The sequence below is a fragment of the Pipistrellus hanaki genome, assembly GCF_964339955.1.
Source record: "Pipistrellus hanaki genome assembly, chromosome: 15".
NCBI classification, from domain to species: domain Eukaryota; kingdom Metazoa; phylum Chordata; class Mammalia; order Chiroptera; family Vespertilionidae; genus Pipistrellus; species Pipistrellus hanaki.
In genome coordinates this window covers 43,665,347-43,735,231 of record NC_140517.1, presented here as the reverse complement: position 1 = coordinate 43,735,231, position 69,885 = coordinate 43,665,347, and the positions used below count along the sequence as shown (strand labels likewise).

Below are 69,885 nucleotides of genomic sequence, written 5' to 3'. Positions count from 1 at the left end.
CCGTCTTCATTTTTGAACTCCTGTTTTCAGGCTCAGAAGGACTCACAGATGACAATGATGCAGGTAAGAAGGACGAGGTGGCACTTTACATGGGAGAAGACTTCCAGGGTCTAAGACTAGTCCTAGGAGCCCATTCTGCTCTGGCTTGTTCAGATACTGGGCTGTGGATGTGCCATCCAGCACCCAGGTGTGGGGGCGAGATCTACAACCCCTTGGAGCAGTGCTGTGATGATGACACCATCCTGCCCTTGAACCACACCCGCCTCTGTGGCCCCAGCTGCACCTTCTGGCCCTGCTTCCAGCACTGCTGCCTTGAGTCCCTGGACCCTCAGAATCGGCAGGCCATTGTCAGGTTTAAGGTCCCAGGCACAAAGTCCAGCTGCATTGACGCCCCCCTCAGCAGGATCTGTGGCCAGGTAAGAGTCCAGTTCTGGCCGTGGGCAGGGCAGGGGATGGCATTTGTTGCATCAGCCTCTGCTGAGTTTCCCATCACCCATCTCTGGGTCAATATGTGACCTGTTCTCTCTCTTTCTCTCTCTCTGATTATCTCTCATCTTCTCTCTTTCTCTCTCAAGGAATACTTCCCCAGCAAGACTTCTTCCAGAAGTAAATTAATCTGGAACCTCCTGAAGAGCATAGACTCAAGACACTCAAGACTATAGCCGAAATCGGTTTGGCTCAATGGATAGAGAGTTGGCCTGGGGACTGAAAGGTCCCGGGTTCGATTCCGGTCAAGGGCATGTACCTTGGTTGCAGGTATATCCCCAGTAGGGGGTGTGCAGGAGGCAGCTGATCGATGACTCTCTCTCATTGATGTTTCTAACTCTCTATCTCTCTCCCTTCCTCTCTGTACAAAATCAATAAAATATTTTTTTTTAAAAAAAAGACACTCAAGACTATAATATTGGGGGGGGGGATGTTAAAATATGTACCCAGATAATAATTTAATAAAAAAATCTAATAAAAAAAAAAGACTATCATATTTGCTGGTCAGCAGTCCTATGATAACATATAAGGTCTCTGATACTGGTCAGATAGCTCAGCTGGTTAGAACATCATCCTGATACGCGAAGGTTGTGAGTTCAATCTCCAGTCAGAGCACATGCCAGAAACAATGTACAAATAACTGGAATCCTAGCCCTAACCAGTTTGGCTCAGTGGATAGCGTGTCGGCCTGCTGACTGAAGGGTCCCAGGTTCAATTCCCGTCAAGGGGATGTAGCTTGGTTGCGGGCACAGCCCCAGTGGGGGCGGGGGGGTGTGCAGGAGGCAGCTGATCAAGGTTTTCCTCTCATCGATGTTTCTACCTTTCTACCCCTCTCCCTTCCTCTGTGTGAAAAATCAATAAAATATATTTTTTAAAGATAAATAAATAGCCCCTGTCCCCCCGGACCTCGGGCTCCGGGAGGCAGCAGCGGGGTCTCCAGCGATCTGCCTGCCACAGGGGAAGGCATCTGGGCTCTGGGTAGGATCGCCTCTCATTCCCTCCCCTCCCCGGAGGGCTAGTTTTACAGGCACATGTCCGCGCCCCCCTCACCCCCCTTGTGCACTGTGAGACCCCGATGATGTATGAGACTGGACACTACTTTAGACCGAGTGTCCTCACCGCGAGACTTCTGCCTTCCCACACCTCTGTGCCTCGCCTTAAGATCTATGCCCAACCCCAGATGCCCACTTGTAAGGTTGCTAGTTTATTGGCTTTCTGAGATGGGACTCATCTGATTCTCAATACGCCCTCATCGGGTATTTCATAAGCTTGTAATCGAGCCCAGCTGTTTTCAGGGCAACTCCTGTGACCAATAAAAAATAAATAAATAAATAAATAAAATAAAATAAAATAAAATAAAATAAAATAAAATAAATAACTGGAATCCTATATAATAAAAGGGTAATACGCAAATGACCCTAAGGGTGGAAGTGGGAAGGACTGGTGGCTATGATGTGCACTGACCTCCAGGAGGCAGGAGCTCAACACAGGAGCTGCCCCCTGGAGGTCAGTGCGCTCCCACAAGGGGAGCTCCACTCAGCCACAAGCTGGGCTGAAGGCTGCAAGCACAGCAGCAGTGTCAGGAGCCTCTTCCACCTGCTCAGCAAAGCTAAGGATGCCCCACTGACGGCTTAGGCCCGCTCTGGGGAGTGAGCCTAAGCCATCAGTCAGGCACCCCCCAAGGGTTCCCAGCCTGCCAGAGGAATGTCTGACTGCCAGTTTAGGCCCAATCCCCTAGGCAGTGGGCCTAAACCCGCAGGTGGACACCCCCCCAAGGGATCCCAGACTGAGAGAGGGTGCAGGCCAGGTTGAGGGACCCCACCCCCCTAGTAAGGGACCCCCACTCCAAATAATTTTTGCACAAATTTTTGTTCATCAGGCCTCCAGTGTATAAATAAACTAGAACAACAAAGTGGTGTTTCTCTCTCTCCATCACTTTTCCTCTCTATCTCAAACCAATGAATAACATTTTTAAAAAGGTTAAATACTTTATTGTATTTAACAGTGCTAGATAAATAGTGGTACACAGGCAGTCCTCGGGTAAAGTGACCAGATTTTAACATTGGTAAAGCGGGACACCATTGACTTGGGGGGCTGTGTTGGGGGGGGGAGGTCTTGATTAGAAATTTGGTCTATATGAAGCAACAAAAATTTTCATAGAACGCAAAAATAATATTGTAATATATATTTTTTAAATTTCAACATAAGTACAATTTATAAATATAATAAATAAATAAAATTTATTTATAGTATTATATTATTCTTTGGCATATTTCTCATTTGAGTGAATTTTTTTAGTAGATTGCTGTCGTTGTTTAAAAGGTCATGAAATTTGTTAAATTATATTTCACACATAAAATGGCTTTCAAAGTCTCAACACTTAATTGTGATTTTTCTGATGTCCACACTTTATTTACCGTAGAAAAAACACGTTCAGTTGCAGCATTAGTTCCTGGTAAGGACAGCGCGTATTCCACAATTCTAACAACTGATCAACAATGAGAACTTTGATAAGCAGTTCTCAATAATCAGTTCTCAACAGTTATTTGTTATTATTAAAGTTTAACATTATAAAGTTAACAAAAATAATATAAAACTCATATCCTGGCTAAATAGCCCCATGGCCACCGAAAACCGTATATTCCCTTCCCGTTCTCCAGCCATTCCCTAGCTTGTCGTACGTTCTTTCCAAAAATGGGGACTTTTTTTTAAATGCCACGGGACATGGGACAAATTATTAAAAAGCGGGACTGTCCCGCCAAAAGCGGAACATCTGGTCACCTTATCCTCGGGTTATGTCAGATTCTACGTACGTAGTTTCGTGGTTACGTCGCCATCTCCCATTATAAAAATTTTTAAGCCGAAACCGGTTTGTCTCAGTGGATAGAGCAACAGCCTGCAGACTGAAGGGCCCCAGGTTCCATTCCGGTCAAGAGCATGTACCTTGGTTTCGGGCACATCCCCAGTAGGGGGTGTGCAAGAGGCAGCTGATCGATGATTCTCTCTCATCGATGTTTCTAACTCTCTAACCCTGTCCCTTCCTCTCTGTAAAAAATCAATAAAATATATATTTTTTAATTTTTTTAAAGTTTCATCATTTCGACATATGTACATATGTGCTTTATGGGTGTTTTATTCTAATTATTTACTGTATTTACCACAAGTAAAGGTCAGGAATTGTTTTCTTTCTTTTAAATTTTTTTTTACTGTTTCACTTCATTACTGCTGTGTATGTGCTCCATGTGAATGACGTAGGTGCTTATGTAGGTGGATTCTGACTTCGGGCGAAAATCACATTACATTGTGCCCTAGGAATGGATCTCCGATGTAACCTAAAGACCTTCTGTACTTGTTAGTTGATTTAGACAGTCCTGCCTTAACCAGGGGAAGTGGTAGTAGAATTCATTATATTTCTTTATCTAGACTCCAAATAATTTTTGTACATATGTACCCTGTTTCCCCGAAAATAAAACAGTGTCTTATATTAATTTTTGCTCCCAAAGATGCTCTAGGTCTTATTTTCAGGTGATGTCTTATTTTTCCATGAAGAAGAATACGGTACACATTTATTGTTAAATGAAAATAAAGGAAATTTATTACCTGTATACGGTATGGTAGTACGGTAGTTGTCAACACAAACCAGACAAACTGTGAATCCTACAGTATCAAGAATTTACTCATTTAGCCGAAACCGATTTGGCTCAGTGGTAGAGCATCAGTCTGCGGACTGAAAGGTCCCAGGTTTGATTCCGGTCAAGGGCATGTACATTGGTTGCGTGCACATCCCCGGTAGGGGGTGTGCAAGAGGCAGCTGGTCCATGTTTCTCTCTCATCGATGGTTCTAGCTCTCTATCCCTCTCTCCTCCTCTCTGTAAAAAATTAATAAAATATATTTTTAAAAATACATACAAAGTTAAATTTAAAAAAAAAAAGAATTTACTCATTTATTCAATGACAATCATGTCATCATCTTCTGGAATATAATCATAACAATCCAATTCCTGAATTTCCTGGTGAATTTCTTGTGACTCCATTTCTTTCAGAATCAGTGGACCAAATCTCATGTTTAGCCTAGGGGGGCCTTATTTTCGGGGGATGCCTTATATTTCATTCAGAAGGAAACCTGTAAGTAGGTCTTATTTTTGGAGGATGTCTTATTTTCGGGAAAACATGGCATGTATCCCAGTCTTTTTATTGGGGTTTATAAAATTATACATGATTTTACTTATTTGTGGGATCTAATGAAGAAAATAAACTAACAAGCAAAGCGGAAAGAGACTCATAGATGCAGAGAACAGACTGGCAACTCTTAGAGGGGAGGGTGCTGGGGATCTAGGTAAAAAGGTGAAAGGGATAAAGAACAAAACAGCTTGTAGACAGACAGTGTGGTGATTACCAGAGAGATACAGAGGGGAGGGGGAAAAGAACAGGATAAAGGGGGGATAAATGCTAATGGAAGGAGATTTGACTTTGGGTGATGGACACACAATACAATATACAGATAATGTGTTATAAAATTGTACACCTGAAACCGATATAGTTTTACTAGAGGCCCGGTGCATGAAATCTGTGCACAAGGAGGGGTGTCCCCTCAGCCCAGCCTGCACCCTCTCCAATCCGGGACCCCTTGGGGGATGTCTGACTGCCGGTTTAGGCCCAAGGCAGGAAATCGAGCCTAGACCGCCAATCGGACATCCTTCTCACAATCTGGGACCCCTGGTTCCTAACTGCTCACGTGCCTGCCTGCCTGATCACCCCTAACTGCCCCCCTGCCAGCCGGGTCACCCCCAACTGTCCCCTTTGCCAGCCTGGTCACCCTAACCACCTCTGCCTGCCCACCTGATCATCCCTATTGCCCCTTACTGTAGGGGTGTCGAACTCAATCAGAGAAGGGGCCAAAATCTAAAATCCAGCCTAAATTGCGGGCCGAATGGTTTACTGAACAGTCATAAACTGACAATGTCATAAACTGACAGCGGAGTGCAGTGATGACAGCGCTGTGCGGGCCACATTGCAAGGCCTGGCGGGCTGGATTTGGCCCGCGGGCCTTGTGTTTGACACATGTGCCTTACTGCCACCCCTGCCAGCCTGGTCGTCCCCAACTGCCCCTGCTGCTGGCCTGGTCACCTTACACAGCCTGCTGTTCAGTCGTTTGGTCATCCCTCACTAACACCCCTGCCAGCCTGGTCACTCCACACAGCCTGCTGTTCAGTCGTTACTGTTACTGTGATGGCATCCCAGACAATTTGCATATTCCTTTATTATTAGTATAGATTTACCAAGATCACCCCAATAAAGTCAATAAAGATTAATTAATTAAAAAGCCTTGGTCTACTAAGTGTACAAAGTACTTTTTTTCCACAAGAAGTTATTTTAGCCGAAACCGGTTTGGCTCAGTGGATAGAGCATCGGCCTGCGGACTGAAGGGTCCGGGTTCGATTCTGGTCAGGGGCATGTACATTGGTTGCGGGCACATCTCCAGTAGGGTGTGTGCAAGAGGCAGCTGGTCAATGTTTCTCTCTCATTGATGTTTCTAACTCTCTGTCCCTCTCTCTTCCTCTCTGTAAAAAATCAATAAAATATATATTTTTTTTAAAAGTTATTTTATTTGTTTGTTTGTTTGTTTGTTTGTTTGTTTTTTTACTATTACAGATGTCCCCCAATTCTCCCCTTTACCCTCCACCCAGCCCCCAGCCCCAGACTTTCACCACATTATTGTCTGTGTCCATGAGCTATGCATATATGTTCTTTGGTTAATATCTTCCAGTCCCTCAACCTGCCTCCCCTCTGTAGAGTATTCTAATCAACTGAGCTATCCAACCAAGGTTTATCATCATCTTTTATACCTGTGATCCATTTCAAGTTAACTTTTGGTATGGCAAGAGGCTTAAAAATTGAGGTTTAATTTTATCTTAATGGATATGGCAATTCCTCCAGCATCATTTGTTGAAAAAGTCATCTTGCCCTAGCCGGTTTGGCTCCATGGATAGAGCATTGGCCTATGGACTGACAAGTCCCAAGTTCAATTCCAGTGGGTGACACATGCCCAGGTTGCGGGCTCAATCCCCAGTAGGGGCCATGTGGTGGGCAACTGATCAGTTGCCCACCACATGGCCCCTACTCTCTCATCGTTAAGATTTCTATCTCTCTCTCCCTCTCCCTTCTTCTCTGAAATCAATAAAAATATATTTTAAAATGAAAGAAAAGGCCGGGACCAGTTTGGCTCAGTGGATAGAGCATCGGCCTGCGGACTGAAAGGTCCCGGGTTCGATTCTGGGCAAGGGCATGTACCTTGGTTGCGGGCACATCCCTAGTGGGGGGTGTGCAAGAGGCAGCTGATCGATGATTCTCTCTTATCGATGTTTCTAACTCTCTATCCCTCTCTCTTCCTCTCTGTGAAAAATCAATAAAATATATATTAAAAAAAAAAGAAAAGAAAAGAAAAGATTATCTTTTCTGCATCAAACAACCTTGACAACTTGGTCAAAATCAATTGACCATAACTTAGAAAACGAAAGATGAGAAAATCTATTTCATTTACTCTGTGTTGTTCTTTCTTCCTTTTTGATGTTTTAAGATTTCTTTTATCATTTCCTTTCCATTTCAACACTTCCTTTTAGCCATATTTTTAGGGTAGATCTGTAGGAAACAAATTTTTTTAGGTTTTTTTTCATCTAGATATCTTTATTTCTTTTCTTTTTTTTTCTTTTTTTTTTTAATCAATCTTTATTGTTCATATTATTACAAAGGTTCCTCATTTCTTCCCCCCTCCACCAGGTTCCCACCCCACCCTCCTCCCCCTTCCCTTCCCCCATTGTCCTCATCCATAGGTGCACAGTTTATGTTCAGTCCCTTCCTCCCTCCCTTTCCCCGATAGTAAATCCCTTTTCAGATAGTAAATCAGTTACTTAGCATTTTCTCATATCAATAATACCTCCACATGCCCAATGATACACTTCACACAAAAGACATTTCCAAATAGGTCAACCAGCCTCATCCAGGCCCCACACAAGGCACTCACAGATCAACACCCCAGCGCTATACTAACTCAACACATCCAGATCTAAGCCTTCATCACTTGATTCAGCAGACCCTCAAGTTCCTGCAAAAGTTTACAGCCATGTCTGAGAGGCAGCAATGGGGCAGGGGCAGGCGAGGAGCAAGCTATTCCGGGCCTGGCTGCTCCGGGCCTGGCCTCTGTTGCTCTGTTTCGTTCCACAAACGGCTGCTCCAGGTCTGGTCACTGCCGCTCCCAACTTAGTTGCTCTGGACTTGGCTGCTGCAGCTCCGGGCCTGGCCGCACCCGACCCGGCTGCTCTGGGCCCGGCTGCTCCGTGCCCGGCCGCTCCCGGCCTTGCCGCTCCCAGCCTGGCAGCTGCTGCTCCGGGCCTGGTCGCACCCGACAAGGCTGCTCCGGGCTTGGCCGCTCCCAGCCTGGCAGCCGCTGCTCCGGGCCTGGCCGCTCCCAGCCGGGCAGCTGCTGCTCTGGGCCTGGCCGCACCTGACCGGGCTGCTCCGGGCCCGGCTGCTCCGGGCCCTGCTGCTCCGGGCCTGGCCACTCCCAGTCTGGCAGCCGCTGCTCCAGGCCTGGCCGCACCAGACCCGGCTCCTCGGGGCCTGGCCGCTCCCAGCCTGGCAGCCACTGCTCCGGGCCTGGCCGCACCCGACCCGGCTGCTCTGGGCCCGGCTGCTCCGGGCCCGGCCGCTCCGGGCCTGGCCGCTCCCAGCCTGGCAGCTGCTGCTCCGAGCCTGGCCGCTCCCAGCCTGGATGCTCCGTGCTTGGCTATTGCTGTTCTGGGCCTGGCTGCTCCCAACCCGGCTGCTCTGGGCCCGGCTTCTCCAAGCCCGGCAACTCCGGGTCTGGGTGTTCCTGGACTGGCCACCCTGGGCTTGGCCGCCTCTGCCTCAGGCCTGGCTGCCACTGCCCCAGGTCTGGCTGCTCCAGTGCTGGCTGTTGATGCTCTGGTTCTGGCTGCTGCTGCTCTGGGGCCTGGCCATTGCTGCTCCGGGCCCGGCTGCCACTGCCTTGTGCCTGGCCACTCTAGGCCTGGCCACCGCTGTTCCAACATTCTGTCCTTTTTTTTTTTTTTTTTTTTTTTAAACGCATTTATGTTTCAATGTTGGCTGGTGAGTTGAGTTCTGACTTAGTCTTTGATTTTTCAAGATCTTCTTTGTATTCTTTCTTAAGTAATTTTACTATCTTTTGCTCTCACTTGATTTCTTCACATTGAGAACTTCTTTGGTTTCTTCCTCCTTGTGCTGGGAGCTCAGCAGGTTGGCCTGTGGCACCCCTTTGTGCTCTGCGGGCTCCTGCGCTGCTTCAGCCTGTTGCAGGGGTCGGTGCCGCCCAGGAAGCAGCCCCCGGCCTTGGCTCCGTTGCCCGCGCTCAGAGGTCGAAGGCTCAGGGGCAAAACCCCCCCCTCCCCCCCGAGGGCCCTGTCGCCCGGCTCCTTGCTGGTGCCCGGCTGGCCAATATCCGGCAAGGGCTCCTGCTCCCTGTCGCATTCCTCCAGTCTGGAGCTTTTTTTTTCTCTTTCCTGCTATGGGAGTCTGGGATCAGAGTCAACAGACTGTCCTCTGCACACAGTGCGCGCGACTCTAGGGGCTCCGCTTTTCGCCGCTCCCCTGGGATTCTGCCTCACAGTCAAGTCTCCCCCTGCCTGAGCTTGGGTCCCCAGGGTCTGGCCTAGGACTGGGGTTCAGAGCAGTCGAAACTGGGGCCCAACATGGCTGGGGCTCCTGTTTCCTTCCCTCCAGGGCAATCCCACATCAGAGTCAACATTCCTTCCCTTGCAAGCAATATGGGTAACTCCAGGGGCTCGGCCTTTCGCCGCTCTCCCAGGACTCCACCTCACAGCCCCGTCTCCCTCCGCTAGAGCTTGGGTCCCCAGGGATTGGCCCAGAACTGGGGTTCAGAGCAGTCCGGACTGAGGCTCAGCGCCGCCGGAGGCTTTGTTTCTTCCCACTAGGGTAATCCAGCATCAGAGTCAACATTCAGTCCTCTGCGCGCAATGTGCGTGCAACTCCGGGGGCCCTGCTTTTCACTGCTCCCCTGGGATTCCGCCTCACAGCCCCGTCTCCCCCTGCCGGAGCCTGGGTCCCCAGGGTCTGGCCCATAACTGGGGCTCAGCGCTGCCGGTTCGGGGGTTCAGCCCAGGCTGGGAGTTTTATTTCCTTCCTGCTAGGGAACGCCAGGCAGCACCCAGCCCTCTCCTCCTCTCCGGCTGCGACCTCTCCGCCCGCGCGTGCGTGCGGGCATGCAGCATATCTCCGTACCTTAGGCTTTTTTTCAGCTCCTCTGATTTTCCTTCTGGTTTTCTCTTTCCTTCTTGTTGTAGAATTTTCAGTCAGTCGTCTACCTGTAGCTTTGGGCAATGTCCACTCTACATTTTAGCTGTATTCCTTTGAAATTGTTGTGTGCTGCTGCAGTTAGGTGTCTACCCGAGCAGCCATCTTGGATCATCTCTCTTTATTTCACCTTTTATTTCTGAGGAATATGTTTTATGGATAGAGGATTTTGGTTGACAGTTTTTTACTTTCAGTGATTGAAAAATACTAGGTCCCCTTCCTTCTGACCTCCATGGTTTCTGATGAGAAATCTGCTGTCATTTGAATTGTTTTTTCCTTACAGGTAAGGTGTTTCTTCTCTTCCTTGTTGCTATCAAGACATTTTCTTTTCTTTTTTTAAAATATATTTTATTGATTTTTTTTTTTTTTACAGAGAGAAAGGGAGAGGGATAGAGAGTTAGAAACATCGATGAGAGAGAAGCATCCATCAGCTGCCTCCTGCACACCCCCTATTGGGGATGTGCCTGCAACCAAGGTACATGCCCTTGACCAGGAATCAAACCTGGGACCCCTCAGTCCACAGGCCAACGCTCTATCCACTGAGCCAAACAAGTCAGGGCCAAGACATTTTCTTTTATCTTTAGTTATGAGAACTTTGAGTATGATGTATCTTGAGTGAATTCCCTTGGTTTTATTCGTGTGGATTCCATATACCTTCTTGAATGCCTAGGCTTTATTTTGCCAAATTGGAAATTTTTTCATCTATTATTTATTTGAATAATTTTTCAGTTCTACTCTCCTTCCCTCCTTCTGGGACATATACGTTAGATCTTTTGTTATAGTCCTACAGTTTTTAGGGTTTTGTTCTCTGTTTTTCTATTTTTCTCTTTTTCTCAGATTGGGTAATTTCTCATTTTCTTTATATATATAGAAATATGGGAAGGTTTATTCCCCAGTAATGAACGGGACTCATTACGAAGGTAGAGAAATCAGAATTAAAGGATCGGGGAGAGGAGAAAGGACCCAGCTGGGCTGACTCGCAGATGGTGAGAGAATAGCAACTCATGGAGCACTGAAGAGCCTTACGAGGGGAGGAACAAGAAAGGGTTGGACCCAGGGTGGAACAGGAAGGGGTGGGGCCCAGGGCACTCGACACGCGCTGATTGGTGGTTCAATGTCTTGGGGATGTCTCCGCGGCAGCAGATGCCGGTAATGTCATAACTCTGACCACCAGCTGAGGGGAGAGAGGATCTCACACTCCAGGCTTTTTGATATATTATATTTTTAAAAATTGAGAGTCCAGGCAAGTTCAGGGGCCGGGCAAAGTCATAGCTGCTTCCAGCTGAGAGGGGACGTTGTTAGGGGAGTCTACCCGGCGTCTCAAGGATTCTGATGCTACAATAGGTTCTCTCCCACCTTCTGGTTGGTGAATGCCTGCAATCTGTTCTGCAAAAGACTAGTGACACGGCGCATGAGAAAGGGGGTAGGTAAAGAGGAAACTTAAAGAAATAGACACCAGTTGGCCTAATGATAAGAGGCTAGACAGCAACCTAATTTTCCAAAAGGACTGGTTGGTGAAGGTCTCGAGAGCAATTCTGTTGAGTCACTTAGGAGGTCAAGGCTGGTCCTGAGGCTGCCACAGCATCACTTGTCTCGTTTTGCTGCTTGTCTGAGCCTGGAGCTGAAATACAGCCTGGGGGGTCAGATTCTTGGGGAGCTAAAAAGGTGGGGCTCCTGAGTGTAGCCCGGATTCCAGTCAGGACCGTGGGCAGAAGGTCCGGCCAGGAGCTGCGAATTTCTAGAGAGAGAGAGTTTAGTTAGATGGTCTTTAAGGAAGCTGTTGCTCCTCTGGATCTTACCCAATGGATGTGGGTGGTAGGGTGTGTGCAGTTTCTAGGAGATGCCAGAGATTATGTGTGTTATCAAGGTCTCAGCCACAACCTCAGCAGTTTCCTTTCAGGTAGGGAAGGCCTCTGCCCACCCTATCAGGGTGTCTACCATGGTGAGCAGATATTGGGTCTTCTTGTGGGGAGGCATATGGGTGAAGTCTACCTGCCAGTCCTGCCCTGGGAGGTGTTCCCTTCATTTGATGGGTAGGAAAATTGGGGTGCGGCAGCTGCACACGTGGAGCAGGAGGAGCAGGCACTTGTGACTGCCTCTCGCAGTGTGGGCGAGGTGAAGAGGGATGAAGGCCGCTCCAGGGTCCGCTTGAGGGTTACAATCACGTAGGAGGTTTTTCCACGTTCCTGGGGGTCTAGACACAAGCTTCCATCCACAAACAGAGTTGAGTCAGAATTAGAGAGAGGAAGATCTGGGAGTCCCAACTGAGGTTGAGTGAGCACCTCTGACAACCTCGGGCAGGAGTGCTTTGCTGCCCCGGCCAGCAGGACAGCAACGTGGGAGCGAGGAGACACCTGGAAGGGAATGAGGGAGGACAGGAGACGCGGAGAAATGGAGGCAAGACAGGGTTCTGATCAAGCCTCAAATTTTATTTGTTGCAGCCGCAATATATGTACACAGGTTGTAGGGGGAAGTTGCCATGGAGACATTCCAGGGCGGGGAGGGCTGTGTATCAGCAGGATGTATCTGCAGTGGAAGATACAGCAGAGATTCTCCGGGGCGGGGCGAGTTATCACAACAGGTGTGCCTTGCTCAATGGCCAGATATGCTTCTAGGCATTTAGATTGTTTCTAGTTAACTGCCACACCGCAGCTTGTCACATGAGTTCTGGTAAATCAGAAACTCAGTGTCTAAGATGGAGGTGTCTTTTAAGATGTAGTCACTAATTCTTTTTTGGCTCCCGACACTTTGCTGCAATTTGGGTGGAGGCAGCAGGAAGGAGAGTGGCTGAGTTCAGCGCTGAGGACTGGGTCAGGGAGATGTCAGGACTCTGGAGGAACAGGAGATGGAGTTAAGGAGAGATCAGGATCGGGGTGACTGAAGATCCTGTGCTCTATGATGGAGAACACCTGTAAGGTTGCTGGAGGCAGATCTTCTGGGCCTCCTTGATGAGAACAGCAGCTGCAGCCAGAGCCCAGAGGCAGGGCTGCAGTCCCCAAACTGTGGGATCAAGCTGCCAGGACAGGTAGGCTATGGGGGGAAGGCTGGCCCCAGCGGCTGGGTGAGGACCCCCATGGCCATTCCCTGTCTGTCATCAGTAAATAGTTGGAAAGGCTTAGAGATGTCCAGGAGAGAGAGAGAGAGAGAGAGAGAGAGAGAGAGAGAGAGAGAGAGAGAGAGAGAGAGAGAGAGAGAGACCAAAAGGGTGTCCTGGAGTTAGAGAAAGCTTGGCGAATGAGGGAGGGTGAGGAGACCTGTTATAAGGGCTTAGCCAGGAGAGAAACATTTGGGACCCAATGATGGAGAAACCCTACCAGTGGAGGCCAGCTGTGTGCCTCTGAGACGTGTCCAGGGAGGGGCAGCAGAGAAGATCATCTGCCTACTGGAGGGGAGTGCTGGGTTCTAATGAACGTTGTCGGAGGTCTCTGGGTGAGGCCTGGCCAAACAGATCAGTACTGTCTCTGAACCCCTGGGGCAGGACTGTCCAGGTGAGTGGGTCCTTTTAAAATTCTTGTCAACAGCTAACTTTTTAGAACTTTTTTTTTCTTTTTCTTCCATTATTGCGTGGCTATTGAAAATATTTAGAAAAGGCAGGGGGAGGACGGAACAGGCCTCTGACTGCTTGAGTTCAAAACTGAGTTTCTGATAAGCCTGTGCCAGCGAGAAAGTTGTTCTCTAGGGAGGGTGGAGAGGGGGAAAGGGTGGGGTGAGAAAGCGCAGAGCATTTTTGCCCTCAATACCCATGAAGTGAACAGAGGCCCAGAAAAAGAAGGCAGGACAGAAAAGGGAGCCCCCGTATCCATCGAGAAGGCGACCTGCTTACCCGCTACCTTTACCGTGGGCTCGGCCAGGGTGATGGGGGCCGTGGAATCTGGGCATCTTCAGTCTCCAGCCAGTCCTAGCAGGGCCAGTGGCAGGTCATGACCTGGAAGGACAGTCCCTCTGCGCCGAGAGGCAGAGGGCCCGTCACTTTTCCAGGGGCAGTTTTGACTGCACGCTGGGCAGGGCTTGGGTGGAGCCCGGGGTCCAGGGCACTTGGCCTTTGTTTCCGCACTTGAAGCATCCTCCAGGTGGCGCTGGTCCTCTCGCTGCACCCACACCACGCACAGTCCCCTTGGACCATGCGTGGCAGCTATCGGCCTCAAAGGTAGCAAGGTTTGGGCTTGCAGACTCATCTCCTGTCGAAGGCGGGCTTCCTCTGCTTGCTCCTCACGGGCATTAAAACCTTAAATGCCGCCGAAACCGGTTTGGCTCAGTGAATAGAGCATCAGTCTGCAGACTGAAAGGTCCCGGGTTCGATTCCAGTCAAGGGCATGTGCATTGGTTTCGGACACATCCCCAGTAGGGGGTGTGCAAGAGGCAGCTGGTTGATGTTTCTCTCTCATCGACGTTTCTAGCTCTCTATCTCTCTCCCTTCCTCTCTGTAAAAAAGTCAATAAACTATATAAAAAATAAAAATAAAAATAAAAAAACCTTAAATGCCACCGAAACCGGTTTGGCTCAGTGGATAGAGCATCGGTCTGCAGACTGAAAGGTCCCAGGTTCGATTTCGGTCAAGGGCAGGTACATTGGTTGCGGGCACATCCCCAGTGGGGAGTGTTCAAGAGGCTGCTGATCGATGATTCTCTCTCATCATTGTTTCTAACTCTCTCTATCCCTCTCTCTTCCTCTCTGTAAAAATTCAATAAAATACATATTTAAAAAAAAAAAAAAAAACCTTAAATGCCATGTAGGATCTCAGACCTGGGTCTGAGAAGGCGTCAGGAGCGGGGGACTGGCGGACCTGGAGGCAGGCCGTGGGCTGGAGGAGGAGGGCAGCAGCGTGGCAGAGTAGCCACACCAGGCTGGTCCTGCCGAGGCGAGGCTTACTGGCTCAAAATAGCGGCCATCTACCAGAGACCATGAGGTTGGAGAGGGGCGGGACTCACCGTACCGAGATGGCAGTGGCCCCACGTGGCCAGCATGGTGGCAGCTGCTCACAGTACACAAGGGAAGGGCAACCCAAGACGGAAATCACACTGGGCTGTTTGGAGAGGCTGGCGGGAAGGCGGGCAGGTGGGCAGGTGGCTCTCACATGTGTGGTACCCGGGGGGAAGGGTCAGCAGCCGAGGGGGAAAAGGGAGCAGAAAGAGTGTGGCAGCAGCAGCCACGGTGAAGAAGGAGGAAGGGAGGAGCAGAAAGCAGACGCGGTGGTGGTGGCCTCAGGGGTGACTGGGGGAGCAGGGAAGAAAGGGAGCCCTGGCAAAGGAGGAGGAAGGAAGAGAGCCAGGCAGGAGCAAGAGGGGTGGACATGAGAAAGCGGCTGGGTCCCAAGAGTCAGAGAGAACAGAAGGAGCAGAGGGAGGGAGGCGGGAGCCTGGACACTTGGAGCCCTGGACCGCCTCCCTGCTTGCCGGCAGAAATTAACTGAGGTCGGCGAGGATGGTTAAGTCCCATCCGAGCTGTGACTTTTCCAGCTTCTTCACATGACAAGTGATGGCTGATTTGTCCAGGATGTTTTCTCCTGCCTTACTGGGCTCCTCGGGCCCCATGGCACCTGCTTGTATTCCTTGGGTTCTCAGTCCCCCCAGCCTCTTACCTTCGCTTTTCAGTCCTCTGTTATGCGTGTGCATGTGTAATTTCCAGGGACTTCATGTGCCTGGGAGAAATACGTGTGCACTTGGTGGGAGAAACGGGAATACGTTTGTCCGTTCTCTCTTGTCTCAGAGCAGGAAGGCCTGTGCACCCCTTCGTTTTGTAACCATTACTGGTGCGGAACACGGCCTGGGTGCCAGCAGTCCCTCCTGCCCCTCAGGCCAAAGCATTGCTGTGTGTGCGGATGCCACAGGGGTGTGCTCCGGGGATGGGCGGGCGAGCTGGCCTCTCACCAGAGGTCCCAGTGCTGCCCTAGGACGTGCCTTCTTCTCTCCCTTGATTGGAATACTGTGACTATGACCACCTCTGTTGCCACAACTGCTGCTCCTGTTGCTGCTATCCCCATCACCACCTGGCCCAGGCTACCCTGGGGGCCCCTGCAGTGCCCAGACTGCCGTAGGCATGACGATGGGTGCTGGGCAGCCCGGCCAACAGCTTAGTGTGCGCACTGCCCACTATCTGCCACGCCCATGCAGGCGAGCACGTGTGTCCACCATGTCTCCTCTACATATGCCCACAACCCACTGTCTCATTTTCTTTTTCTTTTTTTTTTTAATATATTTTTTTATTGATTTTACACAGAGAGGAAGAAAGGGATAGAGAGTTAGAAACATCGATGAGAGAGAATTATAGACCAGCTGCCTCCTGCACACCCCCTACTGGGGATGTGCCCGCAACCAAGTACATGCCCTTGACCGGAATCGAACCCGGGACCTTTCAGTCCGCAGGCCGACGCTCTATCCACTGAGCCAAACCGGTCTCGGCTCATTTTCTTTTTGCCTAAAATATCCCAGGCTTAAAGCTGAAGCCACAACTGGGGAAACACCAGCAGAGTCAGCATTTTAAATGTTCCAAAACACTGGCAAAGACACAAGACTAGCAGGACAGGAATTGTTCCAACAAGAACATCTCTCTACTCCAGCCAAACACAACAAAAATAAAAGTGTGAAGCCACCTCCGCACCTTTTGGCAAAAGATAAAAATCTGGGATTTCCACCGTTACCAGGCTATAAGGTGGAGTCTCCACAACACCTCCAGGTGGTGTTAGAAAGTCCCAAGAAAGCCGAAACAGGTTTGGCTCAGTGGATAGAGCGTCGGTCTGTGGACTGAGGGGTCCCGGGTTCGATTCCGGTCAAGGGCATGTATATTGGTTGTGGGCACATTCCCAGTGGGGGGTGTGCAGGAAGCAGCTGGTCGATGTTTCTCTCTCATCGATGTTTCTAGCTCTCTATCCCTCTCCCTTCCTGTCTGTAAAAAAATAAACAAAATATATTTAAATAAAAACAACAGAAATCGCCGAGACTGGTTTGGCTCAGTGGATAGAGCATCGGCTTGGGGACTGAAAGGTCCCGGGTTCGATTCCGGGCACATCCCAAGTAGGGGGTGTGCAAGAGGCAGCTGATCGATGACTCTCTCTCATCGATGTTTCTAACTATCTCTCTCCCTTCCTCTCTGTACAAAATCAATAATATATATATATATATATATATATATATATATATATATATACAGAGATCTGCAGTTCTGGAGGCCGGCAGTCTGAAATTGAGGTGCCAGCAGAGCCGAGCACTCGCCAAAGGCTCTGAGGGAGAATTGGTTCCAGGCCTCGCCCAGGTTCCAGCGGAGGCTGGTCTCCAGCCTGTGGCTGCATCACTCCAACCTCGGCCTCTGCCTTCCCTCTCTTCTGTCTGTAGTCCAATGTCCCTCTGCTTTCCCCTTACAAGGACACATACAGGACTGTACTTAGAGCCCACCTGAACACCCCAAGATAATCTCCCCATCTCAAGATCCTTAACTTCATCACATCTGCAAAGACCCTGCCAGGGGATGATGGTGGTCGTGGTGGTGGTGGTGGTGGTGTTTGCTATATAAAGTAAAACATTCACAGGTTCCAGAGATTATCTTTGGGGGAACCCACCACAACCATTATATGACACAGCCTTTGAAAGATACAATAAATACAACCTCCTAATCCGTTGAGAGGTTGAAACAAGAAACTAGTAAAAAAAAAAAAAAAAATCGGTCTCATTTTTGAAGCTTCAAAGGGCAGAAGAATTTGGGAGGGGCCGAAACCGGTTTGGCTCAGTGGACAGAGCATCGGTCTGCGGACTGAAAGCTCCCAGGTTCGATTCCGGTCAAGGGCACATACCTTGGTTGTGGGCACATCCCCAGTAGGGGGTGTGCAAGAGGCAGCTGATCGATGATTCTCTCTCGTCCATGTTTCTCTCTATCCCTCTTCCTCTCTGTAAAAAATCAATAAAATGTATTTTAAAAATAAAAATAAAATAAAAGGAATTTGGAAGAGCTTGTCTCAGGAGAGGCTACCTCCAGGGGCTCGGCGATACTATCGCAGACTTGGTTTCTTCCCGCATCTTCTGTGCCTCTGGAGCCTGGACCACACCAATCGTGGTGTGCCTCCTGGTTGAAAACTGGCTTCCAGAGCTTTCGTGGTCATAGGTGCCCTCCAAGAGTGTCTGTCTCCCCCTCCACCTCACTCAGCTCCCCAGAATGATCTCCCAAAAATGGCAAAGTGGTGCCTGGCCTGTGTGGCTCAGAGATGGAGCGTCAACCTATGAACCAGAAGGTCACGGTTCGATCCCTGCTCAGGGCAATGCCGGGGTTGCAGGCTCCATCCCAGTGTGGGGCGTGCAGGAGCAGCTGGCCAACGGTTTCTCCCTCATCATTGATGTTCCCATCTCTCCCTCTCTTCCTCTCCGGAATCAATAATATATATATATATATTTTTTTTTTTTTTAAATGCAATGTGGCTCACATCACTCCCATCCATATATGCTCTTCCCTGGCTCCTCAGTGCCCACAGCACGAAGTTGAGACCCTCAGTGTCACCAGACAAGTCCCAGAAATTCTGCAGACCTGGCTTCCCACACACCTTGGTCCTTTAGGCCCCAGCAACATCAAGTCTCTTATGATTTCACAACAGTGTCCTGCCTCTTCTCTCCTTCATGCCTTGCTCATCCTGATGGTTCTGCTTGCAACAACAGCCTCTTCCTCTCTCTCTCCCTCTCCCCCCTTCACTCCTCCTCTCCCCCAGCCCTCCCCTTCTGCTAATGGTGCTAGTGACCCAGACAGATCTGAGGGACCAAAATGCTGCTTGCTCATCCATACTCATGGCTCTAAATTGCTTCATCCTGTTAGTATTAGAGAGCAACCCTCTGCCGCTCGCCCTCTGGCGGCCAAAGGAGGCAACAGCAAAGAAGGATGCTGCAGCCTTTCCCCAGCGCAAGGACCAATCCCAAGGTCACAGCTGATGGTGCTCCCTGGTCCTGTTCCCCGCCAGGCACCGGGCTCCTAGGCAACCACGTGCAATCAGTATATATATTTTTAGTAGGGATTATTTTCTTTCTTTACTGTCTGTCTTCCCCCACTAGAATGTGGATGCAAGAACTTCTGCTTTTTTCACAGCTGCATTGCGAGCACCTTCAACAGGTAGGCAGAGCACACAGTAGGTGGTCAGTTGCCAGAAGCCATTCCATCCTTGCTGCTTGACACAGTCGCTGCAAGGAAGAAACATCTGCACAGCATGTGTCCCAAGGAACCTGGCGTATATGGCATGCTGGGTTTGTTGTTGTTGCTTATTTATTTTATTTTTGTTTTTTTTTTAATATATTTTATTGATTTTTTTTTTTTACAGAGAGGAAGAGAAAGGAATAGAGAGTTAGAAACATCGATGAGAGAGAGTCATCGATCAGCTGCCTCTTGCACACCCCCTACTGGGGATGTGCCCGCAACCAAGGTGCATGCCCTTGACCGGAATCGAACCCGGGACCTTTCAGTCCACAGGCTGATGCTCTATCCACTGAGCCAAACCGGTTTCGGCGGCATGCTGTTTTTAATATGTTCGCTCCCCTTCTTAGCGCGATGTGTTTTAACCAGGGCCACCTGCCCGGAAAAGGTTGTTCCCCCAGCTGGGAATGCTTCCCTAGGGTTAGCGGTTAATGGGACCAGGGAAGGAAATGAAGCAGTAAAACCCCCTCGTGTTACAGAAACACCGTGTGCCACTGATGAGGAACGTAGACGAAGACCGTTAGCAATAAAGTTAGGACTTGCCGAAACCGGTTTGGCTCAGTGGATAGAGCGTCCGCCTGCAGACTGAAAGGTCCAGGGTTCGATTCCGGTCAAGGGCATGTACCTTGGTTGCGGGCACATCCCCAGCAGGGGGTGTGCAAGAGGCAGCTGGTCGATGTTTCTCTCTCATCGATGTTTCTAGCTCTCTATCCTTCTCCCTTCCTCTCTGTAAGAAATCAATAAAATATATTTAAAAAATAAAAATAAAGTTAGGACTTACTAGGCCCACACCCCCAGGGGCCTACCCACCAGAGGAAGTACCAAAGCCTGTACCCCTAGGAACCCGCCAACGCAGGGCCGTCCCAAGGAAGACCACCCGTGAGGCTGAAAGGACAACGATCACACCGCTGGAGAATCAAAAAACTATGGTACATCTACGCAACGGAATACTACGCTGCCATCAAAAAGAAGGAATTCTCATCATTTGCAGCAACCTGGGTGGAACTGGAGAACATCATGCTGAGTGAAATAAGCCAGTCAATGAAAGAGAAACACCACATGACCTCACTCATTTATGGATAATAAGGAACATTATAAAACTGATGAACAAAAAGAAAGATACAGAGACTATCAAACAGACTGTCAAATTACAGCGGGGAGGGGAGGGAGATCTGGGGGAGATAAAGAGATCAACCGAAGGACTTGTATGCATGCATATAAGCATAACCAATGGACGGAAAACTCTGGGGAGGGTGGGTATGTTTGGGAGTGAGGGAGGGGGCAATGGTAAGATATGTACACATATAATACCTTAATTTAAAAAATGGAAGAAAGCCAGGACCGGTTTGGCTCAGTGGTAGAGCATTGGCCTGCGGACTGAAAGGTCCCGGGTTTGATTCCGGTCAAGGGCATGTACCTTGGTTGCGGGCACATCTCCGGTAGGGGGTGTGCAAGAGGCAGCTGGTCGATGTTTCTCTCTCATCGACATTTCTAACTCTCTGTCCCTCTCAATTCCTCTCTGTGTAAAATCAATAAAATGTATTTAAAAAAAATTTTTTTAAATGGAAGAAAAGAAAAAAAATGCTGCACACAATGCAGGCAGGCTCCTTATCTAAAAATCTGACGTGAGCTCTGCCAGCAGAAAGACTTAAACTAAGTGCCAGATAGGTGACTAGTCACCGTAGCTAAGAATTAACACGCTTAAGCTCCCTAACCTTTACTTAGGCCACAGAATAGGGAAACCTTCGGTTATTTCCTCGTAGCTTAACAGCAGGGCAATGGCATGGTAACCTTAGAATAGAAATAACAATCCAGACCTTACGATGGGACGCGGAAACTAGCCTTTAGGATAGGATGTAGACACATAGGCAACAAATAAGATTAAAATCAGCAGAGCTAAGTGGAAATGAGATTTTTTTTTTTAGCAAAGGTCAGACAAGAAACTGTAAACATAAAACAAGAGAAACTGTGAAAGGTCAAAGAGGAGACCAAAGCATACCAGGATGTAACTACAGATGCATGCTTGTAGAATCAAACAGTGTAAATGGCCCTAATCGTTGTGGCTCAGTGGACAGAGCGTCGGCCTGCGGACTGAAGGGTCCCAGGTTCGATTCCAGTCAACGGCATGTACCTTAGTTGTGGGTACATTCCCAGTAGGGGGTGTGCAGGAGGCAGCTGATCGATGTTTCTAACTCTCTATCCCTCTCCTTTCCTCTCTGTAAAAAAATCAATAAATATATATATATATATATATATATATATATATTTTTTTTTTTTTAAATAGTGTAAGTACAGTTGTAACAGGGCAATAAAGGGGGAGAACCTGATGATGCTGATGATCTAAGTGCTGTCTCCGTGTCCTTCATTCTTCGTCGATGCCGTCCAGCCCTTTGGGGACCCCTGCACCGCTGGGGCCGGACCCCAGCAGTCAGTAAGTTGTGTGGAAAGGAACCAGCATCCATCCTGCCCTTAGACTCAGGCCTGAGTCTCCCCCACAGGACGAGGGATCCCCCAGAAGCAAGATGGGCCCCTTGCTCTGGACATGCTCTGGGCCTCAAGACCCCAGAATTCCCAGAGCAGGCAGCTGCCCCTAGCCTCCTCCCAGAACCTGTCTGGGCCTTTCCCTGAGTCAGTGATGCAAGGGGACAGGCGTGAACCCCTAAACCCCAGCCCCCCCCCCCCATTTCAGGGGCTGTAGGCAGATCTGGGGCAGGCGAATGGGGTGCACAGGAGGGCCCATGATGAGATGGGGAAGGGGGTTTGAAAAAGAAGAGGGGTGGGCTGCAGGTTGAGAGCCAGGAGCCTGCTCTCCAGAAGCCTCCAGGAATTCTACCCTGGCCAGTTTGCACAGCGGTTAGAGTAGGGGTGTCGATCAGAGAAGGGGCCAAAATCTAAAATCCAGCCTAAATTGCGGGCCGAATGGTTTACTGAACAGTCATAAACTGACAATGTCATAAACTCACAGCGGAGTGCAGTGATGACAGCGCGGTGCGGGCCACATTGCAAGGCCTGGCGGGCTGGATTTGGCCCGCGGGCCTTGTGTTTGGCACATGTGGGTTAGAGCATGAGCCTGTGGACCAAAAGGCCAGGGGTTTGATTCCTGGTCAAGGGCACATAGCTGGGTGCAGGCTCAATCCCCAGCTTCCTTGCAGGAGGCAACCAATCGATGTGTCTCTCTCACATTAATGTTTCTCTCTCCCTCTCCCTCTCTCCCTTCCACTCTCTCTAAAAGTCAGTGGGGGGGCCCGAAACCAGTGTGGCTCAGTGGACAGAGCATCAGCCTGTGGACTGAAGGGTCCCAGGTTCGATTCCAAAGGCATGTACCTTGGTTGCAGGCACATCCCCAGTGGGAAGTGTGCAGGAGGCAGCTGATCGATGTTTCTAGTTCTCTACCCCTCTCCCTTCCTCTCTGTAAAATAAAAAATAAAAATAAAAAAAATCAGTAAAATATATTTTTTAAAAACAATAAAATAAAAGTCAGTGGGGAAATATCCTCCAGTGAGGGTAAACGAACAGAGTCTTCCCGCCTCGGTTCTGCTGAGGAACTTCGCAGGACGGGCCCGCAGGGTGGCTGGGCACACCTGTGAACAGAGGCGTCTGCCCGGGGAAGGGAGGAGACCCCGGACAGGAGCGAAGGGGAGCAGCCCCCTCCCCCCGAGAGAGCAGTGCCCTCCCCCACAGGGAAGAAGGAAAAACGGGGACTTACCACGTGACTTTCCCAAATGACCCAAAGAGGGACCGAGTCAACAAACGTGGGAGAAGACAGCCGAAATCGTTTTTGGCTCAGTGGATAGAGCGTCGGCTTGGGGACTGAAGGGACCCGGGTTCAATTCCGGTCAAGGGCATGTACCTTGGTTGCGGGCACATCCCCAGTAGGGGGTGTGCAAGAGGCAGCCGAACAATGACTCTCTCTCATTGATGTTTCTAACTCTCTATCTCTCTCCCTTCCTCTCTGTACAAAATCAATAAAATATATTTATTTTAAAAAAAACAAAGCCAAGACCGGTTTGGCTCAATGGATAGAGCGTCGGCTTGGCCCGGGTTCGATTCCGGTCAAGGGCATGTAACGTGGTTGCGGGCATATCCCCAGTAGGGGGTGTGCAAGAGGCAGCTGATCGATGACTCTCATCGATGTTTCTAACTCTCTATCTCTCTCCCTTCCTCTCTGTACAAAATCAATAAAAATATTTAATAAAAAAAAAAAAAGTGGGAGAAGACTGCCTGCTCCCCTCCTCCCACCCGGCTCCCCGGGGTGCAACTTCCTGGGTCTCCTGAGGAAAAGGAAATCCCTGTGAAAGCGCCGGTCCACAGGCACTGGGTGTGGGCTGCTGCTGTGCACACAGCTTTCTGCTTCACCTTTTTGCGGGTGCTTTTGTGAAGCGGGACACGCATTGCGATTAGCCGCTGTTGGCTTGATCCTAACTTTGACCTGCTTAGCAAGAGGAGGCCTCCATCCGCACCCTTGGCCAGGAACATGCTCCCGAGGGCCGCCCGAGGCCCACCCCTGCCCTGGGAGGGGCGGGCTGTCCTTGGGTCCATTTCACAGACGGAGAAACTGAGGGCGGCTTCATGTGACTCTCACAGGCATTTGTCTCCAACTATGCGCTTAGCAATGGGAGGTGTGATGAGGAGGGAGAGGGGTCCTAATGGCCCCTTCTTTGTCTTTATTTTTTTGTTGTTGTTCTTTTTTTTTGTTTTATTTTATTTTTTTTTAATATATTTTATTGGTTTTTTACAGAGAGGAAGGGAGAGGGATAGAGAGTTAGAAACATGGATGCGAGAGAAACATCGACCAGCTGCCCCTTGCACACCCCCCTACTGAGGATATGTCCGCAACCAATGTGCATGCCCTTGACCGAAATCGAACCTGGAACCTTTCAGTCCGCAGACCGACGCTCTATCCACTGAGCCAAACCGGTTTCGGCATCCCTTCTTCGTCTTTAAACGGGGAAATTGCCCGTCCTGGGTTAGCGGGGACGGACCAGGTACACCTGTCGACACAGAATAAGTCACCGCTCCTCCCTCTTTGACTCTCAGGTGTCACTGTTTGGACAATAAAGGATACCATGACCCTACGTGCTGAGAACCCATTCCAGCGTGTAATAATTACAAGAGTTTCCCCAAAAGGTTGGTGACACTTGGGAGGCTCAACAACGGTGAGCTACACATGTAGTTTACCTGTTAGAAACAGCTAAAAGGCACTTCCCCCAGACCTGAATAGGATAATAGTTTGCTGCCAGACAGCTCAGGGCACTTTACTGCCTCCTGTTGGCCAAACACCTGAACAGCTGTAGGCTCTTCCCCAGACTGATAATGTTTCTGTATACCTTTTGATACCATACCCTATGAAGTGTATATTTCCACCTTGCCTTGGGACAAATTGTACTAACAAAAGCAGGTTCCTTGGTCAAGGTGAGAGCCTTCTAGCTCCTTCAGCTGGAAGCTCCTCTGACCCCCAATGCCTTTCAAAAATATCTTCTTGCTGAAACTGGTTTGGCTCAGTGGATAGAGCATCAGCCTGGGGACTTAAAGGTCCCGGGTTTGATTCCGGTCAGGGGCGCGTGCCTTGGTTGCGGGCACATCCCCAGTCGGGGGTGTGCAGGAGGCAGCTGGTCGATGTTTCTCTTTCATCGACGTTTCTAACTCTCTATCCCTCTCAATTCCTCTGTAAAATCAATAAAATATATTTAAATTATATATATATATATTCTTAATCATTTATGAGCAGCCCTTTCTCCAGAAGGCTGAACCCTCTGTAAGGCTGGGAAAAAGAACCACGGCACTACGTCTAGACCTCACTGTACCGCAGAGACGGAAATGAATCAAAAGATGGCACAGGGGAGTTAATAACCAGTTATGATAGGTATGAAGGAGCAGAAACCACGCAGGGAAAGCAAATAAGGGGATTAATGGGTCACCTCTTCAGAGGTAACCGGGAGGGAACTCTCCGTGACAATTAGGGCGGGGAAAGGAAAGTGAGCAGAGGAAGCGTTCCAGGCTGGGGAATGTCAAGGGAAAAAATAAAAACTCTGCATTGTGTTTTGCACTTGCCCTCTTTCCAACCACCATCTAATCGTATTCCTACCCCTGTCGATACAACAAGGAACACACGTGTTGTTTGCTAGCGGCAAGAGAACCCAGTGAGTCTTTATAACTGGCTGGATTAACTGTAACGCGACCACATAAAGGCAGTAGGTAAGTTCAATATTCATTTATTTTTTTAATATATTTTATTGATTTTTTACAGAGAGGAAAGGAGAGGAATAGAGAGTTAAAAACGTCGATAAGAGAGAAACATCGATCAGCTGCCTCCTGCACAACCCCTACTGGGGATGTGCCCGAAACCAAGGTACATGCCCTTGACTGGAATCGAACCTGTGACCCTTCAGTCCGCAGGCTGACGCTCTATCCACTGAGCTAAACGGTTAGGGCGATAAGTTAAATATTTAAAATGTTAACTTCCTAAAGCATGCGGGGAGCAAATCTAATTGAATTTCCTCCTAGAAAACCTTGAGATGAAAGGCAATAGAACAACTGCCCAATGACTAACGTGTCAGCAAGTGCTCACACATGCATGTCACCATTTCAGGCGGATACGATGCAGACCAGATAAAATTCTAACAAGAGAGGACCTCACCGCCACCCCCGGCTCATAATTACCATCTTATTATCATGAAGGAACCTGGTGCCCAAATATTGACAAAAGGCAGGCTGCCTGTTTTGTAACCTTAGGCTAAGGCACAAGGTCCCTGGGTTGCACAAGCTTCCTCTGTTTAAAGCTGTGCGCTCAGAGGCAGGGCGGTCAAAGCATCTTCAAGGGCAGCCAGAAAAGGGGGGGGAGGGGGAGACGCAGGAAGAGGGAGTGAGCGAGGTGGGCGGGTGAAGGCAGCCATGGTTAGGAGCTTGGGACCCTTCCTGAGAGTCATGAGAAGCCACAGAAAAATGTGACTCGTTTTTTAATGTTTTTTTTTAATTTCTTTATTGATTAAGGTATCACATATTTGTCCTCATCCCCCCATTCCCAATCTAAACCCCTCCCCACGTATGCCCTCACCCCCCAGTTGTCCATGACCCCTGATTAGGCTCATATGCATGCACACAAGTCCTTTGGTAGATCTCTCCCTCTTACTCCCACCCTCCCCTACACTCCCTCTGAGGTTTGACAATCTGGTTGATGCTTTCCTGTCTCCGGGTCTGTTTACGCTCATCAGTTTATATTGTTCATTATTTCCCCAAGATGCATGAGATCATGTGATACAAGAAATACATTTATAGCCGGAACCGGTTTGGCTCAGTGGATAGAGCGTTGGTCTGCGGACTGAAAGGTCCCGGGTTCGATTCCGGTCAAGGCCATGTGCCTTGGTTGCAGGCACATCCCCGGCAGGGGGTGTGCAGGAGGCAGCTGATCGATGTATCTCTCTCATCGACGTTTCTAACTTTCTATCTCTCTCCCTTCCTCTCTGTGGAAAATCAATAAAATATATTTAAAATAATAATAATAAATAAAAAATAAATAAATAAAAACCTGGAGGTTATCTGCACGTCAGTGGGTGCTGAAGCCATTACCTGGATAGGATCACCTGGCAGGAGAAGTGTAACAAACAGGGAAGAACGAGCAGAAGGAAAACCCAGGCAGTCTTATGACACAGAAGCTAAGGGAAGAGGGTATTTCGAAAAGGAAGTGGCCAGTTACGTCAAATGCTGCCCAATTGCCTGAGATCAGCCAGCTAATAAGTGGTAGAGCTAAAATTTAAAGCAAGGTCTGCCCTAGCCGGTGGGCTCCATCCCCAATAGTGGGGACATGCAGGAGGCAGCCAATCAATGATTCTTTCTCATCATTGATGTTTCTCTCTCTCCCTCTCTCTCTCTCTCTCTCTCTCTCTCTCTCTCTCTCTCTCTCTCTCTCTCTCTCCCTTCCTCTCTGAAATCAATAAAAATGTTTTTAAAAGGTTAACAGTTTGCAGAAGATGGCCGTAGTCATAAATATGTAAAAAGATGAAACCCTCTCTGATGTTCAAGAAGTTGCAGATACAACACTAATAAGATACCATCCGCTGGGTTGGTGAAGCATTTTGAAACTGATCACATTGCCGTGGTGACAGGGAAGGAATGAAATGGTATTTGGCAATACGTTTTTGAAATGGTGTTTGGCAATACCTACTATTGTTTTAGATGTAGCTCTGGGCGTGTTCATGATGTGGAAATGAATAGAGCTCTCCACTCCTCTAATTCTAGTAAGCCTACAAAAGGTACATCTGTTGAGTCCCAATTTCAATGCCAGATAGTTCCTTATGTGTACATGCCAGCCATGATATTTCAGATCTGGCTGGTGGACAAATGGCGGTAATGCAGGTCCGCCCGTCTCTGGTTTGGTCCTGGGCATCTTTCAGCAACCCGCAGCTGCTGTCTGCTGGTATGCTGAGGCGTCGTCAGCATCTTCGATCTCTGAATTGTGTCTCTTCTGTCTTCATGGCTGGAGCGCTTCTGTCTATTGCTCTCTTTTACAGGATTCCAGATGGTCTCGGAGTTGTTTTCTGAAAATATACAAACATATTCTCAACCAAAAGTTAATAAAAGGATATTTTCTTTAAATTTTATTTGGGATTCTGTTCCATTTTTTTTTTTTTGGTTTGTTTTGTTTTTGTTTTTGTTTACCCATTCATCAGTTGATAGACATTTGGATTGGTTCACCTTTTGGCTATCATGAAAAATACTGCTATAAATACTCACACACAAGTTTTTGTGTGGGCATATGTTTTTATTGCTCTTAAATATATTCCGGGGGGGGGGGAGGGGAAGTACATCTGCACACTGGTCTGTACATGTGTTAATCTCTCATGCTTTCAAAAAGAACTGAGACACAAAATGTACATATCCAACAACTCAGCAATACCAGCTACGACATTCTTGTCTCCACTCTCCAAGTTGATAACAGAACAGCAAACACCCTAACTTATTTTTTTAATATATTTTATTGATTTTTTTTTTTTTTTTTTTTTTACAGAGAGGAAGAGAGAAGGATAGAGAGTTAGAAACATCGATGAGAGAGAATCATCGATCAGCTGCTTCTTGCACACACCCTGCTGGAGATGTGCCCGCAACCAAGGTACATGCCCTTGACCGGAATCGAACCCGGGACCTTTCAGTCCGCAGGCTGACGCTCTATCCGCTGAACCAAACCTGTTTCGGCCCCAATTTATTTTTTAAATGGACAAGGGAGATGAACAGACAATTGACAAATCCGATTGGCAAATCCAAATGGACAGCATACATAGAAAAATACTCGTTCTCCTGAATGGTCATAAAAATGCCAATTAAAGTTAAAAAGAGCTATCATTTGACCAGTCCCTATGATGGGCACTGACCACCAGGGGGCAGACTCTCTGACCGGGAGGTTAGGTTAGCTTGCTCCTGGGGTCCTGCCAATGGGACTTGGCCAGAGGGACAGGAACCCTCCCACAGTCCCTCCCTGGCCCGCCAGCCCCCACTGGCCCTACCTGGTGAAGCCACAGACCCCGTCCCTGCTACAGAGCAGGAGCTGCCACAGCCCCAGGCTGAGACAGGGTCTGGAACAGAATCTGACCCTGATGGATCGGTACCAGAGCTCCGGCCACCACTCCTCAAGCCCGCCTGGCAGCAGCAGCTGAAATCGAAGAACCAGTCAGTAAAGCAAAACAGAGCCCGGCTGAATAGCAGGCGCGGGAGGCTAGGTCCAAACTGGGTCTTGGACAGGTTACAGGGGTTCCCGGGGCCCCCAAATGGAAATCTAAGAATATCCTCTTTCAGTTGCAAGTTCTAGGCTGGACACAAAAATCTGGAGGTTATCCGCATTTCCATGAGGGGCCCCTGTGGGAGCACACTGACCACAGAGGGCAGCTCCTGCATTGAGGGTCTGCCCCATAGTAGTCAGTGCGCATCATAGCCACCAATCATCACGCCATTGGGCCGAAACTGGTTATTCTATTGTATATCCCCTGAGGGGTCCCGGATTGCAGGAGAACGCAGGCCAGGTCAAGGGACCCCACGAGTGCACAGTCAGAGCCAGGGAGGAACGTGGGAGGTTGGCCAGCCAGGGAGGGACTCAGGGTGGGTTACGGGGCATGTCTGGCCAGTCTTGTCCAGTCCCATTAAGCTAACCTACCAGTCTGAGAGTCTGCCCCCTGGTGGTCAGTGCATGTCATAGCAAGCAGTTGAACAGCCTTAGCATATCATTAGCATATTATGCTTTGATTGTTTGAACGGCTGACCAACCAGACACTTAGCATATTAGGTTTTTATTATATAGGATGCAAACACATTTTAATTTCACACATTTTAATCTACAAAATAAATTATGATTAGGGTGGTCTTCATCATGTTAAGACAAGTGAAAACCAGAACATACATATGATTACCCAGTTTACGATAAATATCCATAGTGCTATTGAAGTCCTAAGAAGAGTAAAGTTACATTTTCTGGGTTTAGGTTGTTAATATGGTCGAGGGTAAAACATGGAACTAAAATTTGGAAATAGGAAGGCCACAAGTAACTTAGAAGCAAGAATCTAAAGTAAATAAGTGATATTATACCTAGAAGGAATGTTAGAAAGGAAGATTAACATCCTGGGAGACTTCTGGATCTAAAATTTATAGGCATTTTATGAATCCAGTCTACTCAGTTCCTATGAGAGTATTGTTTTAGTGATGTGAAAGCTGAAGACCAAAGAGGTTAAGTGACTTCGCCAAAGACATTCACTAGAAGTACTGTGTGTACCTTTTCTTTTCTTTAAATATATTTTATTGATTTTTTTACAGAGAGGAAGAGAGAGGGATAAAGAGTTAGAAACATCGATGAGAGAGAGTCATCGATTAGCTGCCTCCTGCACACCTCCTACTGGGGATGCGCCCGCAACCAAGGTACATGCCCTTGACTGGAATCGAACCCGGGACCTTTCAGTCCACAGGTCAATGCTCTATCCATTGAGCCAAACCGGTTTCGGTCGTGTACCTTTTCTTTGTGGCAGGCTTTCCTGGAGAAGCACAAACTGACTTCTGACTGACAATGGTGTCCTGTCTCCATGTCACTGGGACACAACAGGTTCGGTTCAGTAGGCTAACAATGGGCCCCGTGGCTGCCAAATCTGAGCCAGCCGGTAATCCTCCCTTCAGGAAGAAACTTAGGGATATTCAACTACTCATCCTTCCTTCTGTACGGTGAACAAGCTGCCAATTCTTGGTTACTTTTTTAGAGCATTGTCTTGTTCACGGCTCTGAAGGCCACCAGCGCTGTAGTTCTGTTTCTTCCCACTTCAAGGACCTTGCTAATGCTAACGCTTCCTGACATTGATCCCGTTCCCTTAACCATTTTCCCCGCCATCCTTGCAATGTACAGCTGACGTCCTCTGTCACAGAATGATTATGGAATGTATAGTTTAAACCACATGTGTCAAACACAAGGCCCGCGGGCCAAATCCAGCCCGCCAGGCCTTGCAATGTGGCCCACACCGCGCTGTCATCACTGCACTCCGCTGTCAGTTTATGACATTGTCAGTTTATGACTGTTCAGTAAACCATTCGGCCCGAGATTTAGGCTGGATTTTAGATTTTGGCCCCTTCTCTGATTGAGTTCGACACCCCTAGTTTAAACGAACCTTTTGAAGAGGAATTACCCCTTCTTGGTTTACAAACTGATTAAATAATACCTGTGTTCAAATGTTCAGTAGACCATTTAACAATGACATCTTCTTTAAAAATATATTTTATTCATTTTTTACAGAGAGGAAAGGAGAGGAATAGAGAGTTAGAAACATCAAGAGAGAGAAACACCGATCAACTGCCTCCTGAACATCCCCTAATGGAGATGTGCCCGCAACCAAGGTGCATGCCCTTGATGGGAATCGAACCTGGGACCCTTCAGTCCTCTCTATCCACTGAGCCTAACTGGTCAGGGATAACAATGATATCTCAACATCTGGCTTCATCTATAAAAATAGACCTACTACAAAATGTATAGAATTGTTGAAAGTATTTGCCAAGAATCTGAAACTGGCACAGGTTTACTTAAAAGACCCTTATTTTTTTAGGAGAAAAAAAAAATGTAGTGGTTCAGTTTAGTTCTTTAGCTATACTCTGACCATCTTTCTACCATTCACTTAAAAATTGATTTTTTTTAAATGATTAAATACTTGAAAGGATGTAGATAAAAGGCTGTGTATATATCTGGTTTTCAAGAAAATAAGCATTACCCCCCCCCAAAAAAAAAAAAAGAAAAGAAGCATTACAGTTGGGGACCCCCATATACTCCTTCTCAGTCCTTTTTCCCTCCATCAAAGGCAACCACTATCATAAATTGGTTGTTTAATTTCTGACCATGAGTTGATGCTCTTAGTACCTATTTTATGCCCCTGCTCCCCAAAAAAGGTAGCATTCTGCAGGTTTGAAAACTTTAAATAAAATTGTCTATTATACATTAAAAAAAAATAAACTAGATGTAGTAACCTGGAGCCATGTGCATTAAATACTAGGTGACAGAAGACAAAGTGATATGGGTGGTTTTTGTTTTTTAACTAGAGACCCAGTGCACGAAATTCATGCAAGGGGCTCAGCCCTCGCCGCCGCCACCACCACCACCACCACCACCACCACCACCACCACCGCTGCGGCTGCCTCCTCTGCCTTGGCCCCCGCCCGCTGGGGCGGCCGCCTTGGTCCTCGCAGCCCTGGCTTTATCCGGAAGGTTGTCCAGAACGATGTCCATTATAATTAGCATATTATGCTTTTATTATTATAGATATTTGTCCTTCTATATGTTTGCAGGGAGTGGAATATATGGTTTAGGACACATGTGTCAAACACAAGGCCCACGGGCCAAATCCAGCCCGCCAGGCCTTGCAATGTGGCCCGCACCGCGCTGTCATCACTGCACTCCGCTGTCAGTTTATGACATTGTCAGTTTATGACTGTTCAGTAAACCATTCGGCCCGAGATTTAGGCTGGATTTTAGATTTTGGCCCCTTCTCTGATTGAGTTCAATACCCCTAGTTTAGGATTTACTCTCTGGAACTAGGAAGCCTGTGCCTAAACCCTGGCCTCACCATCTTCAAAGGGAGGTAAGGCCTCTGGCTTGTTTCCTTGGCTGTAAAAGGGGTTAATAATAAATCTACCTCACAGACCTGCTGGGAGCAGATGAGGAGGTAATCCAGGAAGAATGCTAGGAGATGCCTGGTGTGCCATTCTGTGCTATTGTGAGTATAAGCATGATCTACCTGAGCATGGAAAATACGGTAGAAGAAAACATACCACAGTGTTCTCATTGCTGACCTCAGGTGGGCAGAGCAGGAGAAAGCAGGACACAGGTGATTAATATTTTGTCTCAATTCAACTTCTTACAGCTAGCATGTGTCATTTTTTTCATCATTTTTATTTATGTATTGGTTTTGGGTGTACAGCTTAGCCGTTAGACAATCATATGCTTTATGTAGTATTCCTACATAGTCATGACAACATTATTGATTATATTCCCTATGCTTCACTTATGTCCCCCTGACTATTTTATAACTACCAATTCATGCTTCTTAGTCCCTTCACCTCTTCCACCCAGTGCCCCAACCCTTTTGTCATTTTTTTTTTAATATATTTTATTGATTTTTGTACAGAGTGGAAGGGAGAGAGATAGAGAGTTCGAAACATCAATGAGAGAGTCATTGATCAGTTGCCTCTTGCACACCCCCTACTGGGGATATGCCCGCAACCAAGGTACATGCCCTTGACAGGAATCGAACCCGGGCCCTTCAGTCCACAGGCCGACGCTCTATCCATTGAGCCAAACCGGTCCTGGCCCTTTTGTCATTTTTTAAAATATTTTTTTTATTGATTTCAGAGAGGAAGAGACAGAGAGAGAAACATCAATGGTGACAGAGAATCATCAATTGGCTACCTCCTGCACACCTCCCTCCGGAAAATGAACCCATAAGGGCATGTGCCCCGACCAGGAATGGAATCAAACCATGACCTACTGGTTCATGGATCAATGCTCAGCCACTGAGCCATGCTGGCCAGGCTGTCTCCCCCCATCCCGCGTCCACCCCACTCCCCCGATAAAGTAGCAGGAAAGGAGGATGAGCAAACTGGGCAATCTGCTCTGAGCTCACCAGGTCTCTATCGGCGAGTGGGATAGAGGTCCTGGCAGAGCAGAAGCCCCAGGAAAGCCTTCTGCCCCAACAGGTGGCCCCAAGCCATTGCCTGGCGCTGGGCAAGCAACTGTTCCTCTCCGGACCCCAGATCCCCCCCTGTGCAGCATGGAGCTGGCAGGGGCACCCACATAAAGCATGCTGCTTACTACCAGGACAGACATGAATTCAAGTCCCAGTGGAGCTTACGTGACACACTATGGGTCAGGCATCCTCTGAAGGCTCAGTGCTGTCACCCCATTTAATCCCACAAGGACCCTATTTTTAAACACCTCCCCCATTTGGCAGGTGGGGGGAACCGAGGCACAGAAAAGACTGGGTCACTTGCCTGAGCCCACACACTGGGATGTGGCCAGAATTCAGCTGCAGGCAGCCTGGCTCCGAGTCCAGGCTCTGGGACCCCGGACTCCACAACCTGACTTCCCTCCTCCCAGCCTCAGTGTACCCAGCTGTGAAGTGGGCTTCTCCGTACTCCCCTCTCCGGTTCGCAGAGAGGGTGAAATGACCTCGGGCTTGAGGCTGGGAATGGGAGAACTAAAACACAGGCAGCCTGGTGACCTCTCTGCAGGAAGAAGGAAGAGGCCTGGGGCCTCTCTCTGGAGAGGTGTGCAATGCCCCACTGGGAGGAGACAACGCGGGCAAGGGTCCAGGCCCCGAGGGAGCCTTCCAGAAACCACCTGGCTAAGTGCCCAGGGGCCTGTGCGCCTCTCCCCGCCCCCACTCTCCGCTTGGGGAGCGGCCCCTTGACTTTCCCCTGGGTCCCCTTCCCCCTCTCCCACTTCCCTCAGGCCCAACCAACCACTCGCATCCTGTTGCAGCCAGGCCAGAGAAGGAAGCTGGAATCTGGGGTCCCCTGTAACCTGCCAGGATGTGAAGCAAGGCTCTCCCTCCCCGCCCTCGGGCCCCAGCATACAAAGGCCGCTGTGCTCCTGGCCAGCCCTGCACGCCTGCTCCTCGCCATGGCCCTGCTCTGCGCGCTGCTTGCCTGGGCCCTGCTCGCCCTCAAGGGGCTCAAGGCGGAGGACGAGGCATGCTGCGGCACCATCGTGCCGCGCAGTGAGTGGGGGGCCCTGCCGTCCACGTGCGCCCGGGAGCTGGAGGTGCCCGTGCCCTACGTGGTGGTGTCGCACACGGCGGGCAGCCCCTGCGACACGCCGGCCCTGTGCCTGCAGCAGGCGCAGAACGTGCAGCACTACCACGTGCGGACGCGGGGCTACTGCGACGTGGCCTACAAGTGAGAGCGGGGAGCGGGGGCGGGAGGTGGGGGGCTGGGGGGCCGGATGGGGGTGCCTGGGGACAGCGGGACCCGCAGGTCTTGGAGCCGCCCCGCTGGCGCCTGCGCAGCTTCCTCGGCCACTTGCAGTGTTTCCCAAAGTGTGGTCCGCGTAAGGGAAGAATTTGGTGGGGATTTGCACTGCACCGTGCTTAGCTGCGCCTGATTCTACCTTCTCATGAGGACGAGGGGGTGCTCAGCGTTACGGAAATTCTAGAAGGGGCACACACATATGTCAAACGTTTGGGAAATGTTGTGGGCGACCCACGAATGACGACCACCACATTGGAATTTAGGAAGCCTTTATTACGAACTCGAGTCCGGGCTCCCGTCTCAACCGACACAGCAGCCAGCAGCGAGAGCCCTGGCCCACTCTATGCACGCTCCTTTTATCCCCGTCTCAGGGACGCCTGGCAGATAACGATTGGCTAAAAGTTTTAACAAAGAAAGGTCAGTTAGAAGCTATAGAAAATCCCACTAGTGCAGTAACATGTAAAGTTTATACAACACCTGGGGCGGGGGTTTATTTTCAGCTTACGCAGTCTCTGTTTGACCTGGTTTGGTCTGTGTGCCTGCCTGGGGGTTGAGCCCTGCAACAGAACTATTTTATGGCTAACAGTTATGCTTGGCTAAAGGGTATCATGCTACATTCTCGTTCCTTCCCTGGCCTGGAGCCCGGCTTCGACAGGGTCTTGCTAGCCATCTGGAGCTCTGCCTCGACCGGGTCTTGCCCGGTTTTTAAAAACGCCAAGGGATGTGGGAAAAAATTGTTAAAAATCGGGACTGTCCCGCCAACAGGGGGACGATCTGGTCACCTGACCATAGAGGGCTGGGCGTGCGCAGGCGGCCCGGGATGCCCCAAGACGCAGACGGGCTAAAGTTCAAGCTCTGCCCTCCCCCCCCAACCCGGCCCCTTTGTTAAGAGGCCGGTCCTGGCCCCCAGCTCTTTGAGGGTTGCCTGGGGCCCGGCGGGCTATCCCCTCACTCCACTGCCTCCTCTGCAGTCAGTGGGACTGGCCCACCTGATCTAAAGAAATAAGTGGAAACTTTTCTCTAAAAAAAAAAAAAAAAAAGTGATGGAGGGAGGCCTCAGAAGCTGCAGCCACACCCAACGGGGCTCCTTCGGAAGGGCAGGCTGAGGGACCGGCTTCCAGTCTTGGTTAAGGTGACCAGATGTCCCGATTTCTAACAATTTGTCCTGTGTCGTTCTGGACTTTTTTAAAACAACGCGGGACAAATCAGGACATCTGGTCACCTTAGTCCTGGTGGCTCTGAGGTGGCCTGGGGTACTGCAGAGGGGAAGGCTGAGGGGGGCGGGGGGGAGACCCCCTCCTGCCTGAAGGCCAGGGCTCAGGGTGTGGAGGGAGCAGGAAGAGTGAGCAGCTGGTTCAGCTTCTCCAAAGACACTGACCTTCTAGTTAATTCCAACACGCCAGGTCAGGCTCGCTCGATCAGGACGTGTTGAATGAGAGCCTTAAAGACCTGCCAGGACTGGAAGCCTGTGGCAGGTGCTCGGGCTCCAGGGTCCGTGTCTGGTGGTGGCCCCGCCCTTCAGTCCCCGGTCCTGACCCCCGAGCAGGAAGCAGGAAGCAGGAGGCGGGCTGAGTGAGGGTGTCAGAGCTTCTCAGAGGAGATATCTAAGGAAGGAACTCTGGGGCATGACCTTGGGCAATCACCTCTCTTTCTAAGTCTGCTTCCTCAGCTTCAAGGGGGGTGACAGCAGTGCCTGCCTCAGAGGACATCACGCAAGGATTCAGCACATCCTCCAGGGGGCAGGAGAGAGCGAGGGGTCAGATCCTGGGGGTGGGAGCCATGAGGCACCGGTGAAAATCCTGCCTCTGCCCCTGACGGGCTGTGTGACGGTGGGCAGGTGTCTCTACCTCTCTGATCATCTACAGAATGGGGCGATAGTGACTCGTGGGTTGCTGTGAGGATGAAAAAGGTGCACCCAGAGCTGTGCTTGGCATTTAGGGGCCGCTGTCACCGGGGAGAAGAGGGGTGCAGGGGAAACTGTGAGTGGCAGGAGCAGGGGCAGGGCAGGCGGAGGAGGGAGCCCTCTCCCAGGAAGCCCTCTCTCACTCATCAGTCTCCCTCACCCCCGCAGCTTCCTGATTGGAGAAGACGGGCTTGTGTACGAGGGCCGCGGCTGGAAGATCAAGGGCGACCACTCCGGTCCCACCTGGAACCCCATATCCATCGGCATCACCTTCATGGGCAACTACATGGGTGAGTGGCTGTTCCACCGGTCAGGACAGGGGACTGAAGGGCTGGGCGCGCCCACAAGGGGGGAGGTGGGGGAGCGGGGCCGCAGAGGTGGGGAGAACAACATGGTGTGTAGTTATGGAGAGGCTCTGCCACCCATAGCTCTGTGACTTTGGACAAGTGACTGCTTTTCCGAATCTCATTTCCTCCTTTTTGTTTTGTTTGTTTGTTTTTAATATATTTTATTGATTTTTTTACAGAGAGGAAGGGAGAGGGATAGAGAGTTAGAAACATCGATGAGAGAGAAACATCCATCGGCTGCCTCCTGCACACCCCCTACGAGGGATGTGCCCACAACCAAGGTACATGCCCTTGACCGGAATCGAACCTGGGACCCTTCAGTCCCCAGGCCGACGCTCTATCCACTGAGCCACACCGGTTAGGGCTCATTTCTTCCTTTTTGGATCATGAGAACTTTCAGCCCCGTGGTTCAGATGAGGAGAAGTTAATCTGTGTGAAAGTTCTCAGGCCAGGCCCTGCCACCTACGAGGTGCTGACAATGTCACTGCCGTGGGCAGGACCCGAAGCCTAGGGACAGGGGGAGAATGACAGGGACCCTGCGGCCAGCACCTGCTGGGCCAGGCGCCATTCCGAGGGCTTCACTCGTAGCTCTGTGGCAGGTGCCACTATATTCTCCCCTTTCACAGATGAGGAAACTGAGGCACGGCGAGGCTAAGTCGCTGACGGGGAGTGGCAGACCGGGTTCTGGGTCCTAGCGGGCCAAGCTGGGAGGGAGGGCACAAGTGGAACCACTACCCACACCACCGCTGCCCTCTGAGGAGACCCCAGCTTACATCCTGCCTCTGTCCCCCCAGAACGGGTCCCCCCGCCCCGGGCCATCCGGGCGGCCCAGAGTCTGCTGGCTTGTGGAGTGGTTCAGGGAATTCTGAGTCCCAACTATGAGGTCAGAGGGCACCGGCAGGTGCAGCAGACGCAGTCTCCAGGCGACCAGCTCTACGAGATCATCCGGAAGTGGCCACACCACTACGACGAGTGAGGCCCCGACTGTCCCCACCCCCAGTGAGAAGCCCCCTCCAATAAAAGTGCAACTCAAACTGTGCTCCCATGCCCGCCACACACCTCCTCCCTCAGAGCCCTGTCACTCACCCACCTCCTCGCACTCTGTCCTCGTGGTACTTGGGGCCCCGAGGCCCCAACCCTGAACCCACACCCAGAGATGCCAACTCAGAGCAGCCCAGTAGCCGGAGTTCTCAGGTCAGCGCGCAGGGACCAGCACAAGCCGCCCGGATGTCACTGGCAGCAGCTTGGGGCCTCCCAGGCCGGGACCCAGCCTGCAAGGCTCCCCACCACACCACACAGCCCAGGACGTCCTGTGCAGGACTCTGCCGGGACCCCATGGGGATGGGCTGCTCGCCATCACCCCGCAGGTCCCCCCACTTTCACTGCTTTAGGGTGCAAGATTTTTCCTGAGCCTGAACCCCAGTCTGCCTCCCAGTCAGACATGCCCAGAAATGGTCTCCCCCCCACCCCCTCCTGATATCTCCCCGCTCCACCCTTACCCTTCAGCCATAAGTGTAGGGATCCCAAGGGTAAATATGTTTATTTACAAAATACACAGACCCTCCCTCCCAGCATGCGATGCCTGGGAGAGTGAGAGGAGTAGGGGCCTCACACACCTGAGACCCCAAGAGCACCAGGAAAGGAGGGGCGGGGCCTGGGCGGGGCTGGGAGGACACAGCAGCCCCGCCCCCAGCCAATCCATGGGTGGGCAAGGGGTGGAGGGGCAGTGCTCCTTCTCAAGGTCATGACCTTGTGTCCAGTCTGTTCATGTATTCCTGCAAGGCCTTCAAACGGGCGTCTATCTCCGCTATGTCGGTTGTCTGGTAGTCAGAGCTGTACTCTGTGAGAGCAGACGTGGGTTTGGGGGCTGTGAGGGGCTGAAGCCCCGGGAGCTCTGGGGCCCGATCCATGCCCTCAGTACCACCCAGCAGGCTCTGGGGCGGTGAGGGGAGACGTGGAGTCCCGGGCTCACCTTTGATGGGGACCCAGCCCCCAGAATTGGCCAGGTGCTTCGGACGGCGGCCGCGTTCCATGGGAGTGAACTTCTGCAACTGGGGAGACAGGAGAGGAGTCCGGTGATCTCCCTCCACTCCTGCCCCCCAAATCCCACCGGGAATTCTGCACCTAAGCACCTCGGGAAAAATAAAGAGCTGACACGTATTAGGCACCTATAACTTTCTACCTTCACCAAAACCCTCGCAGTGAATACTATTCCCATCCCCGTTTAACTGATAAAGAATCTGAGGCCCGGCTGGTGTGGCTGGTGGTTGAGTTTGGACCTATGAACCAGGAGGTCACCACTGGATTCTGGTCAGGCACAGGCCCAGGTTTTAGTTGGGATCCCCAGTAGGGAGCGTGCAGGAGGCAGCTGATCGCTGATTCGCTCTCATCACTGATGTTTCTTTCTCTCTCTCTCTCCCTACCTTTCTGAAATCAATAAAAATATTTTTAAATATATATTTTATTGATTTTTTACAGAGAGGAAGGGAGAGGGATAGAGTTAGAAAAATAGATGAGAAACACCGATCAGCTGCCTCCTGCACACCCCCTACTGGGGATGTGCCCACAACCAAGGTACATGCCCTTGACCGGAATCAAACCCGGGACCCTTCAGTCCGCTGGCCAATGCTCTATCCACTGAGCCACACCAGCTAGGGCCAATAGAAATATATATTTTTAAAAAGAAACAGGCACGGAGACTGAGAATCTATCTTGGGGTCACACAGGTCGTAGGAGGCAATTTGTGGCCAGAGCTGGTGCTCTTGACCAGTGTCCTCTGCCCCTCCACCGGCCCCTCCTCCCCTCCAATCCAGGGGTCCAAGAACACTCTGTCCAGAAGCACTTCCAGGCGCCTCTGCAACCAATCCCGAATTGGACACGGGAGAAGGGAGCATCGGCTTCTGATGGTTCCGAGGCCTGAGGGAAGACACTTACCGTGTTGGACCCACTCATGGTTGCCGATCCGGACCGCTTCCCGCGGCTGAGAATGCTAAAGAGGGAGGGATGAGACCAAGGGGAGGGACCTTCGGCATCTCCCACCTTAGCCTCCCCTCTGCTTCCCAACAGGGCTGTTCCCAGTCTCCCCAGCCACCTGAATGGAGGCGTCCTCCTCACCCCCCTTATCCCCCCACATCCCGGCCCAAGTGTTACCCCCTAGAGAGGGATCCCGAGAAATCCTCGAACTCGCTGCAGGAGCTGGCGGACGAGCAGCGGCTGCGGAAACTGTCCACTGGAGGGAGGAGGGGTGGTGAGCCCCCGGCACGCCCCGTCTGTCCGCCCAGCCCGCCCGCCGGCCTCCAGCCCGGTTACCCGAGGAGCTGCGGTTTCGGGAGCGGTTAGCCGCGTCCCCTCGGCCCGTCACGGCAGCAGGGGGACGAGTCTGGCGAGCCCAGGAGATGGCCGGCCCGTCCCCGCTTCCTCCGCTGCCCAGCCGGTGCCGCTGCCGCCGCTGCTGCTGCTGCTGCCTGGGGGTCCGAGCAGAAGCCGCCTGAGCGCCAGCCGGCGCGGGGAGGGCGCCCGGCGGGCACAGCCCGGGCGGAGGCCACCGGAGGCAGGAGGGGAGCTGGGCGGGCGGCAGGTGATGGGACGCACGGGAGAGGGGGACAGAGCAGAGGAGCGGGGAGGGGCAGAGAGATGGGGGCGGGAGGGGGGAATGGGTGCTAACTTCATCTTGATCTCCCGCAGCTTCTTCTCCTTGGCTTTCACAAAGGCCGTGGGGTCAAAACGGGGCAGGCGACCACCTGGGATGGGGCGGGAGGTGCGGAGGGAAGAGGCTGGGTCACAGGATCCTGCCTCCACCACCCTGGTCCATCCCCCCGCCCCCCGCGGGCAGGGCAGGCTGCACAGACCTGAGGGCGAGGGCGAGGTGCGCGCGGGGCAGCCTCGCCCGCGGCCCCCGCGGCCACTCTCCCGGGAGGACGAGCGGGCGGCGCCGCGGCCCCGCGACGTGGACCGCTCCCTGGACGACGAGGCGCGGTCCTCCCGGGCTGGGCGCGGCCCCGCCGGCGAGGCCCGCCTCCTGAGCACAGGACCCGCCGTCAGCTTCCCACCGGCCACGGCCACCCTGCCCCAGCCTCTTCCCGGACTCCCCGCTGCGGACCGTCAGGACCACGGGTTCCAGACATCCGTGCCCTCGCTCACGGACACGACCCCCCAGAACCTCCTCCCGGGCTCCGCCCCCCTCGGAGCCCCACTGCCCCTTCCAAAAAGCACCGTGTCACTTCCCTACGGCCCGGCGGCCCTTCCCCTGAGCCTGCCTCCTGAGGTCTCCACAGCTCCCGGGTTCTCCCCCACTAATTACCTACCACCCACCCCAATAAAGACCTGCACCGATCACCCAGATCCCCGCCTGCGGGGCCACGTCCGCCCTCAGGCCCCCCTTCCCTGGTCCCCGCGAGCGGCCCGACTCCAGAATGCCGCCTCCAGCCCTGCCCCCTCTCCAGACCCCTCACCTTTTCCATCTGCTGGAGTCCCGTTTCCCGGGGGCAATCCGGCAGCCGCTCCCAACCCTCCATTCAACGCAGGCCCCGCCCCAAGGCGCTAGGCCCCGCCCCAAGGCGCTAGGCCCCGCCCCTGGGCCCAGGCCCCGCCCCGCCCTCACCCCCTCCGGTACGCAGCCAGCTCGCAGTTCAGCGACTTCAGCCGGACGCGCAGGCTCCGCTCGGATGCCTTCACCTCCTCGAGCTGCAAGGAGGGGACAAGAGCGCAGAGGTCGGGTCCGAGGCCCAGGCCTGCGCCCCCGGGCCCGCCGGCCGCCGTGCCTCCTCACCTCCTTGGCCAGGCGGCGGCAGTCCTGGCTGCGGCGGCCGGCGCCGCGGGGCCCGAGGCCGCGCTCCTGCCGCAGCTCCAGCTCCAGGCTGCGCACCAGCCCGCGCAGCGACTCGGCCTCCTGGCGCGCCGCCCGCCCGGCCAGCGCCTCCTCCCGCGATCGGCCCAGCTGGGCCTCCAGTTCTCGCTTCTCAGCAGCCAGGCGCGACACCCTGGGTGGAGGAGAGAGAGGGAGGAGAGCTTGGCGGAGCCGGGAGGCACGGTCCCGTCATCCCCATTCCTCCACGGACACGCACCACCATCTCACCTGCCCCACAAATGGAAACCCGCACTCCCTGCTGTCCCCATGGTGCCATCCCCTCCTCGCCTCCATTTGCCCCACGTGACAAGGGCTAGGCCACATCACCCCATCCCTCCCACGGGAGGACACGGCTGTGTTGAGTTCTTATTCCGAAATATAGCACCGATCTTTCTCCACACCCTCCAAGCCTAACCCTGAGGTGCCAGCCTCCTCTGGCCCCTTAGCTGCCTCTCGCTGCTCACTCACCAGAGGACTCTTTCTAAAATGCAAATAAATCCGGCACTACAGTGATCAAAATCCTCTGAGAAAAAGATGTACACACAGGCTACTACTTGCAGCACTTTTTGTAATATCAAGAGTGGAAATAACCAAAATGTGCATCAACAGGAATTGAATTTCTATGGTACATCCACTAAAATGTGAACCACACACCCCTAAGGAGGAACAGGAAGATCTCTATATTCTGACAGAATATAAGTTTAGAAACAGTACAGAAAAAAAATGTTTTGTATGTCTATCTGTGTAAAAGAAAAAGGGATATTATAAATTATAACGTTCATATTTTTAAAAATATATAAGGACAAATCAAAAACTTTAAAAAGGGAGGAACAGTGATGGCAACAGGGATAAAAGCTGGACCCCTCTGAATGTACCTCCTTGTTAGTTTTGAATTTGGAACTATGAAAATGTTTTATGGAAATAAATTTTAATAAAAGCAATCACTGAAACTTTTTAAGCAATCACTCAAACAGACCTAACAAAGTTAGTGGCATATTGGGAAATTATGTTAAGTAACAAAACACACACACATACTTTATTTTAGCAAGTAGGAAACAGTCTAAGGGCACAGAGAACTGCAAAGAAACCTTAAATTTCATTCAGTGCTCTTCTTCTTAGTAGTTATACTGGTGTCATTAGGCTAAAGAAAATAATTATGTTATTGTAACTAGAAACTAAGACTTTCAGTATGAGAAAAGACATACAGCCCTAACCAGTTTGCTCAGTGGCTAGAGCGTCGGCCTGCTGACTGAAGGGTCCAAGGTTCGATTCCAGTCAAGGGCATGTACCTTGGTTGTGGGCACATCCCCAGTAGGGGATGTGCAGGAGGCAGCTGATTGATGTTTCTGTCATCAATGTTGCTAACTTTCTCTCCCTTTCCCTTCCTCTCTGTAAAAAAATCAATGAAATATATATATTTTTTTATAAAAGCCATACAAATTAAAGAGGTTAACATGGACATCATTTTTCTCTTTCTAAAAATGTAAAAGGCCTAAAAGTAATGTCAACCCAATGGCAATTAGCATCCCTAAAAACCAGACTGTGATCTCTAAAAACAATTTCCCACTAAAAGAAGCCACAGCTCCTTGGGAAAATCACACCAGTTCTGAGGCTGGAAAAGCAGAAGGAAGTCCAGGACATCGTGACATGCCAGAAAATAGCCTCCCAGAATGTACACAGCCCAGACTCCGGGCCCTGTGAATGTCACCTTCTGATGTGCCCAATGAAATCAAGGCCCTTGCCCAGCCAGAGTGCCTCAGCTTATTGCAGCAGCATCCTGTGCACCAAAAAACTGCCGGTTCTATTCCTGGTCAGAGCATGTGCCTGGGTTTTGTGTTCAATCCCCAGTCGGGGGGGCACAAGGAAGGCAACCAATTGATGTTTCTCTCTCTGTCTCTGTCTCTGTCTCTGTCTCTCTCTCAGGGAGCACACGGAAGGCAACCAATTGATGTTTCTCTCTCTCTCTCTCTCTCTCTCTCTCTCTCTCTCTCTCTCTTCTCTCTCTCTCTCTCTCTCTCTCTCTCTCTCTCTCTCTCTCTCTCTCTCTCTCTCCCTTCTCTCTAAGCATGTCCTTGTGTGAGGATTAAAAAATAATAATAATAAATCAAGCACCTAACAAGAGGAGATTATAAAGTGGGCCTAAATATAACCAACAAGTATCCTTATAAGAGAGAAGGCAATGCCACTACACAGGCAGACATTGACTAGCATCAAGTGGTTACAAGCCCAAGGACGATGGCGGCCACCGGCTGGAAGAGCAAGAACCGGGTTCTCCCGCTGAGCCCTGCCCAGCCCACACCTTCACCTCATCCCAATGACAGTGACGTCAGGCATCTGGGATTCGGGCTGCAACACAAGAGATTCCTGTGGTCTCAAACCACGAAGCTTATGGTCATTTGTCAGAAAGCCATAGGACACCAACATGGCATCAATTCGGTTTAAATTCACGCATTCATGATGATAGTAAAAACTAGACAAAACTCATCAATCTCCATGGAGGATGTAAGGGAACCAACTAATTCTTCTGACAAAAGTTAAAGTAAAAAAAATAAAAATAAAAAATCCAGCATGAATCATGCCTTCCCCATAGGAGATGTATCTCAGGGAAACGAGATAGTTAATGAGAGAATGCTTTTCTTTATTGATGAATCCCAGCTACAAAAAGTATTAGAGAATTAGATCACTGTCATTTAAAACCCCTAATAAAAAAATCCATCTAGCCACTGATTGTCAATAGCTGCCAAAACTGTATATTAACTCAGTGGTTACTACCTGGCCTGAAGATCAAAACCAATTACAGATCTGAAATATAAATAGGTGCCCATATTTGGGGCAAAATACTGAATTTCCCCTTTGCAATCAAAACCAGGATGCCACCTGCTGGTAGCTCTACTACTCAGCATTCTGCAGGTCTCGCCAGTGCCATGAGGCAAGAAATTGAAAGGAAAGAAAAGGATTGAGAGGGAATTAGCAAAGCTCATTTGTAAACATTGAAAACCAAAAAAAATCTAGATAAATAAGACATTTGACTGAAGTTTCTAATACATACATATCAACTATACAAAAAGCAATATGGCTTACATTTAAAGTAAAGAAACCACTAACAAGGGCATCTAAAGTGGGATGGCTGCCAAAACAGGTTTGGCTCAGTGGTAGAGCGTCGGTCTGAGGACTGAAAGGTCCCAGTTTCGATTCCGATCAGGGGCATGTACGTTGGTTGTGGGCAAGAGGCAGCTGGTCGATGTTTCTCTCTCATCGACGTTTCTGGCTCTCTATCTCTCTCCCTTCCTCTCTGTGAAAAAATCAATAAAATATATTTTTAAAATAAATAAAGTGGGATGGAACAACATTATTGAGACATTAAATGAGACAAATAGAGAGAGAAACTGTTTATAGACTGGAATACAAACTACAGTATTTGTAAAGATCTCAGCTCTCTCCCTAAACAGTTCTATTGATTCAACGCAATGCCAATCAGATGTCCAACAAGTTTTTTGTGCTTGTACTGAAAAATCTATTGATTCTGAAATTTATATGGAAATGCAAATTGCCAAAAATACATTGAGCCCTGGCCAGTGTGTTGAGGGCGTTGGCCTGTGAAACAAAGGGTCTCAGGTTCGATTCCGGTCAAGGGCATGTACCTTGGTTGCGGGCACAGCCCCAGTAGGAGGTGTGCAGGAGGCAGTTGGTCAATGTTTCTCTCTCATCAATGTTTCTAACTCTCTATCCCTCTCCCTTCCTCTCTGTAAAAAAAAATCAATAAATATATATTTTTTTAAATAAATAAAAGTAAAAATAAAATCATTGGAGGGAAATATGCTCACGTGATGATTAATAACAACAGAAATATCTTGAAAATGAGAAACAAAAGGGAAAAACTTGCTCTGCCCATATCAGATTAATTATAAAGCTACAGTAAACCGAAACCGGTTTGGCTCAGTGGCTAGAGCGTCGGCCTTCAGACTGAAGGGTCCTGGGTTCGATTCTGGTCAAGGGCATGTATCTTGCTTACAGGCTCGATCCTCAGTAGGGGGTGTGCAAGAGGCAGCTGATTGATGATTCTCTCTCATCGATGTTTCTAACTCTCTATCCCTCTCTCTTCCTCTCTGTAAAAAGTCAATAAAATATATATTTTTTAAAAAAGAAAGAAAAAAAACATACTGAATTTTTTTCTCAGGGAGAGGGAGGAACATAGAACAAACAAAGATGGGCAAAATGCCGTGACCCCTGAGGCCGGGTCTCAAGCGCATGCGCATTATACTACTGCCTACTTCCGTGTGTGTGTGTGTGTGTGTGTGTGTGTGTGTGTGTGTGTGTTTGGAATGTTTCCTAATAAAATGCTTTTCAAATTCTGTGGCTCCCCAAACCCTCCAAGGAGTTTCCCATTCAGCCCCTTCCAGCGGCTATCCCCTCCCCCACTCCTCTCACCTTCCCCTTCCCCAAGCTTCCCTTAGCAAATATGCTCCCTCCCCACTCCCCCCAACCCTCCTCCCTCTCCAGGCGGAAGGACTCCGCTCATCCTTCAGACATCACCGCCCAGGGAGGCCGCTCCCTGCCTCTGCTCTCCTGGCTCTCCCTGCATTTCCCTCCTGGCTTCCGCTGGTGCTTATCAGTGGGATCACCTGTCTTCTGTCTGGGTCCTCCCCCCTGAGGACAGTCACCGCTGTAGGCCAGAGGGAAGGAGCCTGGGCTCTGTGACCAGGCTGCCTGCATCCAGCTCTGCCACACTTATGACCAGCTGGGCGACCTCGGGCAGTTCCACTTCCCTCTGTGAAGTGGGACACTAATAATAAAATACCTATAGCGTGTAGGAATCTAGGAAGAGTGCTTAGACTGGTCTGGCACTGATTAAGGGCCCCCCCAAAAAAAAAAACATTCATAGTGCTGGGTGATGTGTCTGACACACAGTATGAACTCGTTAAATATTGAATGAATGAACGAATAAATCTTAAACTCGCTAAAGCAGCAGCCACTGCCAAGCTGTGGATCTCAGGGCAGAGGGCGCCACCTTGTGGCCAGCCTGAGAAACACGCATGCAGGCACACACCAGGCCTGGGCAGCTCCTGAGGAGCTGGAGGTAAAGCCCCTCCCGCAGGGCCCACAGGGCTCTCCAGCCCCTGAGCTCTCACACCCGCCAGGGAGAGGCTGGTCCTCCCTGTGGGCACTGAGGACTCAGCCCTGGGCTAGTAGCTGCCGAGAGTGCACAGTGGTGCCCTCGTCGGTTTTGCTCAGTGGTTAGACCATAGGCCTATGGACTGAAGGGTGAGGGTTCAGTTCCGGTCAAGGGCATATACCTCGGTTGCAAGTTCGTGGGGACACTTTTGGGAGGCAACCAATGGATGTGTCTCTTTCACAAGAATGTTTCACCCTCCTTTCCACTCACTCTGAAAATCAAGGGAAGAAAAAATGTCCTCAGGTGAGGATTACCAAAACAAAAGTGATGCTGGCTGCCTGGATTCAAGATCCAGCCTGGCCATATTAATCACGTGACCTGGGGCAAGCTCTCCAACCTCTGGGCCTCAGTATCCTCGTGTGTGAAACAGGGATGACAGCAGTGCCTCCTTTGTGAGGCCCCAATCATAAAGCACTGAGCACCCTGTTGAATGCTAAACAACATCTGCTACTGGTATTACTATTACTAGGAGCCCTGCACACGAATCCGTGCACCAGCAGCTCGCTGCCGCCCTCCAGCAGCTCTTCGCCCGCTGCCCACCCTCCTGTAGCTCCCCTTGTCCCCCTCCCCCTCTCCCCGCTCAGAGCTCGCTGCCCTGCCCCCCCTGTAGCTCCCCTTGTCCCCCTCCCCCTCTCCCCGCTCAGAGCTCGCTGCCCTGCCCCCCCTGTAGCTGTCCGCAGCCCACTGCAGCTCGCTGCCCCACCCTCCTGCTGATCCGTCATCGGGTCACTATGCAGATGGCGGTTACTCTTTATGGTGTAACAACCATTTGCACATCACATCTTTATTATATAGGATTATTATTACTACTGTTAGCTCCCGCCCCCTCAATGTGTGGGTCCTCCTCCAGGTAGAGACCCGGTCCCAGTTCGCGCCTCCTCAGCCCACAGCACGCAGCAGGCACGCCGTACGGCCAAAGCCTTTGCTCACTTCCCTCTCAGCCCCCTGTTCTCACCACATTCCCACCTAACACAGGCCTTTGCACATGCCGTTCCTTCTGCCCAGAACGCCCTCCCCAGCGCCTTCGCTGACCCAGCCCAAGACCGGACCAGGTTCCTGCGGCAGCCCCACAGCGCAGGCTCCGGTCCTCACTCCTCTCCCCTCGCAGTGATGCACTCGGTGCTTATGTACCCACATCCAGCGGCCTGTGGCGGCCACTCATGGGGCAGGGAGGGGGCCAGCACTAAAGAGGCACCGAACAGCGCACTTTCTCCCACCCTCTTTGCCATGCTGTTCCCTTTGCCTGCAGTACCACCCTTACCAGGCCGGGTCAGCTCCCTCTCCGGGATCCCCAACCTCCCCACGCTGCGTCTTCACAGATCTGTCTCCCCCACGGGCCTGGAGTCCCCGGAGGGCAGGGCCACGGTTGTCTGGTCACCACTGTGACCCCAGCACCACCCAGCACATGGCGGCCAGGGGAGCTCGGAATAAATACCTGGTGAATGATGGGCCGCCTTCCTCCCAACAGAGCTGAGCACAGGGTGCCGCAGTGCATGGTGGGATGTGTCCCCGCCCACAGCCCCAGCTGCCCGCCCGGCCCAGACTCACTGCTCCCGCAGGTGCCAGATCTCAGCATCCCGGGTGTCCCGGGGGTCCTGGCCGTCCAGCCCTCGGAGGCGGCCCAGCTCCTCCTTCAGTGAGCGGATGATGCCCTGAAGGAACACGGGGTCCGGCTTGCCCTGGTACGGGAGGGGCAGCGGGTAGTGAATCCTGAGGATTAGAACCGCGGCATCTCAGAATCCCGAGGGCGTCTACCAGACCCTGAGAGCCTTGGGTACAAAAGCACACAATTCCAACAGCCTCACCTTTCCAGAGGCTTACGTTCAAACACAGCTTCCCGGCCTCCCTGCCCCCTGTGCACCAGTCAGCGCCCCCTGCCCGCCGCCCCCACCCTCTTATATAGCAGCTGTGGAACCCCTGGGTCATGTCACTTGCAGCCAAGCACAATCTGAACTGAGAGGCCCTGGGACCCTGGCCTGGTCCCCCAGGCTGGAGTAAGGAAGGGCACCTGGATGAGTTGCCCCACCAAGCGCTTCTCATAGAAGATTGATAACTTCCCACGGCAAAATCCAGGAGCTATTCATTACCGGACCAGACGCTGTGCCCAGCTACCCAACCGCCATTCCCAACGCCCTTCTCCCTTCCTGCCTCCGCTCTAAAGACAGAGAGCCACTCATTTTCCCAGCATCCCTTTCCTATGACCACTTAGCGCCAAATACTGCGGGAAAGGTCACATGACCATCTCCGGCCACATGTTACAGAAAGTCTGTTGGGAGTCTTCGGGAAACAGTTTTCCTGATAAGACAGTAGCTGCATTTAGCAAGCACGGCCCCGTTCCCCTTCCTCTTGCTTGGATACGGGTGCGATGCCTCAAGTCCCAGCAGCCCCTTGTGACTCATGAAGAGATACAGACAAAATCAAAATGCCAACACGTTGGCCTGGCCGGTTTGGTTCAGTGGTTAGAGAGCCTGCCCTCGGTTTGATTCCCAGTCAAGGACGCGCTCCTTGATTGCAGGTTCCATCCCCAGCCCGGGTCTGGGGTGAGTACAGAGGCCACCACTGTTTCTCTCTCACATCACTGTTTCTCTCTCTCCCCCTCTCCCTCCCTTCCACTCACTCTAAAAATGTCAATGGAAAAAATATCCTCAGGTGAGGATTTAAAAAAAAAAAAAATGCCAACGCTTTAAGGATGACACAAGAAAACAAACAAAAAACCATAAGGAGCTCAAGTCTCTAATGAAATTGTTGATTTCGGCCACCTGCCTAGACATCTTGTTAAGTGATAACTAATGTTTGTTTAAGGCGCTGGTGCTTGTAGCTAAACACAATACTAAGTGACACAAACCTCAACAATGAAGACTCCAAAGGCAAGCTCAAAGCAATATCCCCACCGACCCTGGGTACCGGGTTCCTGAGGTCTAACCACCTCCTCTCCCGTCCGCCCCCCTAGAGCCAGCCTGGCCCTAAGCCGGTCCTTGGTCCCACCTGTCAAACTCCACGGAGTAAATGAGAATCAGGTAGCGCTTGGAGTTGAGCTGGGCCGACCTCGAGGCCGGGGGACCTGGGCGGCCGCCCATCTTGCGGTTCCGCAGGGACTCCAGGTCTGTGTAGGTCAACAGGTCCAGGGTGACTGACTCGCTGCTCTGTGGAGAGAAGGTAGGAGGAGCTGCCACAGATTCAATGTGGCCGCCGAAACCGGTTTGGCTCAGTGGATAGAGCGTAGGCCTGCGGACTGAAAGGTAGCGGGTTCGATTCCGGTCAAGGGCATGTACCTTGGTTGCAGGCACATCCCAGTAGGGGGTGTGCAAGAGGCAGCTGATCGATGTTTCTCTCTCATTGATGTTTCTAACTCTCTATCCCTCTCTCTTCCTCTGCGTGAAAAATCAATAGAATATATATATTAGTGGTGTCGAACTCAATCAGAGAAGGGGCCAAAATCTAAAATCCAGCCTAAATCGCGGGCCGAATGGTTTACTGAACAGTCATAAACTGACAATGTCATAAACTGACAGCGGAATGCAGTGATGACAGCGCGGTGCGGGCCACATTGCAAGGCCTGGCGGGCTGGATTTGGCCCGCGGGCCTTGTGTATGACACATGTGAATATATTATTTATATATATATATATATATATATATATATATATATATATATATATACACACACACACATATATATGTATATATATGTATATATATATATATATATATTTTTTTTTTCTGATCAAGCCTCAACTTTATTCTTTGAAATGACTGTATATATACAGCAGAAACAAAGGGGGGCAGGGTTGCCTATGCAGAGGGGTCTTTGACAGTGTATAATTGGTTTAGGCACTGAGTGGCAAGGTGGTAAGGTATCTGGCAACACAGGATTGGCTAACTGCCAGGGCGGCGTAACATTCCAAGGTGTAACAGAATATATTTTTTAAAAAGATTCAACGTGGCCATACCTAGAGCACCCAACCCACTCACTGGGCCGCGCCCTGACCTGCTCTGGGAGCCATTGGGGCTTTCCTAGGCTGCGCCTGATGAGCAAGGTGGCCCTGTCCAAGGTGCTGACACTAGGACATGGTCAGAGGGAGAAACTAGAAAGAACTAAACTCTCAGCCATGAGGACAGCTTGGGACTGTGGCTGTCCAAGTACTGCCCGCCAACCCCTGGGGATCCCCGAGACCCTTCCAGGGAGCCCAAGAGGTCAACACAATTTGCATTAGAAAGTTAAGATCATTTTGCCCTTGCGCTGTGTGTGTTACACTAATGGTGCAAAAGTAACGGTGGGTAAATACGCTGGGGCCATTAAGAAATTCAGCCCGTGGCACCAAATGTCCTAGCAGTCACTACCTGCCGTGCCGTCTCAGAGGGGGACCAGGAAGGCAAAATAAGCAGACAGACAAAACACAGGAAATGGGACCTGGGAATATTCTTGATGACGCTGTGAAATGTATTAATTTTATTGCATCGCATCCCTTACGTGCCCGGCTTTGTGCTCCTCTCTGTGACAAAACGGGCAGCACGCAGCCCGCTGCACACCAGCGACAGCTGGCTCAGGAAGCACTGCGCCATCGAGTTTTGAGCTAAGTTGGCCACTTTTTTACAAAACGCTATTTTTACTCAGAAGAACCACTGACAGACAAAACCAGGGTTATTCAGCCTTGGGTGTCTGGCAGGCATTTTCTCAAAAATGAACAGAGTGAGGCTGTCACGTCCAGAGAAACAGCTGACGGTGTTTGCTGCCAACGATAAAACTCAAATGTCATGCCGAAACCGGTTTGGCTCAGTGGTAGAGCGTCAGCCTGCGGACTGAAAGGTCCCAGGTTCGATTCCGGTCAGGGGCATGTACCTTGGTTGCGGGCACATCCCCGGTAGGGGGTATGCAAGAGGCAGTTGGTCGATGTTTCTCTCTCATCGACGTTTCTGGCTCTCTATCTCTCTCTCTTCCTCTCTGTAAAAAATCAATAAAAAATATATATTTTTTTAAAACAAACAAACCTCAAATGTCAAAGCGAAAATGGGAATTTGGGAAACCTTGTATCTGCCGCAGTGCACTGCACAGCCTCGGGATGTTGCAAGACTTTCCTGGCGAGATTAGGAAGTCCCAACTAATGGGACTTCCTGGTGTTGTATGACAGGGGACAACATCTGGAAGAGCTACACAACTCAGTGAACCAGTATTTCCAAATGACCAGTAAGTGAAGTTACAAAATGGATAATAGGTCCAGGCCAAATACACCAGTAGATTTCAGTGTAACAGAATACAAAAAGTTCATTGCGGTGGTTTCAGATTCCACAATGCCACCAACCTGAAAGAAATTACCACCTGGTGGGAGGGAGGGAAGGTGGGAGGAGATCAACCAAAGAACTTGTATGCACACAGGCATAACCCATGGACACAGGTGATGGGTGGTGAAGGCCTGGGGTGGAGGTTTGGGGCGGGCTAGAAGAGGTAAAGCGGGAGGAGGCATCTGTGATACTTTCCACAATAAAGATTTTTGCCCTGGCCAGTTTGGCTCAGTGGATGGAGCACTGGCCTGCGGAGTGAAGGGTCCGGGGTTCAGTTCCGGTCAGGGGCATGTACCTTGGTTGTGGACACATCCCCGGGGGAGGCGTGCGGAGGGCAGCTGGTCAATGTTTCTCTCTCATCGATGTTTCTGGCTCTCTATCACTCTCTCTTCCTCTCTGTGAAAAATCAATAGAATATTTTTTTAAAAAAAAAAATAAAGATTTATTTAAAAGAATAAAGGAAAGCACCACCTATCCAGTGTTAATAATGTTAGCTAAGAAAGACATGCACAGTTATCTGAAAACACTAAGAAAGGGCTTCCTTTGGAGCACATGTCCAGGTGAGGCAGAATTTCCCCATGGACTGAACACAGAGGAGACCCCAGCAGCCTCCTGTTAGCAGTTTTAAAATGACTCCTAAGTAGCATTCCCCTGTCGCTCTAAGTTTCAACCAGCGCTTTCCTTCCTAGTACTAGTTTTAACTACTTGACATTACATAATATTTTTCAATTGTCTCTCTCCCACTAGAATGTCAGCTTCATGGAGACAGGGACTTCGTCTCTGTTCACTGCTGTGTCCGCATGCCAACATTAGCTATATTCACTAATGTAACTAAATGTTTATGAAATATTGTTGAATCTTTCAAAAGCAGATTATAGAATTCCTAGGGAAATATGTCAACTAGCCCGAGCCGGTCTGGCTCAGTGGATAGAGCGTCAACCTGAGGATCAGAGTCCCGGTCAAGGGCTCATACCTCAATCGCAGGCTCCTCCCTGCCCTTCATGCAGGAGGCAACCAATCGATGTGTTTCTCTCACATCGATGTTTCTCTCTGTCTTGCCCTCTCTCTCCCACCCTCCCTAAAAATCAATGAAAAAATATCCTTGGACGAGGATTAACTATATGCAGGGCAAAAGTATCAAACATATACAGGACAAAAGTAGATTTACAGTTGTTCGTATGAAAAATAATACAAGAATTAATAGATAATAACACAAGAATAAATTCTGTGTTTTGCATACTCACACTGTAAACAAACTTTTGCCCCGCCCTGTATAATCATAGATATGTAAATGCATGCGCGCTCTCTCACACACACACACACACACACACACACATACACACACAGATTCACAAATGAATAGAGAAATGAATAAATGACCAGATCTTCACCAAAATATTACCAGGAGCATTAGGAGTGATTTTTTTCTTTCTTCTTTACATTTCTCTGTGACCTGAATATTCTACATGAGAATAATTCTCATTAGAACCAAAATAAGGCATTTACATCTGGGAAAGAAGAAGAAGAGAAAGCCACAGCCCTGCCCCTTCGATGAAGGAGGAGAGGGAAGGTCTTGCATACATCCCACGGCTTCTGCCCCCAGGAATCCAGGGGACGGAGCGCTCCCCAGCCCCCGCTTGGTCCCTACCTGGGTAAGGGCCGACTCCAGCATGTTACAGAAGATGCTGAACTGTTTGAAGTTCCCTGTCTTGTGAGTCAAATCTTCGATGACTGGGTGGGGAGAAAAGTCCTTCCTGAGGCCTGGCACTGCCCCATCCCAGGGCAATGCCTCCACGCTTTCTGCAGTTCCCGGACTCCGGGGCCTCCGGCTGAGGGATGAGCCCTACCCCGCTCCCCACTTAGAGCTTCTGGTCAGGTCCAAGGGCAGGGGCCAGGACCCCAGCTGGCCTCATCTTCTCAGACAGTGTTTCCCAAACTTCTGACATATGTGCACCCCTTCTATAATTTCCGTAACGCTGAGTGCCCCTCGTCCTCAAGAGAACGAAGAATCAGGCGCAGCTAAGCACGGTGCAGTGCATATCCCCACCGAACTCCGGTGCAACGCGTACCCCCACCTAACTCTCCCGGTACCCCTGGGGGTGCGCGGACCACACTTTGGGAAACACTGTCCTAGGAGAAGCTGATCCGGGAAGAACAGGCGAGCCCACCCAGGCAGGCACACTCACAGCTGGCATCGAACTCGCCCCGCCACTGGTCGGCCGTCATCCGGTCCTCCACCTCCAGCTCCAGCACCTGCCCCGACACCGCCACGCGCACAGCGTGCTCCACCCCCCGGAACACGTAGTCCACCTGCAGGCCGGCCGGCTGGTCCATGGTCAGGGTCACTGGAGAAGGGAATGAAACAGGGACCCCGCGGGGCTGAGAGCCCGGGCTCAGGGGCTGGAAGGCCAGCGTTCATTTCCTGGTTCTACCGTTCACCAGCTGTGGCACCTTAGGAAGGAGACGCTGCCTCCATTTCCCCATCTGGAAAATGGGTATAAAACGGCACCAACCTCATAGAGCTGACGTGAGGATTAAGTTGAACAATACACATAAAAGCACTTAGTCTGTGCCCTGCACATTACCATGCCCAAACATGCTGGCTGATAGAATAAACCATGATTAATACTATTGATTATTTATTAACCCTTATGCTCATTTTATATTTTTCATCATTCACTCATTCATTCAGCAAACATTTGCAGAGAAAAATCCAGCTGGGAAGGGGACGGGGAGTGGAGAGTACTGAGTTGGGGAGGGGAGGGGGGCAGAGATTTCAAACAGGGGTGAGGGCAGGCCTCCGTGAGCGGCTGACAGTTGCGCAGAGAACTGGAGGGCAGGGAGGGCCATGTGACTCCCCGGAGAGAGGTCCCGGGGAGAGAACAGCCAGCGCTATGTATTATCAGTGGCACGCTAAGTCGTTCACATTGAATTAAAACTTGATTTAATGGATCCGTCTGCTGTGAGCATAAGCACCCTCTCTAAGCCGAAGAGCTACTGCTCATGGTTGGCTCCAGGCGGTGCTGGAAGAGAGAGCCAGGCCTCCGCCCAGCCTGGGTCCTAGGGGCCGGCTCACACTGGCAGCCCCACTGCCCGGGTTCACATCCAGGCTGAGCCACGTGCGGGGACATGAGCAAGTTTCTCAGCCTTCCCTGCAGCCGGATTCCTTATCCTTAAAGCAGGCGCCACCCTGGGTGCTGGGGATCTAGGCACCAGATTATGGCCCTCCTGTCAGGAGGCTGGCAGCAGTCAGAGGTAAGAAAGGTCAGGTAGTGAGGAAAGGGAATGCTGGGGATGGGGTTGCTTTTTTTATTTTTTTATTTTTAAATAATATATTTTATTGGTTTTTTACAGAGAGGAAGAGAGAGGGAGAGTTAGAAACATCAATGAGAGAGAAACATCAATCAGCTGCCTCCTGCACGCCCTCTACTGGGGATGTGCCCACAACCAAGGTACATGCCCTTGACCGGAATCGGACCCGGGACCCTTCAGTCCGCAGGCTGACACTCTATCCACTGAGCCAAACCGGTTTCGGCTGGGGTTGCTCTTTTTGCTAAGGCGGCCAGGGAAGGCCCTCTGAGCAGGGCCTGGAGGGAGGGAGGAGTCAGGTGAATGCCTGGGGAAGTGTCCCGGCCGAGGGGACAGCCAAGTAAAGGCCCACGATGAGCAGTTCCTAGTTTGTTCTAAGAACAGCGAGAAGGGCAACCTGAGGGAGGGGGTAAGGGAGGAGAGCAGGGGTGAACGCGCCAGATGACGGTCATGAGGACAACTAGGGGGATAACAGTGCCCAGACGGGTGAAGGCGGAAATGAATGAATCACGTTAAAATCCTTAGAGAGATTGAGCCACGCCTGGCACACAGCAAACACTCAATACAAACTGGCATCGTCATCATCATCACCATCATCACCGTCATCACTGCCTTGTTGTTTCTGAGCTTGAAAGGGCCTATAGAGACAAGGCAAGTGCATTCCCTCCCCGGGGCACAGATAGGGAAACTGAGGCTCCGCGAGATTGAGGGCCCTGTCCAGAGTCCCAAAGACAGAGCCACCCAGGGCTGTGCTCACCCCTCATGCAGACCCCCCACGTCTGATCTCTCCCCATCACCTCCTTTAGTCTCTCACTCTCCCCAGAAGATCCCTCCTAAAGTCTGATATCGGGAGACGTCATTTGTGAGGAAGAGTGAGCCCTGAAACTCTAGGTCAGTGGTTTTTAACTTTTCACAGTCCTGGAATCTAAGGAGATCTCTGAACACCCAGATAAATGAACAGGTCCATGACTTTTACAATTAATCTCAGGGGCGCCCAGAACACTGCTCCCTGGCTCTCATCTACAGATGATCCCTTTCTCAAAGGCCCAGTGACAACCGTCCCAGCCCCACATGTCCTGCCAGGCACCTGTCCCTAGACCCAAGCAAGCTCCTGGCTTTGTTGGCAGAGGGGTCTCTGGTCTTGGAGGGGCTCCTAAAACCTGGGGGCCTCTTTCCCCGGGAAATCCACTCCTACAATTGTGCTTCACCCTCTGGCCAGTTCAGAGGTCCCCACAGCCACCCACTTCAACGTGTCATGCATCCCCTGGACCCCAAATTTTTCAAAGGGAATCAATAAATAACTAAAAAAATAAAAAATAAAAGAATCCCAGTGGATATATATTAAAAAAAAAAACATATGTCAGGTGGTGATGTTGTAAAGAAAACTCAAACCCAGTGGTGAAGGGCCAGGGAGTGACAGAAACGGTTTTAGCCTGGCTGGTCTGCGAGGGCCTGGTGACGTTTGAAGAGAGACCTGAAGAAGGTGAGGGGGAAGCCAGCTAGCTGCACATCTGGGGAGAACACGACCCAGAGGGGACCGCAAGCACATTCTCCAGGTGGGACGGGAGTTGCCATGTTTGAGGGACCATGAGGAGGCGAGGGTGGCTGAGGCAGGGGGAGCAAGAGGGAGTGGGAGGAGCTGGGGGCAGGGAGGAGGGGAGCTGGACCCGGTGGGACCTTGTGGGCTTGGCAAGGACTCCTTCCAGAGGCGGAGACTGGGGGGGATCTGAGCAGGGGAGCAGCCTGACCTGAACCGGCTGGTTTTACCCAGACCCCCCTGAACGGGGGCTCAGAGGCAGAGGCAGGGACCCCAGTGAGTTCACTGCAACAGACCAAGTAGGAACAGGTGAGGGCTTAGGCCAGAGCGGGAGCAAGGGAGGGGGTGAGACGTAGCTGGATTCTGGGTGTGTTTTGAACGTAGAGCAGATGAGATCGGCTGGCTGACAGAGCATAGGTGGGCGCTTTGAGAAAAAAGAAATTCCCAGGTTTTTGTCCCGAGTTCCTGGGAAAATGGAAACGCCATCAACTGGGTTTGGAGGTTGAAGGGGAAAAAACAAACAAACAAACAAACAAACAAAAAAACCATGAGTTTGGTTTGGGACAAGTTTTTCAGGTCTGCTTGTCCTTTGCACTCGCAAGTAGAAAAGGGTCGGCCATTGGATCTCTGGGTTTCACCGCGGACAGCCAGCCTGGACATATCACCATGGAGACTACCTGAAGCCCAAACCCTGCGCAAGGCCGGGAACCGTCAGAGAAGAGGTCGTTCCACCCATGATGGAGCTGGGGCACAACGGGTGAAATCACTCCGCCACGCCACCCTATGGTTCCAGGGCAGGGCCAGTGGCAAGGCCGGGATTCCAACCCTAGCAACCGGAGGCCACAGCCTTAACCACAATAGAGCTGTTAGAAAGTTTAAGGAGGGCATATGGGAGTGGGGAGGAGGGGTGGGGCAATGGTGAGATATGTACACATATAATAATACCTTAATAAAATGGAGGGGGTCCTAACCGGTTTGGCTCAGTGGATAGAGCATGGGCCTGTGGACTCAAGGGTCCCAGGTTCCATTCCGGTCAAGGGCATGTACCTTGGTTGCGGGCACATCCCCAGTGGGGAGTGTGCAGGAGGTAGCTGATGGGTGTTTCTAACTTTCTATCCCTCTCCCTTCCTCTCTGTAAAAAAAAAAAAAAAAAAAAAAAAAAAAAATCAATAAAATATATTTTAATAAATAAGTAAATAAAATGGAGGGGGGAAAACAAAAATAAAAACAGCAAGTTTCTCCTAAGGCAAAAAAAAAAAAAAAAGTTTGCCAGACCGGTTTGGCTCAGTGGATAGAGCGTCGGTCTGCGGACTGAAAGGTCCCAGGTTCGATTCCAGTCAAGGGCATGTACCTTGGGGGAGTGCAGGAGGCAGCTGATCAATGTTTCTAGCTCTCTATCCCTCTCCTTTCCTCTCTGTAAAAAATCAATAAAATATATATATTAAAAAAAAAGTTTAAGGAGTTAATTCACATGACACACTCGATGGGTACTTTGCACACGCTCAGTTCCAGTAAAGGCTGAGCCTTGCACCTCATTGAAGCGCACCCTCCTCTCCGGAGACCTCGCTCCCCGCTCCCAATACTGCTTCTGCATATGCCCTCCCCCCAAATCAGAGCCATTGCAGGGCCCCCGCCCCTCCGGGCTGCGCTGTAAGAACCCTCTGCCTGAAAACCGCCGTGAGATCGCAAGGCTAGTTATCACCAGGGCGTTTCTATATTTTACCACCTGCTGTCTGTCTCCTGCCTTGCACACTTCCCCCAATAAAGATGCTCCTGCGAAATACAAAACATCCTCAGGCTCGCAGTCCGCCCCCTGCCTCAGGGCCCTCATCACAGCGCCCACCCGCGCTCAAGGGCACCCCCTCCCGGTTCCCACACGGCGGGGTCGGCTGCCCAAGGGACCCCCTCCCCCCACCTCACCCACCGCCAACCCGGCCCGCGCACCCGCCGCTCTGCTCTCCGCGCCGCTCACCTTCTCCGCCGCCGCCACCCTCCGCGCGAGCGGTTCAACCGCCGAAGCTCCAGCCCCGCCCCAGGATCAGGGCTCTTCACTTCTGATTGGCTCCGGCTTCCTCACAACCAAGTTCCCATTCGTCAGATAGGACGCCCGTCCCTCGGTCCCGCCCCCCCAGAGAAGAGCCCGCCCCCCAAAGCTTGCAATTGGCCAACTCGGAAGACAGGCTCGAAAGGGGTGGGGCTGTTGGTCTCCTGTCCAATCCCCGCTGGCTCATCCTTACTGCCGGTCATACAAAGAGGTTTTTTGTTATTTTTGAGAGGGAAATCCCGGAAGTAGTCCCTTGACCCCGCCCATCACCCCCTGCGATAGTGTAAGCCGCGCCCACTGGCATAAAAGGCGGGTGGGGGGGGAAGGGGAGTCGGACGCGCATGCGCAAGGAGAGGACTCTAGCCAGTAGTCTAAAAGCTGCGAAAACGCTCTTAGCATAAGAAAGGCTGGTTGAGGTTTGTCATCATCGCTCAGTGCGTCCCAAGCCTGCACTTAAGTACTTAGTAGGCCTTGGCTTTTTATTTAAAGTTAGCAGCCCTGTAAGGTAGGCGCTATTGCAATCCCCATTTTGCCACCAAAGAAACAGGTGCAAAGAAGGACAGCCGCTGGCTGGGGACCATACAGCTTGAGAACACCTATTCTAAACCAATGAGGCATCATCAGGCGAATACAGCTTGTAGAATGCGGTAAGGGAGCAGGGGAGGGAATTGTTCTTTAAGGAATACAAAAATCACAAGCACAGAATGTGTATGATCGTGAAAATTTACTTCAAACGTGAACTAATAACTGCATATTTATTTTTTTAATATTTTTGTTGATTTCAGAGAGGAAGGGAGAGGGAGAGAGACAGAAACATCAATGATGAATGAGAGAGAATCATTGCTTGGCTGCCTCTCGCATGCCCCCCACTGGGGACCGAGCCCTCAACCCAGGCATGTGCCCTTGACCAGAATGGAACCTGGGACCCCTCAGCCTGGAGGCCAGCGCTCCATCCACTGAGCCAAACGGCCAGGGCAACAAATTACATATTTAAAAGAGCTGACCTGGCTGATATGGCTCAGGTGATTGGAGCGTGATCCGGTCCACGGAAAGGTGGCCCTGGTGGGGACTTAGGAGAGGCAATGATTGATGTTTCTATCTCACACGCGCCCTCTCTCTCTCTCTTCCTCTCTCCCTTGCCCTTCCAATCTCTACAATCACTTTTTCTTAAAGCCAGCAAATACGGCGAACATTGCTAAATCCCAAAAGATGATAGCGTAATGTTTTTATTAATTTACTGCCTGACACACCTCTGTGATACGTTTCCTACTTTTTTGGCTTCTGATGCTTGTTTCACAATATCCTTATCTCCAGAAAGAAAAGTGCATTCTCCTTCCTCTAGCATATTTGATGAAACTTTTTTTAGTCATCAGAATTTTTTAAAATATTTTTATTGATTTCAGAAAGGAAGGGAGAGGAAGAGAGAGATAGAAACATCAATGAGAGAGAATTGCCTGCTGCATGCCCCCTTACTGGGGATCAAGCCTGCAACCCACGCATGTGCCTTGGCCAGAATCAAACCCAGGACCCTTCAGTCTGCAGGCCAACGCTCTATCCACTGAGCCAAACCAGGTAGGGCAGAATTTTTATTTATTTATTTATTTATTTATTTTATTTTTAAGTTTCAGCTTCACAAGTCAGTATTGGTGATGTCATCTAAATTTGCAGGAAATTCGTGAAAACTTTCATGAAGTTTATCTCATCTGTTAGCTGGAAATTCTGGGAAATGTTTCCACAGACTGGCTTCTGGCTCATTCATCTTTTTCTTTCTTTAATCCTCACTCAAGGATCTCTTTCCATTGATTTTTAGAGAGTGGAAGAGAGAGGGAAAGACAGATAGAATATCCATGTGAAAGAAATACATTGACCAGGGCCCGGGCAGGGGAGGAGCTGAGGTATATGCTCTTGACCAGAATCAAACCGGGGACCTGTCAGTCCACAGGCCGAAGCTCTATCCACTGAGTCAAACCGGCTAGGGTTTGGCTCATTCCTTTTATTTATTTTTTTTATAATATATTTTATTGATTTCTTACAGAGAGTAAGAGAGTTGGATAGAGCTGAAACCGGTTTAGCTCAATGGATAGAGAGTCGGCTTGGGGACTGAAGGGTCCCGGGTTCGATTCCAGTCAAGGGCATGTACCTTGGTTGCGGGCATATCCCCAGTAGGAGGTGTGCAAGAGGCAGCTGATCGATGACTCTCTCTCATCGATGTTTCTAACTCTCTATCTCTCTCCCTTCCTCTCTGTACAAAATCAATAAAATATATTTTTTTTAAAAAAAGAGAGAGAGAGACTTTAAAAAGAGAGAGAGAGAGAGAGAGAGAGAGAGAGAGAGAGAGATGGATAGAGTTAGAAACATCGATTAGAGAGAAACATGGATCAGCTGCCTCTTGCGCACCCCCTAACTGGGGGTGTGCCCGCAACTAAGGTACATGCCCTTGACGGGAATCGAACCTGGGACCTTTCAGTCCACAGGCTGATGCTCTATCCACTGAGCCAAACTGGTTTCGGCTCATTCCTTTTAATTATTCACTTGTGCAGGTGCTTCTGGAGTGAGACACTTATAGGACATTTCATGCCACAATAGGCAGCGGCCTTGCATCTGGGGAGCTAGCACCCTGGCCGACAACATGAAGCCATGCCTACACCATGAAACTAGGTAGGTCATTGAAATCTACCTGGAAGTGTCTATGGACCAAATAACCCACAAACCTCAGCCTCAGTGTCCCTCAAATCCTATTCTCCCCACTAGGTCCCATAAGTGCCCGACTACGCCATCACCACCCTGGTACAGGGCAGTGCAACAGCGGGGAGGGAACCGGAAAAAGACAGTGGTAGCAACCACTTGCATTTTAAATATCCTCCTGTAAACGAGACCATCAGAACGCAGTGGCAGGGCCTCCGAAGGTCCTATGCAAATCCTGGGCCCTGAGGCTCACATGAGCTTTCCCATAACCCCACCCTGAACCAGTCGTTATGCATTTACTGAGTGGCCCAGGAGTGCCAGAGGCTGGTACCAGAAATCCAACCTGAGGCGAAATAGCCAGGCGTGCCATTGCCACCCACGGGTTGAGGTATGAGTTGTCCGGTCTGTGAATTGAGTGTTGCTGACAGACTAACATTTAGGGTTGTGATGAGACCTAGATATAAAAGCCACAAAATGGCCCTGACCAGTTTGGCTCGGTGGATAGAGCGTCGGTCTGCAGACTCAAGGGTCCCAGGTTTGATTCCGGTCAAGGGCATGCATCTTGATGGCGGGTACATCTCTAATAGGTGGTGTATGGAAGGCATCTGATCAATGTTTCTAACTCTCCATCCTCCTCCCTTCCTCTCTGTAAAAAAATTAATAAAATATATATCTTTTTTAAAGTCACAAAATAGTCCAGTTAAAAACTTGAGCCCTGGCCAGTGTGGCTCAGTTGGTTGAGCATTGTCCCATGCACCAAGAGGTCGCTGGTTTGATTCCTGGTCAGGCACATGCCTGGGTTTCAGGCTTGATCCCCAGGAGGCTGTGCAGAGGTCATTCGATGTTTCTCTCTCCCTCTCTCTCTCTCTCTCTCTCTCAAAAAAAAAAAAAAAGTAAACATTTTTTTAAAAACACACACATATCGCTATTAAAAAAAAAAAAATAAGAGCTTGAGCTTTGCAGTCAGAGACCTGGAATAGAGGCCAATGCTTCCTATTACCAGCTGGGGGCACTCACACCAATCATGCATCTTCTGTGGGCTTCCCTTTTCTCTATCAATAAATAGAGTTCAGTGCATTCATTCATTCATTCATCAAGCATTACTGAGCACCTGCTAAGTCCCAGGAACTTTCCAGGGTGCTGGGTGCATCAATGAACAAATAGAAAAAGCTCATGGCCTGGTGAAAGGGAGATAAACCATAAAAAATAAATAAATAGCCCTAACCAGTTTTGCTCAGTGGATAGAGCATCAGCCTGCGGACTGAAGGGTCCCAGGTTTGATTCCAGTCAGGGGCATGTACCTTGGTTGTGGGCACATCCCCAGTAGGGGGTGTGCAGGAGGCAGCTGATTGATGTTTCTCATCGATGCTTCTAACTATCCCTCTCTCTTCCTTTCTGGGGAAAAAAAAAAATCAGTAAAATATATTTAAAGTAAATTAAAAAATGAAATGTCAGAGGAGGATAAGTGTTGGGGGAGAAAGTAAAGCAGACAGGCTGGTCAGCGAAGGTATCTCAGAGAAGCGGACTTAGAGCCGAGACCTGCAGTACGTGATGGAGCCAGCCTCCTGGGTACAGGGGTAGAACCTTCCAGAAAAAAGAAACAATCCAGGCAGAGGCTCTGAGCTGGGAGCATGCTGGTGCATTTAAAGAACAGTGAGGCCCTAGCTGGTTTGGCTCAGTGGATGGAGTGCCGGCCTGCAGACTGAAGGAAGGGTCCCAGGTTCCATTCTGGTCAAGGGCACCTGCCCCAGTTGCTGGCTCGATCCCCAGTAGGGGGCGTGCAAGAGACAGCCAATCAATGATTCTCTCACATCTCTCATCATTGATGTTTCTATCTCTCTCTCTCCCTCTCCTTTCCTCTCTGAAATCAATAATATATATTTAAGAGAACAGTGAGGAGACCAATCTGAGTGAATGGAATGTGGTATAAGCCAAGTTGCGTAGGCCATTGTGAATGAGATCTGAGATCTTCGAGTTTTGCTCTGAATGAGAGGGACCCACTGAGGGTGGGGGGCAGCAGGAACATAATTTTACTCATGCCGTAAGTGGTCCTGCTGGTGGTTGTGTCAGAAACAGGCTGTGATGCCCTGGCCCATTTGGCTCAGTGGATGGAGTGTTGGCCTGTGGATCAGGGCAGGGAGGGGCGAGTCCTGGGTTCGATTCCAGTCAGGGGCACATGCCTGCGTTGTGGGCTCGATCCTACGTGCAGAAAGCAGCTGGTCAATGATTCCTTCTTGTCACTGATGTTTCTATCTCTTCCTCTCTCTCTCTGAGATCAATAAAAATGTATTTTTTAAAAAAAATAGGCTGGCCGGGACCGGTTTGGCTCAGTAGATGGAGTGTCAGCCTGCGGACTGAAGGGTCCCGGGTTCGATTCCGGTCAAGGGCATGTACCTTGGTTGCGGGTACATCCCCAGTAGGGGGTGTGCAAGAGGCAGCTGATCGATGATTCTCTCGCATCAATGTTTCTAACTCTCTATCCCTCTCTCTTCCTCTCTGTGAAAAATCAATAAAAATATTTTTTTTAAATGGGCTGTTAAAATAATTGAAATGAGACAACATTTTGGCAATTCCTCAAAAAATTAAACATAAAATTACCATATGACCCAGTGATTCCACTCCTACGTATACACCCAGGAGAACTGAAAACTGATGTTTAAACAAACATTTGTACATAAATAGCCATAGCAGCACCATTCAGAATTGCCAAATGTCTATTAGTGGATGAATGGATAAACAAAATGTGATCTAGCCATACAATGGAATAGTATTCAGCCATTAAAAAAACCCATAAAATTCTGATCCATGCTACAATATAGATGAGCCTTAAGAACATTATCTAAGTGAAAGAAGCCAGATCCAAAAGGTCAGATACTGTATGATTCCACTCATTTGCAATGTCCAAAGCAGGCAGATCCACAGGGACAGGAAGAGATGAGTGGGATGGATGTAAGGATGGAGAGTCACCGTTCAGTGGGTGTGGGGTCTCCTTTGGGGATGACGAAATGTTTTGGAACAAAATAGAGATGATGCTTTCCTAATATTGCAAATGTACTGACTATCTCAGGGTTGTGCCATTTAAAATGGTTCATTTTATATGTGGCTTTCACCTCAATAAAAAAGAAGTTTTAAGCAAGAGATTTTTTTTTTTAATGATTCAAAAGAGAGATGGTAGCTTGTATGAGGGTGGTAGCCGTGGGGGTGGTGGGACATGTTTAGAATCTGCATATATTCCGAAGGTAGAGCTGACAGAGTTCGCTGATGGATTGGGTGTTGGGAGAGAGAAGTCAAAAAATGATTGCAAGATTTTTTTTGATCTGAGAATCTGCCAAGATGAAGTTTTCCTTTATTGAGATTGCACGGGGGTGGGGCGATCAGGAGTTTGGTTTTGGACATGTTGAGGTACCTAATGGGCTTCCCAATGGACATGTTGTCAGGATAGATGAACGTATGAATCTGAAGTCAGGGTTGGAGGCAGGTCCCACCAGAGAGATATGTAAACTTGGGAGACCATCACCAAAGGAGTGATGAAGAGAGAAAGAAGGGTACCAAAGACCCTCCAGTGTTTAAAAAATAAAAATAAAACAAGCTGAAACCGGTTTGGCTCAGTGGATAGAGCGTCGGTCTGCAGACTGAAAAGTCCCGGATTCCATTCCAGTCAAGGGCATGTACCTTGGTTGCGGGCACATCCCCGGTAGGGGGTGTGCAGGAGGCAGCTGGTCGATGTTTCTCTCTCATCGATGTTTCTAGCTCTCTATCCCTCTCTCTGCCTCTCTGTAAAAAGATAAATAAAATATATTTTTTTAAAAATATATAAATAAAATGAGAAAGAAACAGCAGCAGAGACTGAGATGGAACAGCTACTAAGAAGGCTGGAAATCGTGAGCGTGTTGTGTCTTGGAGGCCAAGGGAAGAACACAAACGTAGGCAGAGGGTGTGATTAGCAGTGAGAGGGTCTGTCATGAGGGTGGGTCACTGGCCTATTGGATTGAGCCACACGGAGGCCACTGAGATCCTCAAGAGTTGATTTGGCCAAGTGCGGGAGCCAAATCCCAGCTGGAGCAATCAGAGAATGCTTGGAGGAAAGACACTGGACACCTGAATATGGATCCAGACGCTTTTGTGTGTTTTTTGTGTGTGTATTTATTGATTTCAGAGAGGAAGAGAGAGGGAGAGAGAGATAGAAACATCAATGATGAGAGAGAATAATTGATTGGATGCCTCATGCACACCCCCTACTGGGGATAGAGCCTGCAACCCAAGCATGTGCCCTTGGCCGGAATCGAACCTGGGACCCTTCAGTCTGAAGGCCGATGCTCTATCCACTGAGCCAAATCAGCTAGGGCCAAATGTTTGTGTGTTTTTTTTGAGGGGTTTGTTGTAAAAGAACATAGGAGCCAGTTTGGCACAGTGCATAGAGCGTCAGTCCACAGACTAAAGGTCCCAGGTCAAGGGTACGGACCTCGGTTACAGGCTCCATCCCTGGCGCTGGTTGGGGTGTGTGTGGAAGGCAACCAATGTGTCTCTCTCACATTGATGTTTCTCTCTCTCTCTCTCTCCTCTCTCTCTCTCTCTCTCTCTCTCTCTCTCTCTCTCTCTCTCTCTCTCTCTCAACCCTCCCTTCCATTCTCTCTAAAATCAATGGAAAAATATCCTCGGGTGAGAATCAACAAGAAATAAAAGAAGCCCTAACCAGTTTTGACTCAGTGGATAAAGCGTCGGCCTGTGGACTGAAGGGTCCCAGGTTCAATTCTGGTCAAGAGCATGTACCTTGGTTGTGGGCACATCCCCATTAGGGGGCATGCAGGAGGCAGCTGATCTACGTTTCTTTCATCCTTGTTTCTAACTTTCTATCTCTCTCCCTTCCTCTCTGTAAAAAATCAATAATATATATTTTAAAAAGAAAGAAATAAAAGGATGTTAGAGCTGTAGCTAGACAAGGGAATAAAGCATGTTTGTCTCAGAGCGTGCTTTTATGCCAATGGGAACGATGCAGGAGAGAGAGGAGAACTGATGATGCCGGAGAGAGGGAGAGAACTGCTTGGCTTCCGTCCCTGGGCAGGGGAGAAAGGGGGGGGCGGGGAGTGTAGTGCGCACGTGAGGAAGTGGCCTTGGCCAGGAGTGTGTGTGTCTTTGACAGGAGGAAGGGCAGAGAACGGGGTCTTGGGTGCAGGCAGCGGATAGATATCCTGGGATCCAGTAGAAGTTCTCTCTGTCCGCCGAAACCGGTTTGGCTCAATGGATAAAGCGTTGGCTTGGGGACGGAAAGGTCCCGGGTTCGATTCCTGTCAAGGGCATGTACCTTGGTTGCGGGCACATCCCCAGTAGGGGGTGTGCAAGAGGCAGCTGATCGATGACTCTCATCGATGTTTCTAGCTCTCTGTCTCTCTCCCTTCCTCTCTGTGCAAAATCAATAAAATAAAATGAAATGAAATGAAATGAAATGAAATGAAATGAAATGAAATGAAATGAAATGAAATGAAATTTAAAAGAATTTAAAAAAAAAAGAAGTTCTCTCTGACCGCCTCACCTCTCGCTGCGAAATAGGAGTGGGGTCAAGGGCGAGAGCGAGGACCGTGAGGAGGTGGCAGAGGTCAAAGGAGGGAAGAGAAAGTGCTTCCGGGAGCATGGGAGAGCGAATGGACATGAGTGACCTTGAACTTACGGTGAGCCCAGCCTCATTGAGGCGTGTGTTTCTGTCCAGCCATGTTCAGCGGGCGCGGGCATGGAGTAGGCGGAGAGCTGAGCGACACCTGCCCACCAGGCTCATTCACACAGCCCGTGTTCCCCGGTGGGTGCGGGAAAGGAAGCCAACTGTGAGAGTCACAAGTGCTTTGATTTAGGAAATGGAAGGGCTGTGACAAGGATGGGGACTACAAATGGGGACACAGAGGCCAGGTGAGTCCCTTCGAAGTTTCACCCAAGATTTTTTCAAATATGAGATGCTGAGAGATCCTCCCTTCCTCCAGTTGATGGACAGACGTAAACCCCACCTGCAGCCAGACATTCCTGAGCTCTGAACCACCAATCAGCACCTGCCAAACACCCTAAGCCCCCAATTCCTAAGTCCCTAGGTCCCTAATCACCAATCAGCATGTGCTGAGTGCCCTAAGCCCCGTCCCCTATCCTCCCCTTAAAAGTACATGGACTCCCCAGCCCTCGTTCTCTCTCTCTCTCTCTCCCTCTCTCTCTCTCTCTCTCTCTCTCTCTCTCTCTCTCTCTCTCTCTCTCTCTCTCTCAGTTGCCGGCAGTGGTACTCTTCTCTTCAATAAAGCCTGTGTCCTGGCATCCTGGTCTCCACCCTTCTCTATTTCATCTTTTAAAGATGCTATATTATAAAATGGTCCAAAAGCTAAATCCATCATCAAACTTTGCTGAAGCAGCAAACACCGCCCGAGCCCCTGCGGGTTGTCCTGTGTGGTTATTATCGCTGTGGTGCCTCAGAGGATTCTCTCAGCCCTCGGCGCTCTTCCCGTGTCACCTCAGGGACAGGCAGGGAGGTGGTCCAGGAGCCTGTCTGCCTGGGTTCCACTTCCTGCTCCGCTTCTTGCCGTCGACGTCTCCACGTCTCAGTTGCCTCATCTGTGAAATGGGGGTGATGACAGCAGCATGGGCCCCAGAGTGTTTGGGGGAATGAGGGGATGGATGGATACATGTACAATAAAGTGCTTAGCACAGTAAAGACTCAATAAGCATGTCATTAAATCGTCTTAACAACCTGGGAAAGAGGTATTATTATGACCCCTTGTTTACTGTGACAGGGGCTAAACTATTAAAGTGTTAGCATTCAGAGCCTTACACACACACACACACACACACACAGGCATGTGTTCGCTTTTAGTAATTCTGGGTGGCGAGGAAGACTAATGCCCAGAAATGCTAAACTGATCTACATAAGAAAGTAAAGCAGTGCTTTCACGTGCATCCATCTGGCCAAACCTAGGCAGTCTAAGAACACCAAGTTCTAGTGCCCTAGCTGGTTTGGCTCAGTGGATAGAGCGTCAGCCTGTGGACTGAAGGGTCCCGGGTTCAATTCCAGCTCAGGGCACATGACCGGGCTTCGGGCTTGATCTCCAGTAGGGGGCATGCAGGAGGCAGCTGATCAATGATTCTCTCTCATCATTGATGTTTCTATTTCTCTCTCCCTTTCCCTTCCTCTCTGAAATCAATAAACATATATTAAAACACACACACACACACACACAAAAAAAAAAAAAAAAAAAAAAAAAACACCGAGTTCTAGAGAAGAGTGTGGAAGGAGGGGTCATCCAGCTCTGAGGGTATGGGTACAGTTGGGTGCATCCTTTCTGAAGAGCCATCTGGCAATATTTTGGGAAATTAAATGTGAAGGTGGCTGACAACCCCATTTCCCCTCTCTCCAGCAGGCTCATAAAGGAGGTATGTATGCAAATGAGAATGAGGGCAGTTTAGGTGGCAGAGAGTTGGAAGGAATTTTATGTTTATTATTAGGGCTTCGGAAGTAGAATGCTGGATACGTGAGGGGGCACCACACAGGAATACAGAAGGAGCCAATGCAATGCTTAGCAAGTGCCTGATGCTAGATGCTTGAAGATGCCAGCTTGCCACGAGCTTATAAGAAAGGTACCATTATTTAACACCCTCTATTTTTTAAAATATATTTTATTGATTTTTTTACAGAGAGGAAGGGAGAGGGATAGAGAGTTAGAAAGATCGATGAGAGAGAAACATCGACCAGCTGCCTCCTGCACACCACCCACCGGGGATGTGCCTGCAACCAAGGTACATGACCTTGACCGGAATCGAACCTGGGACCCTTCAGTCTGCAGACAGACGCTCTATCCACTGAGCCAACCGGTTTCGGCAACACTCTATTTTTGAAAAATAATTCTTTACTGTTCAAAGTATTACATATGTCCCCTTTACCCTCCATTGTCCCCCTCCAGCCTGCCCCTGCCCCCCCTCCACCCCAGGCCCTCACTGCCCCAATATGTGTCCGTGGGTTATGCATCTATGCACCCACCCACCCTCCCCTGACTTCCCCCCGAGATTCCACACTCTGTTCCATGCTTCCATGTCTCTGGATCTACTCAGTTCATCAGTTTATTTTGTTACTTAGATTCCACATATGATAACACTCTAGAGAGAGAGGGAGAAGAAGAGGGAGAGGGAGAGGAAGAGAGAGAGAGAGAGAGAGAGAGAGAGAGAGAGAGAGAGAGAGAGAGAGAGAGAGAGAGATTGAAACATTGAGCGAAACATTGATTGGCTGCCTCCTGCACATCCCTACCAAGGATCGAGTCCACAACCCATGCATAA

At 50.3% G+C, this 69,885-nt stretch overlaps 3 protein-coding genes across 5 annotated transcripts in view; 2 read left to right on the top strand and 1 right to left on the bottom strand.

The window, feature by feature from the left end:
• Positions 1-662, top strand: part of IGFL4 (IGF like family member 4) — a gene marked incomplete at both ends in the record, with an annotated part of 7,898 nt that extends 7,236 nt beyond the window's left edge. The window contains 3 exons of the mRNA XM_084906889.1: positions 1-63; positions 154-416; positions 576-662. The exon at positions 1-63 is cut by the window's left edge and continues 3 nt beyond it. Of these exons, the coding sequence (XP_084763015.1) occupies positions 1-63; positions 154-416; positions 576-662 (413 nt within the window). The remainder of the gene's footprint in view (positions 64-153; positions 417-575) is intronic.
• Positions 663-33,958: 33,296 nt separating this feature from the next.
• Positions 33,959-37,751, top strand: PGLYRP1 (peptidoglycan recognition protein 1). The gene is made up of 3 exons (XM_084906984.1): positions 33,959-34,395; positions 36,539-36,660; positions 37,512-37,751. The coding sequence occupies exons 1-3, from the start codon at positions 34,121-34,123 to the stop codon at positions 37,691-37,693; spliced, it is 579 nt and encodes a 192-aa protein (XP_084763110.1). The 5' UTR covers positions 33,959-34,120; the 3' UTR covers positions 37,694-37,751.
• Positions 37,752-37,882: 131 nt separating this feature from the next.
• CCDC61 (coiled-coil domain containing 61) lies at positions 37,883-58,913 on the bottom strand. Of its 3 annotated transcripts, XM_084906983.1 has the most exons (14): positions 58,806-58,913; positions 54,202-54,360; positions 53,664-53,746; positions 49,722-49,879; positions 48,285-48,446; positions 41,486-41,696; positions 41,318-41,400; positions 40,566-40,735; positions 40,382-40,457; positions 40,027-40,181; positions 39,868-39,946; positions 39,652-39,706; positions 38,690-38,768; positions 37,883-38,557 (listed from the first exon to the last, which is right to left on the bottom strand). In XM_084906983.1, the coding sequence occupies exons 2-14, from the start codon at positions 54,347-54,349 to the stop codon at positions 38,460-38,462; spliced, it is 1,557 nt and encodes a 518-aa protein (XP_084763109.1). In that variant the 5' UTR covers positions 54,350-54,360; positions 58,806-58,913; the 3' UTR covers positions 37,883-38,459. The 3 variants fall into 3 exon arrangements, with proteins under 3 accessions (XP_084763109.1, XP_084763108.1, XP_084763107.1); XM_084906982.1 differs by having other exon boundaries at positions 40,382-40,735; XM_084906981.1 differs by having other exon boundaries at positions 40,382-40,735; positions 58,793-58,869.
• Between the last annotated feature and the right edge of the window lie 10,972 nt (positions 58,914-69,885).

Excerpts from the sequence above, each read along its gene's own strand:
- PGLYRP1 (XM_084906984.1), top strand. The coding sequence starts at position 34,121 with ATGGCCCTGCTCTGCGCGCTGCTTGCCTGGGCCCTGCTCGCCCTCAAG. Across the intron at positions 34,396-36,538 it reads TACTGCGACGTGGCCTACAA|CTTCCTGATTGGAGAAGACG; the intron begins GTGAGAGCGGGG and ends TCACCCCCGCAG. Across the intron at positions 36,661-37,511 it reads CTTCATGGGCAACTACATGG|AACGGGTCCCCCCGCCCCGG; the intron begins GTGAGTGGCTGT and ends CTGTCCCCCCAG.
- CCDC61 (XM_084906982.1), bottom strand. The coding sequence starts at position 54,349 with ATGGACCAGCCGGCCGGCCTGCAGGTGGACTACGTGTTCCGGGGGGTG. Across the intron at positions 48,447-49,721 it reads TACTCCGTGGAGTTTGACAG|GATTCACTACCCGCTGCCCC; the intron begins GTGGGACCAAGG and ends TCTAATCCTCAG. Across the intron at positions 40,182-40,381 it reads CTGCGGGAGATCAAGATGAA|GCAGCAGCAGCAGCAGCGGC; the intron begins GTTAGCACCCAT and ends TCGGACCCCCAG.